The 71,796-nt window shown below is 34.5% G+C and overlaps 2 protein-coding genes across 3 annotated transcripts; both read left to right on the forward strand.

The window, feature by feature from the left end:
* Positions 1–24,415: 24,415 nt before the first annotated feature.
* Positions 24,416–56,768, forward strand: LOC110092288 (protein SIEL). Of its 2 annotated transcripts, none has more exons than XM_020816776.2 (8): positions 24,416–25,167; positions 25,297–25,377; positions 36,142–36,375; positions 36,525–36,716; positions 46,038–46,178; positions 46,340–46,429; positions 53,866–54,413; positions 54,587–56,768. In XM_020816776.2, the coding sequence occupies exons 1-8, from the start codon at positions 24,502–24,504 to the stop codon at positions 55,494–55,496; spliced, it is 2,862 nt and encodes a 953-aa protein (XP_020672435.1). In that variant the 5' UTR covers positions 24,416–24,501; the 3' UTR covers positions 55,497–56,768. The 2 variants fall into 2 exon arrangements, with proteins under 2 accessions (XP_020672435.1, XP_028554399.1); XM_028698566.1 differs by having other exon boundaries at positions 36,648–36,716.
* LOC110092289 lies at positions 56,391–59,537 on the forward strand. The gene is made up of 4 exons (XM_020816778.2): positions 56,391–56,529; positions 57,162–57,345; positions 57,692–58,324; positions 58,707–59,537. Exons 3-4 carry the CDS (start codon positions 58,164–58,166, stop codon positions 59,236–59,238), a joined length of 693 nt encoding a protein of 230 aa, XP_020672437.2. The 5' UTR covers positions 56,391–56,529; positions 57,162–57,345; positions 57,692–58,163; the 3' UTR covers positions 59,239–59,537.
* The last annotated feature ends 12,259 nt before the right edge of the window (positions 59,538–71,796 follow it).

Consider the following 71,796-nt stretch of genomic DNA (forward strand, 5'->3'; position numbering starts at 1 on the left):
TTTGTGTATGTTTAAGTTTTATTAAAAGGGAGTGTTGTCAATTGCATTTCTACCTGCATCTTTCTTCTCAGAACTTTGATAAGTTGTAAGGTGTCATTGCATCGTGTTTTATTTTAAATTCTAAGGTATTCTTGTGTCCTATTTTATTGAATGAGGTGTTATTACGTCATGTTTTATTGTAAGTTGTAAGAACTTATTGTGTCATATTTAATGTGAGTTTGAAGTGGTTGTGTTCTAAGGTTTTGTTTATTTATGATTTATGGAAAGAAAGTCTTTTGTTTGCGATCTTAGTTATTTTAAGATTGCATCAATTGTGTTATCAGAGATTTAGATTGTCGGGAGAGTCTTCCTTTCTCTTTAAAAAAAATGGAAAGTCAAAATAATCAATAAACGGATTAGCAATATATGCTTATGCAATTAATGATTAACCTACAACAACAAATTGAAGAAATGACTAATACCCTAGCTACACCAAAAGGCATATCTATTTCGAAACAAAATGCAGGATCCAATAAGATGACATCTATATTCTAACGAGCAAATTCTAGCTATCTGTGAAACTCACTTTGGAGAACGCTTTTTGATGAAGTTAGATCTTCAAATAATCCTGATTCAATTCATAATGTTGGTAGTAAGTTACCATATTTTACTTCTGGGAAGAAACATCCTAAAAAAAAAAGAAATGCAGCCAAGCTATGCTCTTCAAAATGCTCAGTTTATCATTTATCATGTCGATGATATTGTGGATAAATTAGAGACCCAAACAGCAGACAAAGTTGAAGTCATGGATAGGTTGGTAGCATATGAGAAACGATGTATTAAAATAAAAAGTGAGGTGTAAACACAGACTGACAAAGAGATGCATGACAGTGAAAGGCACAATGGAGAAGCTGTTATTCTTCAAAGGGGATCTAATGAGGTGACGTAGTATGTTGATCAACCTATCTGTTGCAAAAAGCTGTTGAATAAAGTAAACATACAAAAAAAGAATGTGAGGCAACCAGAAGAACTGCTACTGGGGACAAAGACTATGAAGGAAGCTGTTGATAAAACCTTTATAGCTCATCAAAATATTGAAGGGAACATTCAGCTTATAGAGGATGTACAATTTCAATTGATGAATCTAACTGCATTAAGTTTGTCATCCATTACTTTCCTTAACAATGATACTATGGGTAGTAGTATTCTATCAAAAGATATTAAGCTTTTCGAAAGAGTTGGTTCAATTACATATCATGTAAAGCCCTATTTTGAGAAAAATCCTTCCATTATTGAGAATATATTAACAGGTGCTGCTAAAAGCATACAATTGTGTGGGACTTTGTCCCTTACTATTCCTGATGATATTGTGAATATTTGTACTACTCAAATAAGACTGAAGTGCACCAACGACTCTTGGTTAGATGGAATGGACATCCCTCTGACATACAGTTGAAGATGAGGAGTTGTAGCTTCGTCATCCTGATATCTACCAGCGGATGACTGAAGCATTCTCATCAAGAGATGAGATTCTTTCATTATAGGAGAATTGAAGCAATCATGTTTTATCATTGTCTTTTTTTTCTTTTTTTCTTATGTTTTTGGATGTTATATAAATTTATTTTGTATGACCCTGTAATGGAAAACAACTCATGATCATGCTTGGATTTAGTGCTCTTATGAAGTTTCACTCCTTTTGTTCCACTTATGTTGATCTTGCTTCTTTAGTGGTTAATTGGGTATTTATTTTGGCATGTTTTGCTTATTGGGCTTGGCCCAACACTTTCCCCATGTTGGTTATTTTCCCCGTGTTGTTGTCCCATTTTCCCTAGTGCTAGCTTTCCCTATGCCGGCTATTTTTTTTCCATGTTGTTGTTCCGTTTTCCCTACTGCTGACTTTCCATATGCTGGCTTGTTATAGTTATTAAAGATATATATAATAGATTGTTTAGCATTTAAAATAATTGTGGAGTGACTAAAGAGTTTTCAATCTATATAGTTACTACTTGATAACAATAAGAGAGACAACCTCTCTTATAACTCCCAAACTAATGAGATTGCAGGTTTTTGAAATCTCTCATTTATTAGCATCCAACAAAAAAACATCTGACTAAAATTCTTTTAAAAAAAAAAGTTTGGGCACTTTTCTAATTAGGATGATGGTTTAGGTTGAGTGAAATGTGACTTCGTTGGCTTGATAATGATGGTGGAGTGAGAGCAGTGACTCATGTAATAAAGGACAAAAGACTGTGTAGGTTCACTTTCATTTAGGAAGACACCAATCCCAATAGCCTCTAATTGGTGATTTTCCCCCATGATTGGGAAGGGTCATGAGTGACTGTTAAAGACCATTGGCTTAATCGTTAATAAAGTGATCTCTATCAATCGGATTACTGGTGGCAGTGGCATTCATAAGTTTTGAGTTGAAGCAGTAGTCATTGAGGTTCATCTTTGTTAGTACCCATCTCAAGGCAAATTTTCATATAGTAGACATGTTCAACGAGGTTTAAGCTTTTTATTTTCCTTTTCATTCTATCATAGAACCTCCTTCTAATTAGTTTGGGAGTTCACAGAGTCCGTGGAGGAGATGAAGGAGATTAATGTTTTCATTCTGTCAGCATCGCCTAATGCTATTATCATGTTTTTTCCTACTGCTGGCTATTAGGTTTTCACCTTGTTGTTTTTCTATACTAAGTGTATTAACTCATTAAATGGGTTAACTTGAGAGGCTTCTATTGGCTGTTTGGGAGGCATAATTAAGTGAGCAATATATGACCATTTTCCTCCTCCTCTATATATGGGCTATTTTGTTGTTGGAATTGGCTGGTTGTTATTGTTGCTAGTGTAATTGCACTAAAACCTGCGGGTTATTTAGCTTGCGAGCTATTTTCTTCTATCTTAATTTTTCTATTTCGTCTCTGTTTATAAGAATAACTATTATGTAAATGAAGTCTTCATTCTCCTCCTCCTATATATCGATTTATTGCAAACAAAAGACTTCATTTCCATAAAACATAGGAGAATGAAATTAAAATAGAAATTGTTAATTAAATTAGATTTTAAGACAAAGTGAGAAAATACAGTGATGCATATATTTTTTGAAATGTAATTAAGCTTCAATGAACATTTATGCTTAAAATACTGTAGAATTTCTCATTTATAAAAATAACTATTAACCAAATAAATCTTTAAAAACAATTTAAGACATTTTTTTTTATTTTATTAATATAAGTCAATCAAAATTTTTTATGCTTAATGTCTAATAATACAATTCTAAAATCATATAATTTAATAAATACCTGAAATCATACTTAGTTCTTCTAATAATCCAAAGATCTATTTTTTGTAAAAAATTATTTTCACAATTAAATAGATGTTATTGTAAACAAAAGATATTGTAAAATAGTTTATATGAGTAAAAGGTTCAAGTAACTTAATCAATTTCTCGAGATTACGTCAATTTTAAACATAAAAGACCACGAGATTAAAGTTCAGGTTGATGAAGCCCTTCGAAAATTTTGAAAAATGTTGGACAAACAATTATTATTAATCATTTATAAAAGTTTAGTTAGTAATACAAATTTTTATAATTCAAATATATTAAATTCAAAATTCCTCAGTATTTCAAGCATAAACGTTCATTGAAGCTTGATTAAATTTTGTCAAAATATATATCACCACTATATTTTCTCACTGTCTTAAAATCTAATTATTCAACAATTCCTTTTTTGATTATATATATATATATATATATAAACATACTTTGATTTGGAAAAATCAACTATAGAAAAATTATAACAAGCCTATTAATCAAATGTTTTACAATAATTTCATTCAACAAACTGCATAGACTATAATATTCAGAAATATGGATAATATTTGGAAACTCAAATACAAAACTAACTTCGTCATGTATTTGTGTGTGTGTATATGTGAATACATGCGCATTTGTATACTTTCCTTGTAATTCATACAATCAAATTAGCACATACAATTTACACACAAGCTCGCACATGCAGTCATAAAAGATAGAGTTAATTTTGTATTTCACTCTTGTATTATTATGTTTAACCTATGCAATGCATTAAAAGAAATGTGTCAAGCCTATGCAATGAACTAAGGTCTCTATTTTATTAATGGAACTAAATGTGATTTAGGTATTTATTAAATTTATATAATTTTAGAATGATTTTCTTAGACATGAAGCATTGCAAATTTTGATTGATCTGTATTAGTTATGCTTAAAAGAATAAGTAAAGTAATTTTTTAAGGTACTTTAATTTATAGTTCTTGTAGATGAAAATTTATTGAGTAATTTATATACTAAAAAACACATATAGCTCACACACACATGCAAACACATTCAAGCAAGATGAAGTAGATTTTCTATTTTACTCTCCTACTAGTATTCTTATTCCTAAATGTGTTGAATAAGCAATGTGTTGAATGGAATTATTACAAAGATTTTGATCTTTTGTTATTTGTTTTTTACTAAAGATATTACACTACTACTTTAACTGTTTCATTTGTGATTTCATTAAATATAAAGAGTATAATTATTTAGTTCATTCCCTAACTAGGGGTGTCAATTATTGACCCAGAAAATCGAGATTTGGGTCGACCTGTTTAACAAACATGTTGTGTTTAGTTCCAATTTTTGACCCAATTAAAAAATTGGGTCAACCTGCTAACCCGAATTTGACATAATTTGACTCGAGTCCCCCGCCTAGGCACAGTCAAGTTTAGTTCCAACAGGCGAGTCCGGGTCAACCTGCTAACCCAAATATTTGACCAAAGTCCCCCGCCTAGGAACAGTCTCGCGCTGCACGCAGTCGCCAATTACGCTCAGCAGAGAGCCAGAGATATGAGCGTAGCACTCTCGCGCTCGACATCACCCTCATTCATGCACACAAGCACAAAGCCCTAGCGGTCTAGCTCGAACAGCCGAACTCGAAGTCCTGCAATTGCACCGCGCACTCCAGCACCTGCACTAGCGCAACTGTAGTCCTGTACACCGCCCTCGCACATTCGCGCACTCATGTGTATGAAGTCCCGCTCACGTGCTGCGCTGCTCTCTCTCACGCACCCGCAGTTTTCGTGTCAGGTCGAGTCCATGTGTTAGTTTCTGACACGTTTACAAAACTGGGTCGAGTTCGAGTCAGTTGAATTGGACTCGGGTGAATTATAGGTGGTTCAACCTAAACCCGAACATAATATACATTTTGATACCCATGTTGATAATAAATTAAGATTGAAGGTTAAAGTGTAAGGGAATTTAATATTAAAAGAAATTTAGTGATAGCAAATTAGCATTTTGAGATTAAAAAAGTGAGATATTAATACTTGATGTTCTATTTTCAAAAGATGTGCTATTGAGAATGTTTTAATATTTATTTACATTGGGTTTGTTGATTTTATATGTTAAAACAGACTTATTTATCATCATGCTTAAGGTTATTTACATCAAACTAATTGGATCATACAAACTAATGATATTTATCATTTGATCCAATTGAATTAATTCATTAATAAAAAAAACATGCATTGACATGATCAAATGAATAAATATAAATCAAGTGAAAGAAAATTATAAAGCCAAAAAATATTAAAATCGTATCATGCATATCGTTTAAATACCATCAATGCCATATGCACTATCAAAATACCTGGCTCCTCAAGCTACTAGTCAATGCTACAAAATTGCAGTATCAATCTCATAAGTCTTCATCATCACTATTCGTTGCTTGATCTTGCCTTGAAGTTTGACACCTATTAAAATTTATCATTAAAAAAAAAAGAGATAAGAAGGCTCCATAAGATTATTTGCAATAAGAAAACTTGATAACTTCCAAGTATATGATATAAATATGACATCATTGCAAGAAAACTTTAAACATGGTAATAATTGAGAAAATAAAATGGTAGGATAGATTAATCTTCAAAACGAAATATACAATATGCTAGGCAACATGTTAAAGCTACATTTCACCTAAGAAAAGCTGGCAGAAAAAAGGACTAAATCTATTACAAAATTAAACTTCCATGGCTTGTAATTCATTAGAAATCATCAACATTATATCATATTACTAAAAACGTGCTTTTTACTATGCCAATAAAAGCCAAGAAATTCAAAGCATATTTTTCGCATATATCAGTAACAAAATTTTACTATAAAAGGTCCACTTTGTAAACAATGTCAAGGAATTACATATGATGAAGATATTTATGCTTGATAGTTGGCATTATGATATTTGATAAATGCTACATGAAAACTTTTAGTTTGCTCTCCAATAAATTCATTTATAAGTGTTATTTTGATGTTGATTTCCTTAAGTTGTTCTGAGTTCATGATCAAACCAAGTTGATGTAGGCCATAGGAATAAATATGGCCAATCAAGTTGAACTAGGGGGTCAAGCAAAAGATCATGTTGAAATTATAATATGTAAAAATTTATAACTTCAACAAAGCAATAAAAATTGCTACTAGATTATTTAAAGTTGTGAAACTAAATGGCAACAATTATATAGATTCATAACCTCCTTCCATTGCATAACTAGTAATAGAAACAAAAGGGCATCATCAAGTATTAAATGACATTTATAAGTTTTTCTTATTTTTATTATCATATTCAACTTTCTTTCATTGTCATTTTATTAAGTTCACTAAGTTTTTTTTTTTTTTTTTTTTTTTTTTTTTTTTTTTTTTTTTTTTTTTTTTTTTTTTTTTTTTTTTTTTGATCTTCTCTTTTTAATCCTTCATATTAAAGGTAATAAAAAACTAAATACAATAGATACCATAAAAGAGAAATAGCAAAATCCAAAAGATCATACAAGAAAAATCGCATCTATACAATAAACAAGGACTATAAAACTAAATTGATGAGTGAAATGAGAACTTTAAAGCAATAGTCTTTCCAAAATAAGGAACAATATTCATGATATTTTTAAATTACTAAAATTATATAAAATCAACGTCCATATGCCTGAAACCTGCTAGGATTAGCATTTGCCACATCTACGTGCTTCCACTCTATTCTACTCTTTATTTTGCTTGCTTCTTCTTTAGCAAGTATAAGCCCAACTAATTATTAATTAATTAATATGTTGATACATATGGGTTAAATTGATTGCTCTTGCATTGTATTAATTATTAGATGAAATCTAGTCAGCATTATTATGCATAATTAATCACTGCAGCATGAAAAGAAGACAAGATTTTTTGCGGATGAATATTTTCAAGTTCAAGGATTTACATAAAAAAAAGGTTCAAAATCATAATATTATTAACTACTATAAATTACTTGAAGTTACATAATTGATGCAGGTCATTCAAAAATAGCTCTGGAAAATCTCAATCTACTGTCATATTTGTTGTTCGAAGTATTTTCCACAATATGCCTTGGATATTCATTAAATAAGCTTGATATTCATAGCAATCAGCCAATCAGTCTACTGATTTAATGCCATTGAAATATCAACGTAAGAATCCTTTACTCGTGCCAAAGTATGACCCAACTGATTAGAAAATCCTAAATCTCACTTATTTTCTTCAGTAATAAATCAAATCATAATATTGAATCAATCAACCCGTTTCAAACATCACATCAAACTCATACATGGGCAACGTGATTATTGTCTCAAAATCCTGTAAGCAAAACCACATTTTAATTTAGTTGGATTGTCTCAAAAGCATTCTGACTATATTCACCAACTGAATGACTCAGGATACAGGCTTAAGCCGAAACAGAAATCCAAGCTTATTCCCTACCAGTTTAATGAATGCATCTATTTATAGTTTCATAATCAGAACAAAACAAAAGGGTGAAGTTAGACAAAGCTATTCCAACGGCCATACACTAATGCATTAAAACTAAGGCAGCAGTTCCTTGCGTGAACGCATATCAGCTCCAGCGTCATTTAGAAGCTCCAGCGTCAGTTGAGATTTGGGTTAATTAATTTCAATACTGTATGCTTGGCTTTATAACAACAGGGTGTGCAAATGCGAAGTCGGAAGCTAGGCCCTGACGTTTTGAAGGGCTTGCGCAAATGCTAAAGCTTTCTTGCCCTTCCGGATACCACTAGATGCCTAATATAAATTAGAATCATGAGGGCGACTGCCAACGAGCTCCGAGAGAGAGAGAGAGAGAGAGAGAGAGAGAGAGAGAGAGAGTTTCTACCTTTTCCGCATCGAGGGCCGATTTCGTGAGCAGGGAGAATCTTCCGCAGCGAGGACCGATCTCGAGGAGTCTTCCGCAGCGAGAGCCGATCTCGTGAGTGGGAAGAGTACCGCGTCAAAGGCCAATCTCGTGAGCGGGTTGATAGATAGGGGGAGAAGGGGGGAAGGGGGGAAGGGAGGAAGGAGAACGAAATGAATTAGGAAAGGTAGATAGGGTTGATTTCTAGAGAACGGAGAGAGAAATCCAACCGGACTGAAACTTTTATTAGGAAAGTTGAGATTCAGATATTTCAATTCCGAATAATTCAAATAATTGATGATAACGACCGACAAATCTAACGTTACCGTTATGAATAATTTAATTCAATTCAAAGTTAATTTTAAATTTAAAAAATATTTCTCTATTTAAAGATATAATAAATGTATTATATTTTTTATTTTAAAATATATTTCAAATTTTTAAAAGACAAAAATATGTTTTTTAAAAAATACTAATTAACATTTTTATTTTAATCATTAGAAAAATTAAATAAAATTTCTTTTTATTTTATCAATTAATATGTAATTTTATTTTGAATTCTAGAATAAATTCATAAAAAATGCATATATGTCAGTGAATTGTACATTTTTATTCTTAAAATATATTTCACTTTATAAAATATAATAATATGTTTCATAAAAATACTATTTAACATGTTTTATTTAACTATTAAAATAAATAAATAAACACTTTATTTTATCAATTAATATATAGTTCATTCTATATTTTTTATTAACTATATGGTGTGACACGAGATGCTTTAAAAAGCTATTGCAATAGACCTCAAACATTCAAATGGTTATTGTGTTCATAGAGATAGTATGTCTAGCCATGGAAAAGTTTAAATACGACTTGGAAGAATGATGAAAGCAATAATATTAACAAGATATGACTTTGAAGGAGAAGTCAAGTTTAAGCAGAATATTCATTGTTGATTGTGTCAGGGTTTCAAATATCCATATAATTGAGTGCTTCTATGAGTCTCTTAAGAGAGATATGATGTGTGCAATGCATTATATACACATCCAATGCAACAAATTGTGATGAATGCCAACGCTTGCAAGCAACGATAAAAGGCTTATGATATACATGATAGTCTATCTATAAGTTAAGTTGATAACTCTCGAATACTCATGGATGACCCATAAATAGATCCAATAAAAATTTGCAGCACACATGCCACTGGATCCGCAATATGTATATATGCGGACAAAAGGCGTTTGTATGCCCTCAAATGAAATCCCAGACCATTTTCTAAACAAAATCACTTGTGCAATGGATAATATTTAAATATTTTTAAAATGCCCATTATGTATTAAATCAGATCCCTTAAACTAAATACACCTTGCATGTGCTCCGGCCAACATGCAAAAAGTATAAACATCAATGTCCGAAAATGATGCACATGGTCAAATGCTATCACCCTGCATGTGCTCCGGCCAACGTGTTAAAAGTATAAATACCAATGTTCGAGAATGCTGTGCAGGGTCAAATGCTACCACCTTGCATGTGTTCCTACAAACCTATTAAAGTAACAAACGCATATATTCGAGAATGATGCACATGGTCAAATGTTATAACCCTCATGTGCTTCGATCGTCATATATGAATCCCAAGTTCAACGATTCGAGAATGATGTGCGGGCCAAATATTAAGTCTCATCCTCCTCCTAAAAAGGACTGGAGTCAACATTACTTAAATTATAAAATGCCCCCCTAAATACCGTATGGGCCACAACGAGCATGTTATGAAAATGCACGTAACATCCATGGATGCTGTGCGGGTCAACAAATGAATTCAAGTATGAACTTGATCCTCTATCAGCAAGTTGATAGAGTAGACAATGTTCAATCCACAAATGTAAATACCCACAAAAAAACATAAGTGACTTTGACGTCACCCTGATGATGACCATGCTGATCGAAAATCTCAATCAGATGGGTCAAATGTTAAATATCACAAAAACTTAAATTCTTGAGATTAAATACAACTCCTAAAAAGTTAAAACTTAAAACACATCCACCTCACGCAATTATTTGTCGAGGGTGATAAATTTGAAATTAACCTCAGCTCACAAAGAGCGAATGCATGTCGGGTGTATCACTACGACTCTTCCTCAAATAGTCTCTTGCCAGCAGGGATGTGACACGTGCCCTCTGATTGGTGATTTTGCCGTAAAATGACACCATTATATTACGATTACGGCCAAAGTCTGTTTGTTCCCTAATGGCGTCAAACCCTTAAGTGATGAATCATATGGTATATTTGATGGGCATAAAGCCCTCTGTCAGCTAAGGTGGATTCAAATATATCACATTAGACAAATACCAACTCAGGTCTACAGGTATTTTTGGATGAAATTACCCAAGGTTGCCGCTAAGATACCTTCTGTAAGGTTGGGTCAACTACCTCTTTTGACTAAGTAGATCAGGGAACATGACAGTTTGGGATTATGAAACCAATAAAAAAAATAGACGGATGGCACGGAGAGGCCGGGTGCACACACAAATATAATTTTTAAAGTCCACAGATTTCTGACGACTCCATTGGGGATTAGTTTCTCTTTTCATCTTTGGCTATTTGTTTAAATGTTATAGTAGCAGCAAAATAAAATTAATAATAATACTGAGCTATATACGGTGAACATCAGGATAAATCTTTGTGTTCTATTTCTTAATTTCTCATCGTTAGTTTGGGTTGCATATCTGTTGTAGTGTTTGCGTTGTGAGTGCTTTGAGTTATGCTTGATATTTGTTCTCCATTATTATATTTTATTTTGTTTGTTGAGAGAGTTGTAATTGTTTGTGTCATTTTGTATAGAGTGCAATGTCCCCTTTATTTGGATGATATTCAAATAAACAAATTAAGAAATTTCATGTCTCTTTTATTAGTATTTCTTCTTCTTCTTTTTCTTTTGCAAGGGGTATTTAGCAAATCTAATATATCACACACTTATCAATGAAGGTTTATTTTGGGGCAGTTTTTTATCGCTATTTTTTCATAGCTTACAAGAAATTTTTGTATTAAAAATCACTCCTTAGGCCTCAAACTCATGACCTTCTCATGAGAGTTGAAATTCTCAACAATTAGGCTAAGACCTAAGGCACATTTGATTAAAGGAGATGGTTCTTTCACCGTAGTAATTGTTAGAGCCATATTGTGTTTTATCGCTCACTGATTTAGGCTTCATTTAGAACGATTTTCTTATTGTTTGACAAAGTGGTTTTTTAATACAAAAATTTCTTTAACTAGAAAATTTTTTACTAGAAAGTCATTTTAGAAAGCAGTAAGAAAGTCGTCTCAAATGAAGCCCTAGAGAATTTAATATAACACACACCTACTCGTCTCGGTGATTAATGCCATGCATTCAACTATGTCATTCATTTTGGTTAAGTGAGAGTCTATATTGATATATAATGTCTCAATTCTAACTCATTGATTGCATGACTTAAATTTAATTGTGATGAATTTCAAAGCCATTCAATTTTTTTTAAGTCATTTAATTTATTTTTTGGTTGTTATTCTCTAATTTGTAGTAATTGGTTTGATTTTATATTTGAGTGTTGTCAAACTTATTAAAATCTAATTTTTCAATTGTGGTGTGAGTTTTTGATCGAATGTGTTATTATTATTATTTTTTAATGTGTTATTCTTTTATGATCATAAACTTGTAATGTATGATTTCCATTAGAAAACTAATAAATTATCTTTTGCTTAGATTTTGTGTTTGATAAGTTACCAAAAAATAGGCTTGATCCAGCACGAATCTTGAGGAAAAATAGAGTTGGAAATTTTCAAAAATTAAATCTGGAAGCACCTGAACACCATTTTCAACGAGCTTATAGTCAAACTGAGCGTCTCGGAAATACGGATCCAACGACACCAAATTCAACCCAATCCGAGCCCAAATGGATCCAAATCAAGGACCCGAAGCGCTGTCGGAAGGTTTGAATCAGAATTTGAGTTACCAAACGGTCTCCGATTTTAACGAGCTTGTACTCGAATCGAACGACTCGACGAGACGAATCCAACGAGCCCAAGATCACTGAATTCTGACATTACTAAGGCCTTCAAATGTCCAACGAACGGTGCACGATCATGGGATTCAATATCGGCCATCCATTCGGACACTCCCTATTTGCCCCTGATCTCACACCTATTTACTAGTCATGCCACTCCAGAAAATCTATAAATAGACCCCTCATTCCTCATGAAAAGGGGGATAAGCCAAGATAGAAGAAGGAAGAGAAAGAAGAAAGCTCCTGCCGCCTAGCTCCTCCTCGACCACAGCCGGAGTGCTGCCGCACTACCGCCGTAGTCTTTCCGCACCACCGCCGGACTGCCAAGGGACGCCGGAGTGCTGCCGCACCACCGCTGTAGTCTTGCCGCACCACCACCGAAGTATTGCCGCAACACCGCCGTAGTTTTACCACACAACCGACGGACCACCAAGGGACGCTGAATTGCCATCCGAAGCTGAAGTATCCCCTGACACTAAAGTGTCACTACCGATCCACCGCCTGACATCGGAGTGCCGCCGGACCACCACTTGACAGTGGAGTGACGTTGGACTTTTGTAAAACTCTCAGTTGATATTTGTAATCTGGTCGAGGACAAAATTATATATATATATTTTAAATTACATATAATAAATTTCCTCCATTCCTCAATTATACATTGTAATAGGTCATTCATGTCTTACTAAAAGCTATTTTCAAACTAATCCAATGTACAAAACATAAGCACGAACCATATTTGTAATGCCCTCAGCACTAACTTAATAACAATCTCTTATTAATAACTATATTTCACTAAGCAATTTATCTTGCAATTAATTGATATTAATTTTCCTTCTAATTATTGTGTTCACTAATTCTCTAGTTGTCCCTTCAAAATTCTCAAACAAATGTAAGGTTACGATGGGTTAATTGTAGAACATAAATTAGTAATTATGGAGTTCTAGAACGAAAGATGTGCCAAAGGATTTTTTGCTGGTTATGTTGTAAGGCTTCATTTGGGATAGCTTTCACATTGTTTTCTGAAGCAGCTTTCTAGTACAAAATCTTTTAGTTTAAAAAATTTTTGTACTAAAAATCTATTTTAAAAAGCAATTAAAAGCCATCCCAAAAGAGACCTTAAATCTGAATATCTGGAATATGAGAGAGCACTGAGAACAGCAAAGTCATATTCATGGAAAATAAAAAAAAAAATGAAGGGTCAAAACTATTGAAAATTTAATAAGGATCGATGTGGAAAGTTTTGGAAGGTACCAAAAATTGTTTTCTAGTTTTCTACATGTTGAAGCCCTTACAGGCAAATGAAGCAATGAATTCGTGCTCTTTTTATGCATTGTGTATTGCTACTTTTATATCGTCCCATGCGTTCTAAGGAGTATTAAGGAAGGGTGCAGCGTTGAGCTACAGCTTACTTGGCCTTAGGCCAAATAACGTATGACAGGATTGAGCTTTTTGCTGTAAAAACAGAAGAGCAGTAAGACCGATTGCAATTAAAAATTTATCGAATAAGTAGACCCAGGCTTGGGAAGTGCAGTTCTTAAAGTTAGACTTTCGCTCCTCCTAAGTGCAAAGGTACACAGCGATGTATCTCCCAAAATTCAACAGAGTATTCGTGGTGACTTACACTAATCACAACGAAAAGCAGAAACAATGTTGTAGATATTTGCTTTGAACAAATGCAAGATGGAGTGAAGGATTAAGAAAATACTATTTTTTCATGATACTCGAGAAAGTCTTATATATACTAGAGATAAATAGTGGTTTTAGTTTAAAATGTAATAGAATTAATTTTAAAACATTATGATTTTAATCTCAAATATTATGAATATTAAAACAATTAATTACAAACATTATGATGATTAATTCAAAGGTTTTCAAATCAAGTCATAAAACAACAATAAATATTTTTGTTGCAAAATAATAATCCTCATTGATTAGACATGAGTAATAAATATTTTCGTTACTAAGCATGAGCCATTTGATAAAATATAAAATATAACAATCCCTCACATTTTTCAATGAAAAGTAAAATCTTGAATAAGAGATTATTCGAAGTAAGAGATGTAATGCATAAACATTGGTATTTTTTTACTATGAAACCAATGTCTTAGGATAACAAAAATATTTACTTATAAGAACTAAGTGAAATTTAATATTTCTATGAACTTGATTCCTTAAGTATAAACAAGATTATCTACCCACATTATAACAAATAAATAATAGTTGTTCATCTCAATTTGACGCTTTACGACTATGCGTCTAAGTATGAGTTTCAAGAATGGTCTACAAAATTGCCAAAGACGGCCAACCTTTATTCTCGTATAAGTAAATTCATCAGTTATCTTACATTAAGCACAATAACTTAAAAGAATTATGAATTCATTAAGAGTAAAAAATCAACTTCTATATCACTGCAAATCACATTATTCAATATTAAAGGAATGGACTGTAATATTTGTTTTGAATAATATACCAAATTGACTAATGAATTGATCTTCCCATATGAACCTACTTTTATGAGGTCTCCATAAAAATAGGTTGGGTTAATATCAATATAAACCTTTGTTTATAGGCTAAAATCCCATTCCACTCGATGTGCCCATCACTTGCTTCATTCCAAATAGTTTATGTTAGAGGATCTGCAAAGTTCATATCCGACCTCACAAAATTTGGGAATATTATCCTATCACAAAGCAATTGCTTCACAATATTATGTTAGGGTGAATATTCTTGCTCTTCCCATTATACATTTTATTTTTAGCTTGACAATTAAAATGTAGGGATGCCGATGAGATTTGTCGGTCCATCAAAAAATTGGAATATTGACTAAGAGATTTCTAAGCTATTATGCTTCTCCTCCTGCTTTTTCTAAAACAATGAATTTTAATTCCATATTAGATCGAGTTGCACGAGCTAGTCAGTTTAGAAAACTTTTAAGATATAGCACCACCACCTAAAGTAAAAAATATATCTTCTTTCATTAGAATCAGAATTCCAGTTAGCATCAATATAGCCTTCAATAATAAAAGGATAGCCACAATAAAAGAGTCTTAAATTAAAAGTTCCTCTTAAATATTTAAGTATTATCACAAAATCAGTCCAACGATCTTTATTAGGATTATGGGTGTATCTACTAAGCCTATTTACAACATAAGCAATGTTATGCCTAGTATAAGTCATAAGATGCATAAGACTACCTATAATTCGAGTAGCAATTTCCTTGGAGTCATTTATTTGAAAGGCTAAGAAAATTTCTATTGTGTACTTCTTGGTTCATGTATTTCTAGCATATATTTACTCTGTGATATTTTTCAAATTTCAAAAGCATACTCAAATTTGTAATAGACATCAAATAACTCATTCGATAAAGTAGAAATAATAATTGTCTTGCAAATCTTATTTGCATTATTCCAATCAGTTAGAATTGTATCATAAATTTATGATCCCATAGAAGGTGGCAATAAAGTAAGTACATACTCAACTTTAGCAATATCAATGATAAACTTAACCTTTGTTTGCCACCTATTAAAATTTTGTCCTGAGAAAGGCTCAATTTTTATTAAGTCGAGAATTATTCTAGCCGGATTAATAATTGCAGAATCTATGTGATCTAACTTTAAAATTGTTGTAAAACAGAAGAATTGTAAGACAATTGTTGTTAAAAAATTTATCAAATAAGTAGATCGAGATATGTGAAACACTGTTCTTAAAGTTAGATTTTCGCTCCTTTCAGGAGCAAATGTACAGAACGATCTAACTTCCAAAATTCAGCAAATACTTTCATGATGATTTACACTAATCACAGTGGGAAGCAGGAGCAACGATTTAGATATTTGCTTTGAACATATATAAGGTGGAGTGAAGGATAAAGAAAAAATTACTTTTCCATCATATACGAGAAGATCTTATATAGACCAAAAATAGATAGTTGTTTTAGTTTAAAACATTATAGAATTAATTTTAAAATGCTATGATAATTAATCTCAAATGGTATGAATGTTAAAACAATTTATTACAAACGTTATGATAATTAATTTAAATATTTTAAAATCAAGTCATAAAACAACAATAAATATTTTCGTTACAAAATAACAATCCTCATTAATTAGACATGAGTAATAAATATTTATGTTATTAAACACACGCCATTGATTGCCAAATCAATGTAGGACTAAAATTTTCTTTGAAAATACATTAAATATAACACTTTTTACTATATTTTAAGTATGCTTTACATGCAATATCTTTCTTTTTAACGTTGAAACAATGTTATTAGGAGTCCTGAGTAGATATCAAAGAGTAAAGAAATTTGATTTTTATATGAACTAAATATTATGTCATTCTCTTATTCACTTGTATCATTTAGTATATGTACTTGTCGAACTTGTTCAATATATCAATACCTCGATAACGATCAACAAATTGAAGATCATTGTGCTTTATCCATTTCTATTTGTTAGCAAATTTGTTTCGATGCATCTCTTTACATGGATATATACAAATGTGTCTCATGATCAATGATTACATATATGCATTTGACATGTAATTGCTACTAGCCATAGTATTGTTGTTGCATTATCATCCAATGGTAGGATCGCACCATTGATTGATCTTGATGAGGGACGGATCCAGCTTCTTTTTTTAGGATGTGCAAAATTTTAATTAAATAGACGACGACGACAACAACAACAACAACATCAAATAATAATAATAATAATAATAATAATAACAACAACATCAAATGGTAATAATAAAAAAACATAAAAAAAAAAAAATCAACATAATGCTATCAAATTTATAAGAGGAAATTTTTATCAATTATTTGCGATGAGGAAATGTTTGGAACTTCGGATAGATAGACAAACAATGTGAGATGAGTCATATTAAGTAGGTGTGTCAATATTTGACACGACCCAAAAACTCAACTCGAACCCGACCCGAAAATTCTGGGTTAGGATTAGCTCAGACCCGAAATGGGGGTTCGGGTTCAACATTTCGACCTATTTCAAAAATCGAGTCAGGTTCAGGTTGATCTTTTGACTCGAAATAGACCTGGAAACCCGAGATGGACCCATTTTCGACCCGTTTTTTACCCGAAAAATGGAGATTGACCCATTTTTTACCCGAAAACTAGCAATTTTTCAAGGTCCCGAGTCATTCAGGTCGTGTCGAGTTGACTCGGACCACGAAGCGGGTCATGTTCTGGACCAAAAAATCTACCCGTTTGCAAAAACTTGTCGGGTTTGGGTTGACCCGAATAGTGTCGGGTCAATTTTGGGTTTGACCCGAACCCGAACCGTGACTCGAAATTGACACCCCTAATATTGGGGCAAAATTATTTTTTAAGAGGGGGTAGAATTCCAAAATTACCCCTCTTATACATCATTTTTTTAAGGTGAGCATTTACTCGCCCTCACATGAGTGAGGATCCGTCCATGATCGTGACCTTGTAAACCCTATCCACAAGTTGATTGCCATTTTTTATCGTACATATTACATATTATACACTTAGAGTGCTTGCTTTCCACCCTCTTATGAGGATTCCATTCATCTTTAATGTTGCCCTTCATTGTTGTAGCATCGCTCCTATGCCAATTTGAAAGCCAAGATGTCATCCACCCTAATGCAACCCACTACATTGCAACCCATTACATTGCATCAATATCCAACTACTCGTGCAGAATTTATAGAAGAACTAAAATTTTCCCTAAATTTTATTATGGTGATTGTTCAAGTATACTAATATATATAAGAAAGAGAAATATAATAATAAAAAATATACTCAATAATAATGATATATTTTAATAATATAATAGCATATCTTATTATAAATATTTAAACCATGTGAAAATCTATATAATACAACATTCCCCTATAAACTAAATGCCATAAATGTAACTTAAGTTCTAGAAAAAAAAAGGAAATATATTAATTAAAGATCAAGTTAATATGAGGGATATATTTGAGAGAGATTATTACATGTGGTCACCAAATTGTCTGGAGGTCAATCAAACACGTTACGTCACCCATACACAGCGATACATAGCAACGTTCACATCGTATTGGTGATATGGCACGTAGTGATTGACCTCTAGACGGCGTTCGATGATCACACATATAATTTTGCCATATTTAGTGATAGGCAGGTGGTATTCTTAAAGTGATGAGCAACGAGACTGAATTTCCAAAAAAAATGATGACACCATTAAAAGGTCATGAGTTTGGAAGCCCCACAAGTTTTCTATAAAGAAGCTTTAAAAGTGGTTTAAACCTTGCAATCAGTAATGGGAAAAAGCTTAGCATCATAATCACACTTCTCCTCGCTACAGTGTCACCTCTCCTCTTAGGCTTCGTTTGAGACGTCTTTCTTACTGCTTCTTAAAACGGCTTTTAGTACAAAAATTTAAAATTGTATACTAAAAAGCCTCTTCTAGAAGTAATAAAAAAGCCTTCTCAAATGAAATCTTAGACTCTCATATCTACGATACCTCAATTAGCTTTACGTCTACTCGTCAGCCTTGTCATCACTTCTTAGTGTTGTCATCACCTCTCAGCATAGCCACTAATATTACTTGCCTCATGCTATTCATCATGAGTTTGATTCCCTCCCACAATTCCACATACTCTTCTTTTATGTTTTTCAAAACAATTGTACTATTCAAACAATCATTTATCTTTCCAAACTAGAAATATATTAACAAAGCTCTACTCTATTTACGTTGCTATTCTTATTCAACAGAAACCATGCAAGTCAAATAAGCCCTAAGGTGCAATGTTAAGCTAATGCAATCTTAAGTAGAATAATCCATTTTAGGTGATTATAGATTAAATTTTATGATTTTTTTTTTTGCATAAAACCCTTATACGGGGCCTACGTGCTAATACGAAAAGGGAGTTACAAGTCCTCAGCGAATCAATAGCCCTCTACAAATACAACATTTAAAGTAAAACTTATGAGCCTTTGATTCAATCTATTACAATAAAGCTAAATAAAATAAAACAAGGAAATATACCAGGTCAACTAGCCAACAAAACCCCACAAGAAGATGAAATAGCTGATGGAGTCAAACAATAGCAGCCTCCCAAGTAAAACTCCCAACCAATCAACATCACTTCAACAAGGATCAAACACAATGACCAAAAAGAAGCCTGCAAAGAATACAACAAAACACAAAATGAAAAGGAGAAGAGATCCAAAGTTCCAAGGAACAAACATCACCCAACGCCAACAACGAAGAGAAGCCAGAGAAATACGTCGCCATCCTAAAAAAATAGAACAACCAATAGCTCCACAACCAACAACCAAAAACACCACCAAAACAAAGAACAAAATAAAATGATCCAACATCAACAGAGTATGACCAAACTATTTCCTTTTTTGCTTCCTCCTACGACGTTTACCACAACCCAAAGCAAAAGATGTTTCAATAATGCGGTTACCATTAAAATTATAACTTGCCTGAACAACATCCTCAGGCTCATCCAAGTCATCCACATCACTCCTGCATGGTGAAGAGTCAAAATCATCAAGCCAATCGTTTTGCTCCAAACAATTGTTTTCCAATTTACCCGCCAGTTGGGCTACCAAAGCCTCATTAGAATTGAAAAATACTGGAATGTCAATAAGTGGTTCCAACAAAGGAGAGACAGAAGTAGCCTCAACACCATCAAAAACCTCATCAACTAAAGTAGGCGAAAGAATAGGGGTATCTATAAGGTTATTAATACAGTTATTAGCCTCCAACCCCTCACAAGCCAAAGGCACAACAACCATACCTCAACATTAGAGTCCACGACATCCCCAGCCCCAGTAGTTAAAGGAGGAAAATAGCCTCCAGAAACATCAGCAACCTCACCATCCAAGCCCCCACTAGCCAAAGTCATAACATCCTCATTATAATCAACAAAAATATTATTCAAAGGCATGATAATCTCATCATCATCAACACGAGCATGATTCAATGTAGCATTGTCCACATTGCCCCCAACATTCCTAGTGCCAACATTAATAGAATTGACAATATCCACAATAGAGATGGTTTCATTGCACAATGCCACATAAGGAACATAAGAAACAGGAATTCTATCATTACTATCTAAATTATCCAAGTTATTCAAACCTCCCTCCCCAGCATTAACAACAACATTACTTGGTGGGGCAGTCGGATCATCCAAAAAACCACGGTCGACCAAACGATTAACCGCCATTCCGACCAAGAGGCCAAAGGTGGATGAATTAAAAGAAAACTAGAGAAAAAAAGAAAGAGGGGGGGAACTTCCCTGAACTTTGAATGGCGAAACAGGTGCTGGCCAGCGCCACCGAACGAAAGGAGAATGGGGACGGAGTAGGGGTTTGATTAAATTTTAAGATTAATTGTAAACATATAAATTTTATAATTCTACTAATTGTATTACTTAGATTTATGGTTCATTTGGGACAGCTTTTTTATTGCTTCTTAAATCAACTTTCTAGCATAAAAAAAAATTGTACAAGAAAGCTGCTTGAAGAAGCAGTAAGAAAGCCTTCCCAAACGATTCCTTAATCCTTAAGGAACCTACAAATTTCTTTAAATATGATGATTTTCTTACCAAAATTACATTTGATGAGATTTTCAAATTTCTTTACTATTGATGTATGCCCAAACTGAGTAATGAACATAACTAATTTTTATTTTTCTTATGAAAAATAATTTTTAAGCTTCAAAGAATCAAAAGAGTCATTAGAGTACTAAATTACAAAAAATTAAGATTTATCAAATCTTATTCGGGTTAATTTATTATTTTTGTCTTGGTAGCATGTCCAACTCAACCCGACCCATAGATGAAAATTTTGAATTGGCAGGAGGTCAAAAGACTCAGAGCTAGGTCATTTTATCTTCCCATTTATTTTTCATCCCATCATTTCACTGCTCACATTCTCTCTTGTTCGATATTTTTGACGCTTTATTGCAAACATGTGTAATCCTTTGTCATTCCAGACCATGCAAAAGTTCACCATCTAAGAACAAGAATTTGATGCGCTTTTGATGTGCTTTTGCTGCTTATTCACAAGTATTAATCTTGTACCAAGTTCTTCAAATTTCAAAACTAGGTTGCATAGCTTAAAATGGCTAAGTTATTTTCGTTCATTTTCATCTCATTTTAACTACGCTTTAAGTGCACTTTCATTGTGCTTTGGATGCACTTTCATGGCATCGACATCTTCAAATTTCAAACTATGATGCATAACATTCAATTTTTTGAGTTGTATTTGCTCATTCTCACCATTTTTACTGTGATTTTACTCTACTTTCACTATGCTTTTACTACTCTTTTACTGCTCTTTTGATGTTGCGCTTTTCAACCGTGCTTTGCTGTAATTTTAAAGCTACACTTTTACTGCGTTTTTATAGTGCTTTGCTGTTACTTTTTTTTTCTCCGTATGTTCGACCAGTTAAATATCATTGCTATGTTTCAATCTTCCAAACTATTTGCTATTGATTTGTCGAAGTAATGCCCAAGGGTGTTGAGGATACACTAAAAAATTTAAACATCTACAATTTTTTTAAATTCCCTTCATTCTAGCAAAATATTCCTCTAATATACGAGCAACTAAAATTTTGGGATATCTCTCAACAATCCTTCATCATCAAGAGTCATTTGTTCAAATTCACAGCTGATGACGTGGCTATGCTCACAGGTTTGTCCAAAAGAGGTGTTGAGATCATATGACAAGATGAGTTGCTTACAGGAGTCTTATCTACTAATATTAAGAATGGAATGATATAAATAAGCTCATCAACTTACCTAATAGTTATGTTGAAGATTTTTTTAATATTATTTGTTTTAAAAAATTTTCCCCTCAATAACTTAAAAATCCCAAGAAAGATCATGTCTATTGCAAGTAATGTAGATGAGTTCTCATCTATTAATTGGGTCGAAGGTATAAAGGAATTTTTTTCCATGAGTTCAATAAAACTACCACCATGTTTGCTATAAAAAACCTCTTGGTTACATAAATGATTTTGTACCACTCATAATTGTGAGAGTTAAGAGCATTTAAGTCTCATTCTAATTATTACTTTGTTTTACTAATTAATGAGCTAATAATATATTTGATCTTATACTAATTGTATTTGTAATCCTCATCATGTTCATTTCGTTGTCAAACCATTGTCACCCTCTCTAAGCCTAAAAAATAGTCAGTTATAGAACTTATAGGCTTTGAAATGTCATAGCACACATTATTAGTAGACTCACTATGCTATGTGGATAGAATGTACATGCTAGAATAGTTCTTATTGAATGTTACTAACAATTTATTCCTTATCCTATAAAGATCCTCCAATAAATCTTGATTGCGGAGGTTCCCTTTTGTGATCGATTTAGCCCATGCTTTCTCAAACTTCTCCTCAAAATAACATTTGCTTGAACACTCACAGAAGAGTCCTCTAACTTTATCGTTGCTATTGAAGCACTTGACTTTTGATGGAACCTTTTTAGATATGTGCCATTGATATAATCTATGTCGAGTGTAAGGTAATATAACTTCTATTGCTCTAACTATTATTTGGTATGATCATTAAATATTGTTATTGAATATTTATCACCAATTATTTGTACAAATGTGCTGAACAATCATGTAAATAATTCAATTATTTTTTTCTAATAAAAAGGCTACCCAAGAAAAATATTTTGTCAATGATTATTAACCACGATAAATGATGCACAAAAAAAATATATTTATTAAGCCTATAACTAGTATAAAAAAATTACCACATATCCAAAATAATCATAATATATCATACACATCCCATTAATCTAAAAAAAATTTAACAGTCTATCAAATTCATCAGTTTGGATGCCTCATGCAAACATGTTGACGTCAACTTGATGATCTTTAAATATTTGAATCAAAGAATTAATATATCCAAATTCAATATTTGCTCCTTTCTTTTTCTAAATAAAGTTGAATGCACCCCTCTTAGAGAATCCAACATCCTCTATACCTTCAACTTCATCTACGAGGTAGGAAAATGCACCAATGGTTCTTATCCCGACTTATGTCATTGATTTAAGAATTGAAGCTTTATCATCATCAATATTCCTATATGATCTTAGAAGATATCAGACTGCTAACCCAACCAATTCATGATTATGGGTTTCAAAAAAAAATTTTCACTTTCCAATTTCTAGCTTCATCCTCTATAAGCTTAATCATAAATGAACAACCCATTATGGTGTCTGAATTTTGATATTTCGTTTGGGAATTCAGATCAAATTTCTTCTAGGAACCGGATTTTGAACAGACAAAGTCCTTGTATTTTATCTTTATGGAATTTGGCCAGTAGTTGTGGTGATCCTTGCACGCACTTAAACTAGAACTATGGGTATAATTGTAGTAAACCTCATATGCTCTTTCTCATCCTTAAACACACCCTTTCAATACACATTAAAACCAGAATGAAAACGCAATAAAAGCGCAACAAAAAATGCAATAAAATCTCCCAATTTTTTCCACACAGCAATAAAGAATGCAGTAAATACCCAATTTTTATTGCATATCATAAAGCTTTTATTGTGTAACCTAGCTTTATTACATTTGTACTGAGATTTGATGCACTTTTTCTATGCAACTAAAGCCAAGTCTAGTACAATGCTTTGTTTTAACATGGTCATTTTATCTACACATCATAGCCCACGTAAAAAAATATAAAAAATTGAGAAATTCTTATAACAACTTGGGATGAATTAAAAATTAACCGAAAGTTAAAACATGTAGCAACTCCAACCAAATTAACTTTCGTTTCCTGGATGTCTGCATAGCTACTTTCAGCCTCAACATCCTGTGAGCATGCCATCTACGTGAAGAATGCAACGTTTTTCTCAATTTTCATCGGCTGTTCCTCAATTTTTCTTTCTCAGTAGATATCAAAAACTTCACAAAAGTTTAAAATATATGAATTCAGGAGTTTTCACGGATTTTTTAGTAAAATGAAACTCCAACCCTAAATCATTATTTTTCCAAAAGTAAAAAACTCTAGATCAGATCAAGCTGAATGGGCTAACTAAATATAAAGAAAAAATAAAATTTAATTGAATATCCGAGTGTCCCTTTGATATTTTAAGATTTAATTCGACTCCTCCCTTAAACTAAGTTACGACTACGCGCCGATTGCAGAATAATTTCTCGTATAGAAGACCCCTCAGGCCTCGGCAGCCTCAGCGTCCCAGCCCCCTGGTCGGCTGTTCCGAGCTCCTCTATCCCGCCTGCTTTAAATTTGTATTCTGCGGTCGGCGAGCAAGAAATAATGGAGACTCATTTGCTTGAGCGGTTTAATCTCCACCTTCACGATCCCTCCGACGCCCAGGCCCGGCTTCGAGCCCTAACCTCCGCCAAAGCCCTACTCGCTAACCCTAATTCATCCGACTCTACTCGCCGCGCCGTTGTCGATGGTCTCACCCGCTTGCTTTGCAGTGGCAACGCCGATTTCACTTTCCTGCGCTACATCATCAAGCTAATAGGCGACGTTGCGGCTCTCGACGGAGTCTTCGCACCCTCTATCATTGAAGTCCTTCGGCCTCTCCTTGTAGGAGAGGAAAAGCTCGTGGCGGACGCGCTTTCGGCGCTTGCTTCCGTGGATGGCTTTTTACTGGAGGAGGGTCTAGTGCTTTCGCTTGCTTCGAGCCCTCATGTGTCTGTCAGATCGATGCTTGTTAAATTGCTTGTTTCGAGTTTGGATTGGGATAAGAGAAGTATTGTGGTTATGAAACCGCATTTCATGATTCGAGTGCTGCTAGGGCTCGCAGAGGATCTCTATCCACTGATAAGGGCAAAAGCAGTTGATAGCCTTGCTTTAGTATGCCGGATAAATGAGTCTGTGGTTGGTTTTCAGACTGTTAAATGCTTCAATGATTGTGCTACATCATTTCTACACAATGACGAGGAATTAATAAGATTGTCTGCTATTAGATTGGTGAGGAAATCTTCCTACTTTCATGCGAAGCTTTTTTTATCACTTGCGATGGTGCAGGGAGGATTGTTTTTTTAGAAAAGTTAGTTATTGTGTACTTTTTTGGGGCTTTGATTTCTTTTTTATAAGCAGATTAGTGCATGCGGTCAATTTTTAGCGAACAATAAAGGGGATACACGTTATTGCGAGCTGACGGATGCAATCTTTGCTCAGGCAAGCTGCTACAATTTTAGCGAGTTACTTGTTTAGCTTTTTAATGCCAGACAAAAAACATAACATGCTACCTTGGTAAAATTTGCTGAAACTTACACATTCTTTCCATTTCTTCCATTTCATGGGATTGTGTTACAAGCCTCATTTTCTACTCCAATTAAGGACGTTTCTGGTTGCTCACTTTGCATTATGCTACTCCTATACCACCTGCAGCCAATATGCAGGAAGATTCCACGAAGCTGATAAGATTAGTGAATGCTAAGAGGATCTGGAATGTTCAGTAAAAGTCCACTAATCCTAGCTGTTCCTTATGCTGGGTGATTTGTTGTTGATTGATTCGACTGCTAGCCTAGTATAACTGTCAAAGGTGGTGCCTTCTCCTTTGTAAAAAAAAAATCCGGTTCTTGGAAACATATCCTTAATTTTATGTCATAAGAGTGTAACCCTTTTTTTTTTTGTTTTTTTCTGACGTGCTACTTGTAACTAAATCCCCTCATCTATGGTAAAGTTGGGTGGATTGTTGATTATTTGGTTCATTGAGGGAATTCGATTGTTTGGAGATGAAATAGAGAATTAGAGGGAGTAGAAATATGGTAAGAGAGTTTAAGGTAGAGAGGGCTCCTCATACACCCTCTGTAATACGGAGGTTCTCTTGAATGAAACAGAGTTTCTAATACCAATTAATAATTTAGTGCCAACCCGTTTGCCATTGCTCTAAATTTCTTGTTGTTTGCGTTAATTGGATCTCTCTTTCATTGATCTTCTTGTGGTTTTAAATGAAGTTGGTATCAGAGTGCAATATTTCTTTGTAAAGAGAGGTTATAAGAAAGTAAGAGAACCAATTATTTTTTCCCGAAGTTACTATAGACAAGGTGGATGGAGGTATATTGTTATGCCAATGCAACAAGGATCTAAAACATCCGGTGAATTGGCTAAGTTGTGATCCTATAACAGTAGATGATTATAATGATGAAGACACTCAATAGTTAAAATTTGACGATGAGCAGACGATTAGTTGCCAAGGAGGACTGACCTTGGATGACGGCTACATTGCCATGCCTATGATAAATTGAAAGATGCTCCTGAACGGTAGTTAATGACTCGGAAGAAGATAAAAAAGTCCCCACATCTTCGTTTGAAAGGCGAAACCAATGGCTAGCGGTGGATGCTAGAATTTTCTTCTTTACCTACAATGATTTGATCAATTTCAAGAAGTTGGACCCAAGTAAATCAACTTGAGACTTATTTTAGTATTAATGATTATTCATTTCAAGTGAAGATCTTATTCACCCAGATTAAGCTCACTCACCATGCATTGACATGGTGCAACATGCATCTTTGACATGGGCTATATAATGTCACTTAAGTGCAATTCAATAAATTGCTTCGCTAAGAATTCTATTCTATGAGATATGAAGAAGAACAACCAAGGAAGTAACATGGGTTATGTCAACGACAAGGTCAATCTATGTAAGAATGCAATTAAAAAAAATGCCCTTGATATCAATGCATTATTGCAATACATGCTTGTTTTACAAATTATATCGAAGGTTTGCTTTACAATATTTATAATAAATTGATACTATTTCCTATCAAACTCATATGTCAGGAGTTTGCTTGCCATGACTATCAAAAGGAAGAAGAGAATTCTTCAAGTTATAGATTTAGTAGATAACTTTGAAGTTTTATTGGAAGAAGAAATTGAAAAATCCTCTTTTCTTTAAGAAACTATCTGTATTTCAATCATTGCATGATCACTAGACACTATGAAGAGAAGTGCTTGAAACTTTATGCAAAAGCAGCAAAACTTTTCTTAGAGAATTTCAAGAAGAATGGATGCAAATGGGAAGAAGTTGGCCATTGTGGTGGACTCAACACAAGTGTTAGAGAGAATGAATCAACAATACAATAGCCTTTACTTGATGGCAATGCTGAAGGAGAATGAGCAGAGCCCAACACCAGCCTTTGACGTGCCTTATGTTACCTGGTCAAGTAGGAGGTGATTAATCCCATCATTGACATCGGCAGTTAGAATATATTGATCTATGCAAATGTAATAAAGCAGATGTAGCTAGAGATGGCTCTCGTCCTTATCAATTTCTCTTCGATGGATTAGGAAGAAATTAAATATGCAAAATAAATTAATAGTGCTACATTCACTTCTCCATTGCACGCATATATTCCAATTTGGTGATGTTTGAAGTTGTTCATGTCGACATTTGCCAAATCATCTTTGTACCCTTATAACTATTGGACTAAGATGTTGTTTTCTTTGAGAGGGTTCAACAATATTTGACTCACTAAAGGTGACGTTAACTATACTTCCAACAAGAGCAAGGATTGCCAAACTATGAATATGGTAATAGTTCGAAGGGTAAAGAGAATGATAAATGCATGCTAAATATTATTTTGCTCTTTGTTTGTTTGGAGAAGACAATCTATAATGCAAGTGCTTTGGTTCAAATTGAACCATATAAGATTGGAGAATAGCTTTCTCTCGGATTCTTTGGAGTTAGGAACAATGTTATTAGTGGAGGGTTATCAAGTATTTTTCTTAAAGCCATAAGGATTACCTTCATGTCGAGTAATTAACACAAGATTAAACTCCTTTCAAATTTCACTCTGCTCAACATTGGGATGTGCCGCACCTTAGCAGTGGAGAGAGGAGATGAAGAAGTGCTTGAGTTACTTGACCAAGGAGTTATTAGGCTAAGTAGCTCGCCTTGTGGACTCCCAATTGTAATGGTGCTTGAGAAGGGTTGTAACAGAATCATTATGAAGAGCATCAACTAATTCCCTGAGTAGATGATCTGCTGATCAATTGAAGCATGCAATCATCTTCTCTATGTTGGATCTCAAGTCATTTGTTCTTTCATTGATTATGTGCTTCAACTATGTTAGTGTGAGGAGTTCTTTGATCTCTATCAGCTTGACGATGACTTTAGAGAGATCATAGAAGGAGCTCAGGAAGAGGAGTGCACCATTAGATTACGATTATTCTACAAAGGAACTCAACTCTATGTTTCAAAGGTGTTGACCAAGTAAAGTGGATCCATGAAGCACATGCACTCAACATGACTGAACACTTTAATTTGACTAAGACACTTCATAACTATTGGCCAATTTTCTTAAGGTATACCAACCATGGATGCTTTTTGATGTGGCTAAGTTTTTTAAAAGGATGTATACTTTGCTGCACATCCAAAACTATCTTATAAGAAGTAGGGTATATATTGTTGTTGAGTTTGACTCAATGAAGGATGCTTTTTTCATGGACTTCTTAGGAGGGTTACTAATGGCTGAAATGATCATAATTGCATTTTGTTGTGGTGGAAGATGATTATCCTTATTGCATGCAAATTTAACGTAGTAAGAGAAACAGAAGCTTGTCATTTTTCAAAAAATTTGGGTGCATTTTTTAGTCATGAAATCATCTTCCATTCTGGATACTTTAAAGAAAGTCACCTCCCTCTTACTAACAGACAACTACATTGAGGTTGCCAACAGAACTATTGTGTATTTACTGAGCGAATTTAACTCTAGTTGCCTGAAGAAATCAGGTGAAAGATTACATTACATCCAATTCACTTTCTATATGACAATGTATACTTCAACAAATCAAAGTTCATTGGAGGTGTGCTTGGGGTATCTGCCTCAAAGTCCATTTGACCCCCCACAATTGATTAGACACCATCCATCAATGGGAAGGACTACATTATTGAGGAGGCTTAGATTAGTGGTATGAGTCAGTCAAGCTGACTCGTGAGCTAGCTTTTAGTCTGCTCTATAAATTGCTCGTGAGCAGAGCTCGATAAGCTAATGAGCCAAGCCGTTTCTAGTCCCGACTAGAATCGTTAGCTGTCAAGTTGACTCGTTAAGAATAATTGAACTCTACTTGAATTATTTGCACCCCTAGCTTAGAGGTTCCTAGAAGGAATTAAAAAGATGCATGATAATATAGAGAAATGAGGAGCCTAGGCACACTAAGAAGAGTGCAGGGTGGGGGGGGGGGGGGGGGGGGGGGGGGGGGGGGGGGTGCGGGCGGTTGTATTTGGCGGGCATCAGAACTATCAAACTTCTTTAAAAAATCTTTCAACTCAAAACCATTTCATTCAAGAAAATACAATCAAATAAATAATTAAACTCATAAACTAAGCATTTACAAGCGTGCAAGGATAGGCATGTAAAATATATAAAATGTGATAAACTAATGTGTGAGTATATAAGTATTAACCATAATCTAAATAATATGACACTCAAAGAATTTTGCATACATCTTTTTATAAGCAACATAACCTACAAGTGCACAAACAGAAGTGTCTGCTGGTATGTAGCAAAGATTGGCTATATATAAGAATAATAAAATTACTAGGCTCAGTACAATTAATTTATTCAACCACTCATGTTTACGATTAATTTAAATTAATTAATACTAAAGACACAGGTGAGTGTCCACAAATAAATAGATAAGGTGATTGGAATGACTATGCTACAAGTGAGAGCAATAACTTTTGAGCTCAAGATTAATGCTTTACTCTATGCAAGGGCATATACAAACATTAAGTGTGTGGTTAAACCCAATAACATCCAAACTTGCTAATCAAACAAGTAAATGTGTGATATTAAAAGATCTAAATTAAAGAGCAATTGACACAAATATTTTTGCACGGCTTAGCACTCAAGCTACCTCTACATCCACATATATTTTATTCTTGAATCATGATTTTGCTAACCAATTTTGCCCATGTATGCCAAATTCGTTCACTTCAGAAGTAGTTGGATAAACCTTCACAATTATCTTCGTTTAAAGGTAAGAGAACTCACTTCTTGTTCTGACAAGAACACCTCAACCCAAGCTTTGCAACATAAAGACATCTTCAAGTTTTCCAAGACTCAGACACTAACAATATTGCAATAAAAATGCAACCAAAATCTTCCAAGGCTTTGATGGTGAGGTAAGGCTATCCCTTAATAAATACAAAACCAAACAATCTCTTTACAATTTAGATTGGAAATTATATACTAAAAATCATTTACAAAATTTCATTGATATTGAAAGGGAGATCACCAGAAGTGAGGGAATAAATGAGTTTTTCTTTTGAATGAACCCTTTGATTTCTTTATATTTCATCTTCTCCCTTAGCTTTTCATTTCAATAATCTTATATTTATAGGCAATGAATATCTCTCAAAATATCACAAAAGGCCCCTTAAAGAATCTCTCGAAAGCCTTCCCAAAATATCCTTCCAACTGAGTTGGCAGCCCATTGTGCAGTGATCTGCATTGTTTTGGGTGGACGCCCTAATGTTTAAAAAAACATACTATATTCTATTCATTTTTATTTTTTAATCAACAGTGTATTTTAGAATATATGAAATCATATACAAACAATTCAAATAATCTAATGGAATATGAATTTTGCTTAAATTCATTTTTGATACATCATCTAAAAAATTATCTTGATTGGGCACGAATCTCGAGGCAAAATAAAGTTGGAAACTTTCGAAATTAAAATTGGGACCATCCGAACTCTGATTTCACCAAACTTATACTCAAATTGAACATCTCGGAAATACGAACCCAACAACACCAAATTCTAGTTAATCCGAGGCCAAATGGGTCCGAATCGAGGACCCGAAGCGTTGTTGGAAGGTTCAAACCACAATTAGGATTACCAAAAGATTTCCAAACATGACATGCTTATAGTCGAATTAGTGGCTCGACGTGACGAATCCAACGAGCCTAAGATTGCCGAATTCCGACATCATTAAGACCTTCAAATGTCTAACAAACGGTCCACATCAAGAGATTCAACATCGGCTGTCCATCCAACCACTCCCTATTTTCTCTTGATCTTCCATCTATTTACAGGTCGTGCCACTCCAAGAAATTTATAATTAGAGCCCCCTTTCCTCTTGGAAAGGGAACCCAAAACCTAAGGAGAAAAAGAGAGAGATCAGAGATCCCTCTCGCCTCCTTGCCTCTTTGACCACTGCCTGGAGTGTCGCCGGACCACCACTTATGGCCCTGAGTTCCGCTGGACCACCCCTTGTGGCCCCGAGTTCCGCCGGAGTACCACTTAAGGCCCCGAGTTTCGCCGGACCACCACTTGAGGCTTTGAGCTCCGCGGGACCACAACCCAAGGCCTTGAGCTCCGCGGGACCACTCGAGGCCCTGAGTTCCACCGGACCACCACTTGAGCCACTGAGTTCCGCTGGACTACCACTTGAGGCCTGAGCTTCGTCGGACCACCACTTGAGGCCATGAGTTCCGCCAGACCACCACTTGAGGCCCTGAGCTCTGCCGGACTATCACCCGAGTCCTTGAGTTCCGCCGAACCATCACTTGAGGCCTTGAGTTCCACCGGATCACCACTTAAGGCCATGAGCTCTGCCGAACCACCACCTGAGGCCCTGAGTTCCGCTGAACCACTTGAGGCCCTGAGCTCCTCCATACCACCACCCAAGGCCCTGAGTTCTGCAGGACCACCACCTGACACCTTGAGTTCCATTGGACCACCACCTGACGCCTTGAACTCCACTAGACCATCTCCTGACGCCCGGAGTTCCGCTAGACCACCATCTAACGCCAGGAGTTTCGCTAGACCACCACCGGACACCCAGAGTTCTACTAGACCATCACCCGACACCCGGTGTTCTGCCATACCACTACCTAACACCAGAATTTCCAAGTAACGCCAGACTTCTGACGGACCACCACGTGACGCCAGACCTTCATCCTGATTTGTCTCTAGATTTCAACCATACAGTTGACATTTGTAATATGATCGCTCTCAAGGATGATTCAGCATGTTGTAATATACTCGAATTTTAGTGGAATCATTTTCGACTGAGCCAGACCTCGTGGTTTTTCCCTTATCATGGTTCCACGTAAAAAATCTCGCGTTCTTTATGTGTGAGCTGGATATCCGTACAACGCTAAGACGTGTGATTATAACTTTATTGCCACATATATTCTGTCCCGCAACAATTATGTATATTATAATTTTCTCATCAACTTTAATAAATATTTAAGTATCATGAATTTTCAAATATGTAAAATGAGCTTCTCCAATAAAGTAGCAATTTTTATTACATAAACATATATGTGTTAATAAGCTATTGTAGAAAATTTCAAGCAAAAAAAAAGGGGGACCTTTAAACAATTCATAAAGTATAATCTAACTATTCTTAATATAATTAAGCATAATTGAGATGTAATTAATAAATTAAATGATAAATATGAAACTTAAGCTCACATAGATAATATAATAGCATTAATTCTCTTTTCCAAAATAAATGAAATTTTATCACATTATTACTAATTATTTTAATTATTATTGTTGGATCTGATGATATTTAATAGAGGTATGAATATGTTTAGGAGATAAAGGAATTTCTTGGCTTATAAAACTTTTTAATATTATTTGAAAAACTAAAAAGATGCCAGATGAGTGGAGATGAGTGTGTTAGCTCTTATTTTTATGAATAAAGGTGATGCACAAGAGTGAAAATTAGAGAGGAATTAAGTTAATGTGTCTTATATTGAATCTATGGGAGAGAGCTATTGAGCATAAGTTATGACGTGATACTAATGTTTCTCAAAATCAATTTGGATTAATGTTGGATAGATCTACCATGGAAGCTATACATTTATTGAGAGATTTGTTGGAGAAGTATAGAGAGAATAAGGAGGATCTACATATGATATTTATTGATTTAGAGAAAACATGTGATAAAGTTTCAATAGAAGTGCTTTGGATGGTTCTAGAAAAGAAAGGAGATAAATAATGCTTATTATCAAGTCATTAAATATAGTATAGTGTATACAAGAGCTTTCGTTTATGTTCAAGCACAAGGCTGTTTGACCAAGCAATTTCCTATTTCAATCAAATTACATTAAGGATCATCTTTAAGCCCATATCATTTTGCTTTAGTCAGGGATGTTCTTACTAGACATTTGCAAGAGAATGTATCATGGTTTATGCTTTTTTTTTATGATATTCTTCTTATTGATAAGACAAGGAGGGAGTTGAAGGAAAATTTGAATTATGGAGGTCAACCTTAGAGTCTAAAGGTTTCATTTGAATAGATCTATAACGGAATACATGGAGTGCAAATTTAGTTGTAATAGATCTAGTGGGGGGTTGTGACTTTGGGTGATTAAGTCATTAAAAAGAGTACACATTTTATTTATCACGGTTCTATTGTTCAAAATGATGGTGAAATAGATGGGGATATTATTACTAGAATTCAAGTCAGATGGTTGAAGTGGAGGAATGCATCAGACATATTGCGTGATAGAAAAGTGCCCCTCAAACTTAAGGAAAAATTCTATAAGTTGGTGGTGAGACTTCCAATACTTTATGGAGCAGAATATTGGCCAGTAAAAGAGAAGCATACAATTAAGTTAAGTGTTGCAAATATGAGCATGCTCAGGTGGATTAGTGACACATTCTTAGAGATAGAATGTGAAATGAGTATATACGTGAAAATGTTTGAGTAACTCAAGTGGCAAATTAGATTAGAGAGAGTCGCTTTAGATGGTTTGGTCATGCAAAATGTTGCCCTTTCGATGGCTTGGTTAATAGAGTAGATGTATTATATTTGACCTATGTAAGAAAGGTAGATGTCGAACTAAAAGGACTTGGTAAGAAAGTATTAGAAATAATATTTTTTTATTAGATTTAAATGATAATTTAACTTCTAACATGACACATTGCTGAAAAAATGATTCATGTGGCTGACCCTATATAGTGGGATAAATGCTTATTGTTGTTGTTTTTGATAAATACCAATAAATTAAATAAATATAAAATAGTTCCAAACAAAGTCACAAATATCATCTTTGATAAATCTATATTAATATAAAACATAATTTAGTTTAATTTTTGCCAGAATCAAAATGTTTGAGGGTTATATTCATTATTGTTGAGACTTTGGTCAATTCTACTTAACCAATTTATTTGAGTATATCCCCAAAACAATCACTATACTAATTAACTTTGGAAATTCATTTTTTGTCTTTGGTTTTATTGATTTTATCCATTTGATCATGTTTCCAAGTCACAAGTGCACTAAAGCTAGTGCTAGCATGATTATCATGTCCGTGGTTGCTCTTTAATTGAAGTTCATATAGAAATGCTTAGTAATCTATTAGATGAGACCACATAATGTTTGTTATCACACATGGTCATCTTGGCTTATGGGGTGAAAAAAAAACCTTGCCAAGTTTGATCATATCTACAAGTGATGTCATGATAGTTACCAAGTAGAAAAAAAATTTGAAGATCTTATTTGGCTCTACATCAATAAGGAGAGACTGGAAGGGGATGACCACTACATTAAGCCAATTTGTTATGTATCATTTAATATTCTCAAGAGTAGCAATGATAATGCATGTTAGTTAGAGGTGTACTCGGTTACATGGATATCCCCTCCATTGTGAATGTTTAAAACTTCATGATGGAGGTATCTGCTTACGTTAATATCCTCCATCGTAAATGTTAAGAACTTGAAGCTATCTTGATGGCCTACTATTATGTGGAGGATAAATTGGAAGAAGATAAGCTATTGGAGAAGAGAATCATAGAAGCCATGCACTAGGATGCTCTGCCACATCGACTATAAGAGATATATGGTCTCCAATTCTAAATGAAACATTCTTGAGAGTGAAACATTTTTATTTCCTTGTATTTGAATAGACTCATAGGAGTAAATCGCCTTTTAAAATGTAGCACCTCTTTAGGAGGATTGAGTCACTACTGAGAAGATTTTGTGTAGCCGAGAAGATTGATGAAGGTCGTGGGTATTAAGATTGTCAAGTGGATTACTATATTGAGCATTTCTTCTGTTGAGTGGATTGTTGATGATTGGTTAAAAACTTAAAATGCTTGTCTAGCATAACCATCAAATGTGGCATCACCTCCTTAACAAACTCTGGTTCTTGTAAATAGAACCTTGATTTCACATAATAGATTGCAACTATCAAACATGCCTCCTGCATAACAAGCTTCAGTTCTTGGAAGCAGATTCTTGGTTTCATGCAAGATATTATAACTATTTTCTCCAACTTTTTGAACAGCACCTCTGATCATGGGCTCTCCTCATCTATAAAGGGAATCTTTGGTTTCATATTGATTATTCTAGATCATTGAGGGAGGTTTTGGAGATAAAAGAGAGAACTAGAGATGTTAGTAGGGCATGGCAGTCTGGGGTGGGGTAGGTTCTCCTTGAATGAAATCAATTCTAATCCTAATTAAGAATCCTAGGACAACCTTTTTCCGTTACCCCAAATAGCTTGTCGGTCACAGTGGTTGAATTTCTCTTCTACTGTCTGTTGGGTGGCATCAAATTAGTGGTCAAGTCTGACTGATGATATCCTCTGATAATCCATTTCTTCAATCAGCAGAGTGACCCTTTTTCATTCATTTATTTCATCATAAAGGTTTTCTTTTGTGACTACTACTCTTCAGTCTCTCATATTAACCTTAACTTGTATGTTTTGCTAGTCCTTCTTTGTTGTGGTTCTTAAGACAAACCTTTGATCTCTTGTCGTTTTTTTTTTGTTGAATTGTTTTATGATGGACAAGAAATAAATAACAAACAAACGTGTTGTTGTTTATATTTAACTTCATAACTGATCCGTGTGAATGTAGTAATGGAAATAGACAATAAACATTTTCTATACCAGATCATCAGACTGCTACAAGAACGTTGATTACTATGCATATAGTTTTTATTCTTTTTTTTTCCCCTCGTTCAGCTTTGTGTAATGGCAAGAGATATGAGTATGAAGGTGAGGGTCGAAGCTTTTTCTGCTCTTGGAAAACTACAGGGCGTCTCAGAACACATGCTATTACAATCCTTGTCTAAGAAAATCTTGGGAACCCAGAATATTGAAAATACTTTTGTTGAACATACCCTAAGAAATTCTAAATTTCCTTTCTCTTCCTCAGCAGGAGCTTTTGTACATGGCATTGAGGATGAGTTCCATGAGGTATGACTTCATAATAGATGCTATACTATTGTACAATCCTTTGTTCACAGAAACTTGCATTGGGGATCATTTATACTTGTTTGATGGTGCTTTTCACGTTGTGCTTCTTGGACAGTTTGTCCGACTAAATTTATTTCCTTTCCTAAAAGGTACGGATGGTTGCTTGCAAATCACTTGGGACCCTCTGCATTCTTTCCATCCAGTTTTCTGCTGCTGCATTGGATTTAGTAATGGACATGCTAAATGATCATGAAATAGCTGTTCAACTGCAGACTTTGGAAACATTGTATCAAATGGCCGCAAATGATCGTTTGATTATTCAGGAGAAACATATGCATATGGTATGCTCTTGGTGTAATTTTCTTTTTTGCTTGTCTAAACTGTTTTTTAAGATGTGCACAATTAGGCGACAGATGAAAACAAACTAACCAATCAGATCTAGTTGGTTTCTATTTGTTTAAAGGCCATTGCTTCAGATAAGTTCAGATACTATATTTATTTTTTGTCTTCTTTCACTTTGGTTCTCTTCGGAAAATTTATTGGACCAAAATAGCTAAAAGAGGAGCTATATATATGTTGATGGCATTTGGAAGAATTCTTTGTTAATGCGTTTATGTAGCTCAAAGAAAAAACTGGTGCTGACCAAACTGATGTTTAACGATATAATTAGATTAAGTGGCTAAAATTAGGCTTCGAATGCAGTTCAGTCGCTGCTATATTGCCTTAAAAGCTACATGTTTAGAGTTGTTCATTGAGACAGCATATGAGGGACTTTTACACTTTTTTATAATTATCATCTTGACGGAATATTTAAATAATACAATATATGTAAAATGGTTAACTTCTATTACTTTAAATTGGAACAATGATTTGTTTTTGGAACTTGAAAAATATCTCAATGGTTTAAATAGAATATTTCTTTATCCTTTGTGAAGTTATGGTTGACTGTTTATGTACCATTGGAAACCAGAATACTTTAGTTTAAGCTTTGAGTGGATTTGGAGTTCATCCACTAGTGTTGCGGGCTTTATTATAAAGCTCCTGGCATTTCACCCACAGTGCATTACTGTAATGATTCTACATTACATGTTTCACATAGCGCCTAAAATTTGCCTCAAGTAATGTGTAAGCTTAATGGTTTTTTCCAAAGTCAATGAGTTTGAGCTAGGTACTTCTCATTGTTGTACCTAGATTGACCTCATTGATCCAAGCTCAGTTTAGTTGGCATGCATGCATGTTAGGCCAGTAGCCAGTCCTAAGGCATGGACATGATTGAGTTAGTCGATATGGAAATCATCTACAATGTATTACTGCTAAAGGTGTGAAGATTAGGTTTAAATTCAGTGCTGGATTTTCAAGGGAATTTATTGGAGTTTTGATTGATGTTCCCTAGAAGTGCATTATCATGTGATGTTCTGTTCAAAGTAAGATTTTTCGTTGTTGGTTATTTTTTATTATAGTCATGGTAGGCACTGAGAGGTTTGAGTGCAAGTACACCCTAATGAGTTTTTGTTAATGCTCCTACTCTTAGTTGTATTTGCTTAACTAGCTGTTGTGATAATTGAGCTCCGAATTTTCTAGAAATATTTGAGTAAATTTTTAGTTAAACAGAACCAAAAACTTTATATATATATATATATATATATATATATACCTTTCTCATTCATTTAAAAGGGTTGGCCTGTCAACCATGATAAGCTTTCCATACTGTGTGATATTCTCAGCCTTAGTGACTCGGCTTTCATAAAATGCAAGAGAGATGAGAGCATGATGACTGATGGAAATATTTTTCTTTCCGCTTTGTTGCTTACATCAAACTGTAGAGATACACTAAAAGTGACAGCAGCAATCCTACTATGCCTTCAGGGTGCATCTCATATCAATGTTATCTACTGGTTTGTGGTCCTGTTTAGAAAAATCCTTCATTCGGTCTCGACTAGAAAACTTCTTTAGGGTGCGTCTCATATCGAGATTTTTAATTTTATCTCAATCTTAAAAAACTTTAGTAGTTTTGTATAGCAAACTCAACTTTATAATAAGAGTGAAAGAGATACTAGTTCTTGGTTTTTGGACTTTATGGCAAAATATGGAACTTCACAATATTTTGATTACAAGTTTTTCATAGACCAAAGGAGACCTTAAAATACTTAACATATCTTCTAAATGGTAAGGGATAGTGTTGAATAAATAATTTAACTGATCTCCTGATGATGCTAGATAACCTTGAAGTTTTGCTCATACATTTGTTGTTTACGGCTTTTCATAAGATTTTGAAGTCATTTTAACCATTGTCTAGGCTATTTGAATCATTTGTATGACCATGGAATCTCGAGTTCAGCTCTTTGCACAACCCTGTTATAATGTTCATAAAGTTGCCTTAGACCGCAGCATATCAAATGTCTGCAAGTTTAGCTGAAACCAACACATTTCGGAACCTTTTTGAGAAGAACTTGAGCATTGTGGATGTGACTTTGAGATGCAAGAATGTGTATTGTAGTACCGTTAGCCATTTGTCTCAAACTTTCTCTTAGTTCAATCCTATGAAGTCAGAGTAGGAAAAAACGGGCTAAACCAAACTCGTTTTCATACATTTATGGGCTCATTATCATTATCATTCATGGTTAAAATTATTATTATTATTTTTTAATTTAAAATTTATTTGAAATGTTATCAGGATAATGATTCCTTCATTCCTTATTTAAGGTTTACTTTCTATATTAATAGGATCTCGTGTGTATAGATTTTCATTATTAATTGGATTATTGAAATTACAACGAATTCTTAAACATTTATTTTGACTCCCTAATTTTCTTGTCTAGAGAATTCAGCAACTTCATATCGCAAGGATTTTCTATCAAAAAATTTTGTATTCGTTGTTTTTGTTTTTTTTTTTCTATGTTTTCTTCTTATTTACTACTATGTTTTCAAAATTTTGTTTCCTACTCTTTTAATATAGTACCAGTTTTTTTTGTTGTTGTTTTGTTTTAATTTTTAAGCAAAGTATTGCTTTTTGCTTTATAATACATCAATTTCCTGCATCTTTAGTTATTTTCAATAATTGTTGACTGTTTTAATAATTATTGTGTTTTCGAAGATTTATCTAGTAATTTTTTTTCCTGGGCCTTCTTTCTTTCTTTTCCATTAAAATCAGACAAGAATCATATTCCACGTAAATTTACTCTTTCCTCACCCACCCCCTTCATTCTCTCTCCCCGCTCCTTTGAAAGTACACTGGAGTAAAAAAAAAAAAGAAATTCAAATTTTCTTACGCCATCTTAAATTTCATTTTCTGCATGCTTAAGGTGACTTTATTTGTCCTTAACTTCATGATCAACATACTATCATGTTTTCCCAATTCTTAATCAGGGAATTCCTCGTTTTGAATCCACTTCCGTCCTTCTAAAACTGCACAATGCCCATTCCTTTGGCTTACAATGAAGAAAATAAGGAAAATAGTGAAAAGGGAGAAGGGAAATAGCAGAGAAAACAAAGAATGTAAAAGAAAAAAAATGAAAAAGAAAGAAAAAAATTATAATAAATCTTTCCTTAATCAGCATTTTGGCTAACACTTTGCAGAGCGTTTCTACATCTTCTGAGAGATCTACTCGTCTTCTTCATCATGTAGGCAATCGATCTTGGCTGTTGTTTGGTTGTGTTCAATGACAATATATCATTTCCATTAAAAGTTGAGTGTTTTTCTTTTGTTAATTTCCTTAGTCTAGTGTCATGAATATTTCCTAGCTTTGGGAAATTCCACCTTATTATAATTAAACTGATTCTAATTTGAGCATGCCAATTAGTGAGGATACTTATTTTCCTGATTTTAGAATTTCCTAGATTATATGTGATTGATTTATAAAGTAGTGTTTGTGATGTAGAACGGAATTGAAGGCAATAATCTGAAACAATTCTTTTCAGGAAATCTGAAACAGTTCAGATTTTTCTCCCAAAATCTGAGAGGAATTTCAGCAATCAAGAAGCAGAGGAAGGGCACCGTTTCCCAATCCTGAGAGAAGTTTAGATTTCCCTCTTGAAACAAATATAGAGTTTAGGAGAGAGGATGTGGGCTTTAGAACTCAAATGAGGGGTTGCTTGTGATGAGAGATGGTGGGGAAAGAAGCAACCAAGAAGAGCCTTTGAAGGTCTTGGTCAGCAGCAGGTCTGATTTTCTTGCAAGGGAAGAGACAAATCCCCAAATACTCTTCCCAGAATCTGAAATATAGTTTCAGATTTTAACCAAAAATCTGAGAGAAATGCAGATTTCAGAGACCAGGAGAAAAACAGGTTTGAAGGGGGAACATGGGGCTTCGCTTATTGGTGAAGGATGACTGCGGTTTTGGAGTGGCTTTAATTCCCTTGAAGTATTCCAGCGGGAGAGAGAGAGGTTGGAGAGAAAACCAAGGTGGGAGCCTAGGGAAAATCGGCCAGCAGTAAAAGTGGTTTAAATTCTTTCCCAAGGAAGACAATGCATCAAGGGAAAGATTTTAGAAAAATTTCAGCAAGGGCCAGGCCGCATGAGGTGGTGGGAGGAATAAGAATTTATTTCCTAATCCTGAAGTCAGGTTTTAGGAAATAAATTAAGGCTTTTTGCTTTTGTAAAATTCGGTTCCTGAGATTGGGGAAATAGGATTGATTTGTTTCCAAACAGGACTTTTCCTTTTGGAATTAATCAAATAAAAATAGGCATGAGGGGATTTTGGCTAGAGGAGATTTGAGATGATTTGGATTTATGGCCTAAATGCCAGATTTAAGCTTTAGGAAATAATGCCCAACTCAGCTAATGGGGCCAGCAATATTAGTTGGAGGGCTGGGATTATGGAGAGCTTTAATTGAGGTGTATTATGGCTCCTAGATTTAGGAATTGACTTTAGAAAGTATTTATTTAAAATCCTTTTGAAATTTAAATTTCAAATAGATCTCGATAAGTACTTTCCAAAAATAGAACGGCAAATTAGGAAAACTTTTCAATTGTCAAATTTCATGAATTTGAATTTGACAGCTACCCAAGATTTGCTCACCCAAATTCAAATTGATTTAAATTAAATGCTTTCCTAATTGAGGCGAACTAAATTAGGAAATAAATTTTGAATTTCAAATTAAGTCCAAATGTCATTCACCCCAAATTACGAAACTCAACAAGGAAGAGGGAAAGGTGAGGCCGGCGGCTAGGGAGCCATGGCCGGCCGGTTTGGACGGGTGAGGTTGGTGGTGGGGATGGCCGGAAGGAGGGGAACGGTGAAGAGGATGAAGATGAGGACTAAGATATGACTATGAGGAGCAATAAGATGGATCAAAACAAAAACAAAAGATAGAAGGTAAAAACCGCGAGCCTTGGACTCTTCCGAAGATTGACGAGTGATGCTTTGCCCTTCTCCAAGGGACTTCAAGTCACGAGCCCAAACCTATCTTGCGGCTGGTGAAAACTCCAATTCCTTCCCATAGGAATCTCACTAACGCTCTCTCAAAAGAACACAATTGTGGAAAAAATTTTAATATCAATAATCCCCCTATTACAATAGCTTAAGGCCCTATATATAGGCCACAACATAAGAAAACTCAAAATACAAAATTGCCCCTTGGGCCACAACACCAACCTAGGGGTAAAACCAGAAATACATCAAATAAGAACTAAAATTCAGAAAAATAACTCATAATTGAAGATTTAAATTATAGCCGTCGATTTGCGACGCCTCCTATGATAGATGCGCCAAATCTTCGTACCGATGTCCGCATCAGTTTGTTTGATTGAAAGTTTTATCGATTTGTTCCATGCTTAATTGAATTTCTTATGTCTGAATTCTTGTATGCAAATGAGATTTCAAACGAGTGATTAATTCTAGATTTCATATAGGATTATCTTTTTTTGTTGCATTGCATATGTCAATTGTGATTAATTTTGTATAATCTTATCACCTTGAATTTTAATGTTTTAAGAGGTGAATGTGAAAGATTATCTAAGCTTGTGCGGAAGATTAAGCATATAGGGTATGCTGTATGAATCAAATTGACTATAATTGAAAAGAAATATGAAAACCTAGAAGATAATTTGATCAGTCTATTGGTAAGTTAGATCGACTTTGATGAAATATATGTCCTAAGGTTTTAGATGAACCATGTTAGAAATCCTAATCAAGAAACCTCTTGTGGTAGTCCTTTGCCTAATTACCCCATGGAATCCAACTCATAGGATGCCTTCTCCTCCCACTATAAGCCTTAAATAATTTAATAGAGGCCATGCTAGTTAATGCGCCTTCTAAGACTAGTGTAGAAATGCCCTTCATTAATGTCAAGATGTCATAAATGCTTGTCTTGTTTTAACATAATATTATAACAGAAAAAAAAAAGTGAGTGTGCATCAGACAAATTTAAGGAATTATCAAACTAAATGTTAGAAACTAAAACATAATTCAAGAAAATATGATGACAGTTGAAATAATTCGTCTCATAAGTGATGATATACATTGTGAACTCTTAAGTATGTTGCCTATCTTGTAGCATTGTGAATTTCGAATAGTGATGATAAAATTTTTCCATCTTTCTGCACCTTGAAAACATGATATTAAATCTTTTATCCACTTGGCCTTCAATAGATGATACACTAACATTTGACTCAAAAAGCTAATCAAAATCCGTGGCAATGACATTCTTGGTTTGAAGCTTGTCGAGCTTCTTTGATAGCTGTTCATGCTCGTTTAAAAAACCCTTTTCAAGCTCAGCTCGTGTTTGGGTTCGAGCTTGTTAATTTTAAGTTTGCCTAGCCTCTAATCGAGCGGCTCGTTAAACGAGTTGAGCCGGCCTATTCAGATTTCATATATATATATATATATTAAATCCTTTAACGGATTGGTCGTTCTCAAAGTTGATGTCGAATGACGGAGATCGAAGGATGTCGATGAACCCTTGATCATCAAATACGAAATCGTGATCACGTTCAGGATTGGCCATTCATGAGTAAGAAGGCCGAGAGAGGTTTTGTTTCTTCTTTCTCAGGTGAAGTATCAAGCATGGGAGAAGAGGTGTAGGGGAGGAGGGGGGAACTAGGGTGGTCGGCCAAGGCTAGGAGAGGGGCTGAATTTGATTTCAGATTTTGTGGATTGACTATGAAGGGAAAGTAAATTAAAAATTTGAAATTTAATTTCAGATTTAATTGGGAAGTGGATTAGAAATTTTGAAATTTGAATTTCCAATGCAAAAAGGGAAATAGAGGAGAGAGGTGGGGGGGGGTGGGCTTTGATGAGGGGGGATTAGGGTTCCAAAGGAGAAAGGGAGATAATGTAGGAGAGAGGGGCCGACGGCTTGCTTAGGGGATTGGGGCTTTAAGTGGAGGAGGAGTTAATGCTTGCTTTATTTAAAATTCTAACATAGGAAAGGTTGTTTTGAATTAAATCATATTTAAAATTCAAATAGACATGATTTAAGGGACTTTACTAAAATAGGTTTCCTCATTTAGGAAATAAAATTCAAATTCAATTGAATATGAATTTAAATAGTTAGAACTTTAAATTCAAATTCAAATAGACATGATGAGGGGGGATTAGGGTTCCAAAGGAGAAAGGGAGATAATGTAGGAGAGAGGGGCCGGCGGCTTGCTTAGGGGATTGGTGCTTTAAGTGGAGGAGGAGTTAATGCTTGCTTTATTTAAAATTCTAACATAGGAAAAGTTGTTTTGAATTAAATCATATTTAAAATTCAAATAGACATGATTTAAGGGACTTTACTAAAATAGGTTTCCTCATTTAGGAAATAAAATTCAAATTCAATTGAATATGAATTTAAATAGTTTACAGAATTTAAATAGTTTCCAAAGTTAAAAGAATCTAAATTAGGAAGGGTTTTGAATATTAGATTTTGAAATCTTGGAGCCAAGGAAGGGTGTTGGCCAGCAACTTAGGGAGGAGGAATATGGTTAGGTCGGCGACTAGGGTTAGGATTAGGAATTGAGATTTGGGCCGGCGGCTATGGGCAGGGAAAGAGGCTTTGGACCGGTGGCTAGGAGGGAGGAGGGTGGAGGTCGACGGTTAGGAGGAAAAGATAGGGAGCTTGACATCTTGGGGAGAAGAAAAGGGAGGATCTTGGTGGAGGAGGTGGATCACACACCCGGATGCTTCTTGTGGTTGGTGGGTAGTACGTTGCCCTCACCTAGGGACTTCAAACTCTCACAAGAGCTTTCAAACTCACCAAAACACAAGTGCATGAATTTTTCATAATAATAATCATCATCATTCTCCCCAAAGAGGAGGGGCTATAAATAGTCAAATACAATAGTAAAATTAAAAGACAAAAGTACCCCCTAGGGTCACATGAACCTACTCCCTCAAATGAGGGTAGAAACAGAAAAAGGTACAGTAAGAAATCAAATATAAATAATATCTTAAACATTGGGTGGTGTAATCATGGTCGTAGATCTCCAGCCTCTCCTATGGTAAACTCTCCTCTGTCGGATGTCCTCATCACATTATCCAAATAGTTCTTATTTACTTAACATAGCATGACAAACAAAACTAATATGTCAATTATGCAAAATGGCGTGCGCCATGACACAAGGCCCAAAATGGCGCGCACATATGACGCTATTTGCTTGGCGCGACACGACGCTTCAAAATAGTTCGCATTATCTGCACCGTGCATGGGCAAGTTGTATGCCGCAAGGCGCAAATAGTGCGCCCAATTTTGTTAACATATTATAAATTAGAAATTATTAGTTATAATTAATTATGAGGGTTTGTATATTAATATCATAATTAATTAAACATCAAATTAATAAAATATCAAAATCTTTTAAAGGTTTTAAAGCTGCCATTTTTTACTATTTGGCATAATTTAAGCCAAATTATGCTTAAATCATACTCAAATTTATTGATGTAAGTTTTTGAAGGATCTAAAGTTTTCATTTTTCTTATTTGGTGGGATAGTTATGGTTAAATTTTGCACAAATTAACCTATTGTTTGCTATTTAATAGTATATATATATATATATATATATATTATGCATGTATATTAGATTATTTTATATTGTGCGTCATATTTAAAATGACGTGAAACACGCCGTGCACTTTGTTATGACTCCACGGGAAACTTTGCGCCTTGGTTCGCCTTTTGCCGTTAACAAGTACGTGTCAATCATCCTTTTAACTGTTTCCAAGACTTTCTTCCATTAAGTGTATGTTGGTTGCACTTGATCTAAAATTATCTCTAGTCACTAATTAATTCCAGATGTAAACTTTTTTTTTCCTGCACGATTATTTGATAGCCTTACTTCAAGCTATCACTATAAACTGTTGAACATTGTACCTCCGATCACTTTTTTATCTCGTTCAAATGAAGGTTTCTTAAGCATGTCATTTTTAAACTCTATCTCTAACTTTTGCTAATTAATCTGTTATCTTTACAGTTTCATGGTTTGTTAAATAACGTCAACGCCATAACAGATTTGTGACAAGACAACTCGTGCATCATTATCTGATAGCCTTAACAGCTTGATACTTTATTTTCCTATCACTATACCGTTGAAAAATGTACCTCTGATAGCTTTTTTTCTTTTAAGATTTTCAAATGAATCATGATATTTATGTTTATTGTACTAATGGATCTTAGAGTCTCTTGAATCAGGTTGCTGATAAATTTCGTCTTAACTCTATCTAATTAATCTGTTTTCTTTACAGTTTCTTGGTTTGTTAAATGATGTCAATGCCATAATCAGATTTGCCACAAGAAAACTTCTGCTGTTAGTGGAGTTTCCTAAATTTGAGATATTTAAAGCAGCAATAAACTCTATTCTCACAAACTTGGAGAGACATCCGGAGGTAATTTCATCTTTTCAGTTTAAACATTTTATCTTCTATCATGACATCGATGCTAGTAGGTGTTGGTCACAACTTTTTAAACTCAGGTATCCATGCAATTTCATAAGCTCATTCTAAAAGTCTTATCATTGTTTCTTATTTATTAATTTATTCTATTTCAGGAAGAGGAAGATGTTTTCTTTATTTTGTTCTGTATTGGCATAAGTAATGCAAAATTAGCATTGAAGCTAGCAAAGGAGTTCGTATCATTGGTAATATATCTGTCTTCTATATTTCAATTAAGAGATGTGCTGATTTGGTTGAAATTCAGTGTCGCGTGATGTGGAATGCCTTTTTCTTACAACTCTGCTTTTCATAGCTCAAATGAAAGTCAGGATTGGGAAAAAGGGCATACACGAAAAAATTATTCATTTCATACTTTTTTCAGCTAAAAGTTTCGATCAATTTTTCTTTCTTTTCTTTGAAATTGATAATTGCGTAGTTTATGATTTAGTTTAATCCTCTGTATGTAGTGGTTAAAGTTTGAATCTTATGACATTCAATTACAGAACTGCATGGTACTAGAAATCTCCTGAAATTCCTTTGTTGATGCTGGTTTTTCTACTGAAAACTTTAAGATATTTATAGAAAATCTGATTAATGTTCCAGTGGAAGTGCAAAGAAGATTGTTTTTACTCTTTATAGCCTTCATGTGATCGGGAATTACTGAATTTGTGTTTAATTGGATGACATTCCGTATATTTGTTTTGAAAGTGTCAGCTGTTTGCTTCATATTCTTCATTCCCATTGGAATCAGTATTGGAGAAGTTGGAATGATTTTTATAAATTTTGACGATAGAGATCATCACCATTTATTCGTGCCAAAACTCACTATTTCATGACTTGCTGCTACTTTTTACTTTGCGAGCTCTTCTTTCTATTTTTGCTAGGTAATTATTTTTAACGTTATATCTTAGAGTGATCCTCGTTATTCTTAGGATTATATTCTCAAAAAAGACATGATAGATAACTAGCAAGCTTACTAATATATCACGAGTAATAATAAGAGTTTGAGACATGGCTATATGATCTTGAGTATATGCTTCACGTTGATAAAATAGCACGATAATATGCCATCACAGTGAAGAATGAAACAAAGTCCTAAATTTTAGAGTTTAAAGTAGGTTACGCTAAATTTTAAGGTCTACATAAATGAATTCGAAAAAGTAGTCAATCAAACAGTTTTGGAGGACATCATGCTGGTAAAATTTTACTTGTACATATGTATTGAATATAAAACGACAAAGATATGACAATATATAAAAAAGAAAAAAAATGAAAGATAAAAGATGCATAAACATAAAATTTGAAAAACTTACATGCAACATAAGAATTAGTTCGCTCTTATAATAATTTGATGTAGGACAAAACTGAACTGGATCTATAGAGAATGAACAATGTGTAGATGGCCTCTACGAACAATCCTTCATCAAGCTAATCTCCTCAATCTCAATCACCTTTCTCCAAAGATGATAAAATAGGAGTCTAACAGTCCTTTGCCATGAATATATGTTTTTGGTCTTGAATATCTTTTTTATGGATTGTTTGTCACTGTGAATTAGATCTTAAAGCATAAGATATCGTTAAGATATGTGAAGCTTAATTTTCCTATATTTCTCTTATATAAGTTGATTTCAAAGTCATTTTAAGTCCATGATAATTCTAGATACTATATGGGCCAAATTTTGGTTTTAAGTTTTATGTTTGGTGGATATCAAATTTAAGATTCTATTTGCTCATAATCCTCATATATTTACCACCTCTTAGCATTATGTAAAGGATTGTTGCATATTATTGAAGAAGATCGTTCATTCTTCTCCTTCATTAGCATGGTGTAGAGGCGTAGAACCAATTGGTGGCTTTTGAAGTAATCGTAGGATAATATTTATGATGTAGGACATACATGAAAATTTAATTTAGATAAGGATTTTGCACGTTTATTGAGTAAGAGCTAATTAATTAAAGCTTTATGATGATTCAAACAATGAAATAAAACCAAAGAGCGGTAAACACAAGCTTAGGCTAAGTTACTCGCGAAAAGTAAAAATCTCATAATAATCAATTACTCTTGACGTTACATACGAGATGGGTTTCAACAAGAAATCCCTAATCTAACAATAAGAGTAGTGCTATAAAAGATCTCTCACACACTTTCTACTAAACAATAAGCTTTAGCGGAGCGTTGCATGATTTTGCACGAATCAATCAAAACCACAAATAAGGATCAATCGAGGAAGGTAAGAGAGAAGGTAAGAGTTCACCTCTTGCTAAGATTCCACCTTCTCGGAAGCTTGGGCAGCAGTTGGTGGCTTGATGGCAGCGAAACGGTTGATCTCCTCTTGCTGGAATTGATGGTGAGCACTGTCCTTCTTGGACAGCAGTTTTGAAAAGGACTCCCATTGGTAGGGAGGCCAGGGGAAGATGCAAGAGTTATTGTACAACAATTTTCTTAATGCTGAAGTTCAGGACTGCAGCCAATCTTCTTCTGGATAGCAGTGGGGTTGGCTGAAATTCTTGGACAGGTTGCAGGTGGTGTCTAGAAAATCTGGTCAGCACTTGGAAACTTCAGGATGAGAAGAGAAACTGAGAGAAGAGGGCTTAAAGTGGCCGGCTAGGGCCGAGGGGGATCAGGGAATTGTTTGGAGACTTAATTTAGGAGAGATTAAGGAGATAGGAGACAAGTAGGGGCGGCTAGATGATTGGAGCTTGATTGGATTTAAATTAGGAAAGGGTTTAATGGGAAAGGGAGGGCCTGCGGAGTTTTGGCCAAGAGAGAGGGAGGGAACAGTTGAATTATTTCCAAGAATATGGCTTGGCTTTTGGAAAGAATTCCAAAGAGGAGAGAAATTTGAATTCAAAGACCAACTAAATTAGGAAGTTTCCAAGAGAGGCAAGAGGGACTTAAGCTGGCGGCTTGAATGGGATTGGGTATGGGTGGCCGGTGGCTTGGGTTTTGGCTGTGGATGAAGGTGGTGGGGTTTGGGCTTGGCCGACGGGTGGAGGTGGGGGTTAGGGTGGCCGACGGCTTAGGGATTTCGGGGGAAGTCTAGGCTGGCAGTTAGGAGAAGAGGGGAAGGAGAAGAAGAAGATAGAGAAATAGAACCACGAACCCGACTTATCTAGGTTGGTGGGTGATGCGCAATTCTTCCCTCTCCTAGGGATCTTTCTCCATGACTCTCAAGCTCTCATGAGAATTCACACAAGAAAATAATATTTGATTAATCATTCATTCATTTATTAATCCTCAAAGAAGAAGAGGGGGCTTTAAATAGCCCATACAAAAATAAAAAGTACTATAATGCCACTAGGGCTTACACATACTTAAGCCCTTAAGGGCAAAAAAGGGAAAACATAATAAACTTCATAAAATAAAAAAAAATAATACATCAATCATAAATATGAAAATAATAAGTAGCGTGATGTAATCGTGGCCGTTGATCGACGATCACGCCTCTAGTAGATTTTTTCATGTCTTGATGTCTTCATCAATTTATCTTGATAAAGGCCACTGGAGAGCTGTATGTGATAGTTGGAAGCAGAAGAGGAGCACATTAGTATTTATGTTTTTCCTTTCTTTGTTCTCCTTTTGATGTTTAACGCCATTCTTCTTATGTAATCTTATTTGATGAATCTTATTGCATATTTTGTTATGTAATTTGGTCTCTTGTATTTTACTTTGCTTGTGATGCAGTTTTTATTGCCACTCTTTGTACTCTTTTTCATTCACTAATATAATATTTGATGCTTAAAAAAGGTGTGTTTCAAGCTTTAGCATGCTAATAGCGATTTTTGCACTTAGCATCTTCTTTATCTTTTTTTCTTATTTATCATCAATAATAATAATAATAATAATAATAATAATAATAATAATAATAATAATGATAAATGCTCAAAATAGTCCCCCAATTATTAATATGTGGCCAGTCCTAGGCTATTACCTTCCTCCAAGTTAATTCCTTGATTATGGAAAATTGAATCCAAAGTTAAATTTCACTATTAAATTTAACACTAAAGTTAAAATTAGAGGTATTTTAGGTACTGCAAGTATATCTGAATCTCTGTTTAAAATTGAGCAATAAGAGGCGCGCCTCTGCGCAATTTGACCCAAAACCGCCTCGAGGCTTACGCAATTCCTCTCCTGGCAGAGGCGTACGCCTCACTTGAACTGAGGCGTGCCTCAGAGGCGCAATTGCGCAATTCTGGCTGAGGCGTACGCCTCAAATATATGCTTAGTATCGCTCAGTATATGCTCGGTACCGCTCAGTATATGCTCGGTATAGCTAGGTATTTGCTCGGTACTGGTAGGTACATGCTCGGTACCGCTCAGTATATGCTCGGTACATGCTCGGTATGCTCGGTACTGCTAAGGTCGAACCCCGCCAGGGGGCAGCGCCCCCTTGGACCCCCGGCTGTCCGACATATTGTTATATTCATCATCTTTAGTAATAGTTGTTAGTGTTAGTCTACTTGTTCATGAGTGTATGCTTTGATTGGAAGACATTGGACTCTATAGGAGAGGAGGAAGGGGTGAGAAGATTCCCTTGAAGACCCATTTAGTGATGGGACATGATTGTATTATATATGTTCTTTCTTAATTGTACTTTGGGAGTTTTGATAGACTAATATTTTTTGTTTTTGTACTTTGTGACATGATTTTATTGCATTTATTTTATTATTTTCCCCTAATTTTAATTGTCATTTAGATGTTTTTATTGTATGATAGAATCTTACTATTTTTTACTTGCTAAAACCCTTAAATTCTCATTTACGCAATTCTTCGTCGGTGAGGCTTACGCCTCACACCGCCTCGAGGCTTACGCCTCGCCTCATGGACGAAAAACGCCTCGAGGCTTATTTACGCAATTTTAAACCTATCAAATCAAAATTAATGTTAAATTATTTAAATTAGTATATTTTTAGTTAATTAATATTAATTATTTTTGTTTAATTTAATTTTTTAATTAATATAGCTTATGTAATTAATATTAAATAATTTAATAGTTTTAAATATGAAACTTTTCTTTTCCTCCCCAATTTCTAGAACCCCTTGGTGACAAAGAAGCGTGGAAGTTGCGATGGGAGCTTATTGGAGAAGACATTGATAAGAGTAGAGATGGGTGAAAAAGAAGATTTTGGGAGATTTGTCACGTTTATTTAAATGCACCTACTCTTAGGGTTTACTGAATCCTGCTACCAAATAGGTCCTTCGTGCCCAAGTTACGCCACAACTTTCGGGAAGCTCAATCGCGCACCCTAGTTCTTATGTGGTCACACCTCTCGGCTCAAATCACGCTATTCGCATGCCCTAATACGTTTACAAAGTTTCTTTATTTAAATATTTTTATAAATGAGTCTTAAAAGACATAGGAATTATAAAATTCTTTTTCATAAAATGCATTTCTCAATTTATAAGACAGAGTAAGTAGCTGACCTTTTCGTCAATTTGATTTGTTTATTTAGTGGGGGCACTAAATGTGATCAATTTTGAGAATTGAGGGACTGATTTAGAGCATTGATAAACTTTTGGACTAAATTTACTATGTATTATTAGTCTCATGATTATTTTGGACTTTCTCTTTTGTAGTAGTAGTAGTAATAGTAATAATAATAATAATAATAATAATAATAATAATAATAATTTGTATTTCTTGTCTATGTTAGGGTAACTTCTTGATGAGGACATCCGATAGTGGAGAGTTTACCAGAGGAGAGGCCGGAGATCTACGACCATGATTACACTATTCTATTTTTGAGATGTTATTTGTATTTGATTTATTATTGTACATTTTTTTTTTCATTTTTATCCTCACTTTTGTATTTTTATTTTTACTATTGTATTTGACTATTTATATTTCCTCCTCTTTGGGGAGGGTAATGATGATTATTAAAAAATATATTTCACTTGTGTTTTGGTGAATTTGAGAGCTCTTATGAGAGTTTGAAGTCCCTAGGTGAGGGCGACGTAATACCCACCAACCGCAGGAAACGTCCGAGTTTGTGGTCCACCTCCTCCACCAAGTTCCTCCCATTTTCTTCTTCACTAGCCGCCGGCCTCCCTCTCTTTCATCCTAGTCGTCGGCCCAAAAGCCACCTCCCCCTCCTCCAAATCGCCGGCCCCAAGGCCACCTCCTCCTCCCCCTCCTCCAAGCTGCCGGCCTCAAGGTTTCTCCCCTCCTCCTGGTCGCCGGTCCAAGCCCCAAATCCCTCCTAACCGCCGGCTCTCAAACCTTTAACCCTAACCCCAGCCGCTGGCCACATCATCCTTTCATTTGCCTCCAAAATTCAAACCCTAAGTTGATACTTCTTATTTATAAAGCATCTTAAATTAGGAAGGGTCTTAATTTCAGATTTCAATCTATTTTGAATTTGAAATTCCTTCCTAAAACAAGATAACTTATCTTAGGAAAGTTTCCCAAATTACACCAATTTAAATTAATTAGGGATTTGCCATAATTTCCCACTTAATTAAATATACCTTGTTTGGTAACCCATTTATTCCCCTCCCACATCACCTCTCTACTCCCATACCCGCCGGCCTACCCCTCTCTCCTCCCACTAATTCTTCCCTTTAATGCCCCAATCAAATTCTCTCCCATTAAGGTGTGCCACCCCTCCCTATCCCCAATTAGAGGAGATTCAAATTCAAACTTTTCCCTCCCTCCGAAACACTAAAATCTGAAATTAAATTTCAGAATTTTAATTAACCCCCTTATGTTAACCACGTACCAAAATTCAGAAGCTCATTCCCCTCTCCTAGCCTTGGCCAACCACCCAAGTTCCTCCCTCCTCCCCTACACCTCTTCTCCTATGCTTGACACTTCACCTAAGGAAGAAGAAACAAAACCTCTCTCGGCCTCCTTACTCATGATTGGCTGATTCTGAACGTGATCACGGTTTCGTATTCAACGACCAAGGTTCATCGACATCCTCTGGTCTCCGTTCTTTGACATCAACTTTGAGAACGACCAATCCGTTGAAAACTACGTAGAGAGGACCCTCTTCTCTCTCATCACCGCTATCGACCAACAACACCCTCCCGTTCAGTGTCGACTTACCTCCAACTCCTGACAAAGGTGAACTCTCCTTCAAGTCTTATCTCTTCTAAGTTTTCTCTTAATTGTGGTGTCATAAAGGTTATGTGAGCTTTCTCTGTTTTCACCAATTATTAAAGAGTTGAGTGAGGGATTTTACTTAGTGACTAGTCTAAATGTTAACATTTGGATTTTCTTTGAAAACTTTCATGTATATTGCAAAGAATTTGAAGATATTATTTTGTGCTCCTACGATTATCGTGTAACTAATTGCCTAATCTATTCTTCCCTTTATTGTTTTAATCTTTCATTTAAAATTGCTAGAAGTTGATAATTGTGATTACTCTGCAATAAACGGGTAATTTCCTACTTAAAATCATTTCATGCATTTAGTTCTACATCACTTCTATGTTTCCTGTCAAAGAAATTATGGCCAAAGTATAAATTGCACCATGAAACGTTGGGTTCATTTTCTGCCAAACAAGTTGATTTTAATTTTGCTTTTTTTGCAAAGCAAGTGGCAGTCTACTAACGGTTTCTTGCATATACTCCACACTACTGTTTCTATTACAATTCATAATGAAGTTAGTTCCCTTACGGTGTCATCCTCGTTTCAGGTTCAACCATTCAGTGCGGGAGAACTGATCTTGGATACTCCATGGGCGGCTGGACATTTGGTGCTTATTGTCTCATCAACTTTTTCCAGTAAACAGAAAATTTCTGATATTCCAACTGTTCTGTTTTCTTATGCAGTTCCTTTAGTGGGAAGAATCTCCCGGTCATTGGGAGGTTTTGTTAGCCAATACTTTCTTTCGGACTATCTTTGTCATCTTAGTGGAGTTCATTTTTCATTTGGAATACCCATGTTTGAAGAGACTAAATTAACTGCAATGAAACTTGAGGAAACTCTTGCAAATTCTTTGAAGTGTGGAGACAAGCTATGCAACTCATTGTTGCTTCTTCATGATGAAAATTTGAAGAGTAAGTGCAAGGAGGATAAGTTCGACAGCTGTCAAGTATCAGCTTCGTCTGAACTATTTCTCCAGAGAAAAGGAGTAATTGATGATAGATCGACTCAGAGTGTTAAGTTTATTTTGGGAAAAGTGCAAGAAACTTGGCATCTTATTCATTCTCATTGTGGTCTTGTAGCACTAAGGATCCTCAGGTCACTCTTTTCACAGTCTCTCTTGAATGGATTAATAAAATGCACTTTCTCCTATTTACTGTTCATGGTGCTATACAATCATTTGCGCATTAGATTTTGCTGTATTAAAAACTATTTTTTTATTAAATAAAATGAAACAATGTTTTTTGAAGTGATTCTTTGTTTGAATCCAGGGCTTGCAAGGACGAATTGGATTTTATTAATTTGGATATCAATGGATCTGGAGCAGACTTTGTTGAATTTGGACTGGAGTATGTACAGGTTATCATGCTGTTTGCTGAAATCTGGCAGCAAATTTATGCAAAGAATTTCCGAGTGACTGCAATGGCGGCACTGGATATTGTGATAGAAAAGCTTGATGTATCTCTTAGACGACTTAAATATTGTTTCTTGGGTTTATCAATAGAGGAAGAATGCCATCTTTTAGAGCTGATCTTGCTTAGTCATGTTCTTCGACTGCACAAGTTTCAAATCTATTCGCATGACATATTGATGAAAATGGATTCCACAATATCTCGTTTACAAATCCTTTGCAAAGAAGGATCAAATATATCTGCTTTTATTAAAGAAGTAAAGATGTATTCTACTGAAGAGGGCACAAATGAATGCTCTCGAGAATTTCCTGTTGACAAGTTGCTTCAACTCTTCTACCTAAGACTGATACCATTCTGTGGGAAGTTTAGGCACATCAAAGCTGATTTGACCGCCATTGGTAATAGCTCTGAGAATCCTCTTCACTATGTTTCTGGGCTTCCCGTTGGCATCACATTTGAAATTTCTCTATACAATACCTCACAAACGGAGAGAGTGTGGCTCAAATTGGCTATTGATGGTTCGTTTCAGTACATATTTTTAGATCTTTGTAAATTTAGAGAATGTCATGAAGTGAGAAAAGGCACTTTGACCATTCCGTATTATACAGCCCCAAGAGCAGCATCATTTGTATTAAAGGCTTGTATATGTATAGAGTTTCCTGTTGGAGATTTCTTACATCTGAAGAGAAAAGTTGGAGGACCAAAACATGATAGCATTCGAATTTCTCAGGAAGTTGATCTGTACTTTGTAGGGATTAGGAGCTGTTGATGTGTAAAAGCAGTTTTGCATGAATTCATACCATGATATGTGTTACGAACTAGAAGCCACCCTTGCATTGAGTTGGTGGAAGGAACTAATCTAGCTGTTCCGGGTAAAAAGGCAATAACCTTAAAATCAAGGCACAGCTTATCTGAAGCCAGTCAGTTTTAGTCTTTGTTTGGGATGACTTTTTAACTGCTTCTTAAAGCAGCTTTCGAGTACAAAAATTTTAACTTTTGTCTAGAAAACTGTTTTAAGAAGCGGTAAGAAAGCCATCCCAAACGAAGCCTTAGAGTGATAAATTAGACTTGACGAGGTGCATTTACAACTTAAATATTTTTCTTTTCATGATGATCTGGTAAATTGACGTCAACAAATGAAGGATAAATTTCCAATGGCTGCATGGCTCGTTGTTATACATGAGCTTTAATTGGTTATATTTGAGGCTGAAAAGTTAGATTTTCATTGATGCCCAATGGTTGATTGTTGCCAAGATCTGCTATATTCTTCATAAATGATGGGAATTTATCACTGCAGTTATGATTACTAAAAATCTGTATAGTTACAAGCGATCGGAATGCAATTCATTTTGCAGACTTCTTTTGGAACCATGCATTTTGTTTTTTCTTTATCCTTGCAGCTCCATTTTGGCTGGTTGGTTATTCTAAATGTTTTGCATGATTGCATGCACGCATGAAAACTTTTCTGAACTCGCCATTCAGCTCTCTGTTCTATTGCTGGCATATATATGCAAAGAGATGAAATTGGAATTTCTGATAGAAGGAACTTGTGTGGATGTTTATTTGGGATGCAGATGTGAAATAAAAAATGTCAAGAACAATTTCAGGAGAGATGTAACATTGCTTTGGTATCTATGTAGAGTGGATTCGTGAATCTTTACAGATGTCCGAATTTTGATGCTTAAGATGTTGCTACTAGTAGACTGTTGAGCTGACGGGCACTGGTTTTGGAATGACTACAACGGAGATGAGAAAGCTATTGGATATGTTCCCGAACTTCAATCCTCTCAAATTTGTAACTGGTATTTTCTTTCTTTTAAAGTAGAGATCTAATCTCACGGAGAGTTTCTAGCCAACTTGAAATTTTTGTTAGCCTTTTTGAAGAAGCATTGTAGCATTGCAAGGCGCGCGTGTAACTATAAACCAATATTATTATCATTTGAGCAGAAAGTTGATATCGGCAATTTTGTCGCCAAGGATGCTGAGCTGCTAACTTGTCCGCACATGATATCTATTTTATTTTTTTCATTTTTTATTTCAATGCAATGCCTGACATTTTACTTATTTTTAGGCATTTATGTTATCTTCACAATGTGCTAAATGCGAATATTCATTTGATTTACGTAATGCTTACATTTACAAGTGCATGTATGCCCCAAAGATTCTATGGTCTGGACCAGTCAAGTTTTATCTCAATCTGTGGGTGGATTGTGCTATGAATTGCTATTGCTAGTTTGTGATTGATCTCTTTGTGCGCTCATATGGTGCTCAAATGTTCTTCCATTTTTAGTTGGCCCAATAGATATTCTTATCGTTTTGAATTATGATGTTATATCAGACCGTCTGAGCTATTATGGTCGAGTGAGGTTATTGATATCTTTCTGTAATGTTCATGGTTTCTGGTCTGGAATGTTGAATTATTCTCCTTCTGCAGTTCATCCCCTGTACGTTATGATTGAAATAAGTACCAGTTTCTCTTTTGTCCTGCTATAGTTATCACTTTGAGAAAGGCAGAAGGCAAATATTGTCTCCTAAATCTCTCACTTGTTGAAAAGCTTATGCATGGATATCGCAAATATACTTGTCCAAGTAGATCATCATCATTTGTTAAATACTTTGTAAGTATGTTTTGAATATATTATATGTTTATTAGTTATGTTATAGTTATCACTCTTAAAACAAGTTCTATAAATATTAAGGGCCCCCGTCGGTTCTTCTCCAAGTAGATTATTATCATGTTTTAGATATGTTTGATATTTATGATTATGTACTAAGTTCAACTGTCTTCCTAGTCAGACTTTATGTTTTTTAGGGATTTATGAAGAGTCCCTTAGTCTATATTGTTAACCCCATGAACATTAATGTACTATTTAGATTAGCTAATCAATGATTTATTGATGAAAACTTATCTTCTTTGTCTTCTAATGGTTAGCTGACTACTTCAGAAGATTTTTGCTCAAGCAGATTTGCACCTCTTGCAACTTGTTGGAAAGTTTCAAATGGGCAATCCAACAAAGACTCGGCAGGTATGCAACAAGTGGATGACTGTTTTATTGTTTTCTAAATTAACTTTTTAGTACAATTTTAAAAAAGCTACTTCATAAAATAATAAGAAAGCCGGTCCAAACGAAACTTTAGATATTGTAGTTTAGGATCTTTTGTTTATTAAATGTTCTTGATTTTAGTTGATAAAGCTTGAACAAATGGCTTGAAAACAAATAAGCTCAATTCTGTTCTCTTCCATCCAGCCATTGATTCCTTCTGTCAAACTAGCCATTAGGAAATTAGCCTATACTACATTGATGACAGATGAACCGTGGACACGTAAGGAGGATAACACGATCATGTTAAAATACATAAAATTAATTGTTTTCTGGCATGTCATGGCTCTTACGTGTTCACATTTAATTTGTCCATGCTATACATATTTTAGCACATGATTTATTTTTCTTTTACTCTACTCACCATGTTCCATTTGCTGCAATTCCAACCAAGTCCAGTAAATTTCTACCAGGTGTCAATCTTTCCATTGAACAGACCCTATTGCAATCTGCCAGCAAGACTTCCTTGGGTCCCACCAAGGTGGGGCCGCCAAAGGTAATTTTTTTCGTTTTAATATTTATTTTAAGATAAATATTAAATATAATATATCATAAATTAATTAAGATTTATATTAAAATCTCACTCAGTCTTCTTATAATAAGGGGGATTTCATGTATACACAGGAAGTTCTTTGTATTTGCATGTCTTATTCTTTAATTTTTATATTTTAATTAAAATATATGCATTAAAACAATTCATAAAAAATTAATCCTAATATATTTTTAATGTAATTTATAAAAGGTTTTTATAAGTAAATAGAAATATTTTAAAATAGTTTTTTAAATTATATATAATTAAGAGATTCAAATATTGTATAAATAAATATAAAAAAATTTATCTAGAAGAAATTTTCATTTGTCAATAAGTCCCCCTTCAGGCCTTCCCCCTCAATAAAATCCTTATTCTTCTACCGGGTCTCTGCAATGGCCGCCCTTTGTGCAGACGCTCATCTGCAAATTCGCCCGGGATTTGCTAATCTATACAAGTCGGCTGAATCTGACGCCGAGTTTGTTCGCTCCTTGATCACCGGAGCCGCAGTCGGCAGCTCTGCCATCAACAACATTAATAGAAGAAGATTGGGGCCAAACCTGGCGCCGGTGGTAGACAGCTACGCCTGCCGGCAGAAGTTTCTGAGAAGCTACACCTTTTCGAAGAAGGAGACGGTTCCCGAGAAGACCGCCAAGTGCTTCGGAAAGGTCAGGCAGAGAGTCGCCGACCTCCCCTGCGTCCATTGCGGAGAGAAATTGAGCGGATTCTCCATGCTGAGCCCCGGGGAGGGCTACAAGACCAAGAAAGTTCCAAAAAAGAGGAAGGGACGCTCAGTGCTGTGGCGTATTTTTCACCGTCTGCTGTCTTGCATGTCAAGCTTCGACGTTGCTGAGGGTAATTCAGTCGTCCATGCTTTGTAGGGTTAGCTTCCTCTGTTGGCTATTGCGCTGGTCTTGGATAAGTTCATGACCTTTGTGTCTGTCTGTGTTGGGTCATGGCTGTTTTGATCTGTATTTAAGTGTACCGTTTGTCGTACATATTTTCACATTTTCTGGATTGCTTGGGATCACTCAGTAGGCTTTGGCCGGCAGGTTTGAAGCATCAGAATTGGGTGGAATTATTCGGACATGGAACGCAATGAGCCATGTCACCTCTTGCTTTTATGTCCGGCTGGATATCGTTGATATGATGCATTCTTATTGATCGTGCCTTTAAAAAATACATGAGATTTTTTTGTTGAATGTTTGGTTTGAAAAAGCGGCGGTATTAGTTGGCGATCGGCGGCAGGTCGTGGTAGGCCGTCTGGGCAGTAGTGGACGGCGGCGACGGCGGATTTGGGGTTAAACTTCTGACTAAATTATATGAATTCCAAAGAAACAAACGACAAATCAAATATTTTAGATGCATATCATTTTAGCACAGAGATTTTAAGCATATTCTAATCAAAATTTTATTAAGATTATTTTGATTTTTTATTTATTTCAAAATAAGTGTAATATATAAATGATTGATTATTTTTTATATTAAAATTATCGTTTTATCTAAATTTTTTAATTTCACATTCAATTGTGATTGAATTCCGGTCAGGGTTTTCTCATAAAAAATTTTGATCAAGGTGAATCTTAAAATTGTTAAATTGTTTTAACATAAATATAGTATTAATATTAATTAAATATTTAAATATTGCATTCATTTAATTTTAAAGTAAAATTTATTAATTTTTAATGATCATATCTCGGGCTTTATTTTGGGCAGTTTATTGTGTTCTCAAGATATTTTTTTAAATTTTTGTAGTAAAAAGTTGTTTTAGAAATTAATAAAAAAATTATCACAAATAAAACTTTAACTTTTTAATTTATTTGTATTGAATGTTTCATATTCTACGAATTGTAGCAGTAAACAAGTAGTAAGAGCAGTTTGAGCATTGAATGCTTCAAATCTAATAAAATTTGGAATTTCTCAATTTTATATTGGAAAATATAAAATTTTCTGATTTTGGAGTTTTCTTTGGTTTCTTCTGTTCAAGTTGTGATGGAGAAGAGCTTTAATTTTAGTGAATTCGTGAAAAGTTTGCAACTTGTTCTTCGTTTATTGGTTAATTGGGGCAATAAATCTAGCAAAGTAAATATGCTTTTTTTTTTTTAAAGAGAGTAATTAAATGAGTTTTAGATTCTACAAGCCATTATTTAGCTTATATTATTAGTTATTTCGTTTTATGCCTAATTTATTTGCAATAAAAAATCTAAAAATTTTAAATAAGAATTTATTTAAAAGATATAGATGTAAATGTTATATCTTTTTATATGCACAGTTAGAGAATTTAAAATAGAAAAACAAAGGATCATATAGATGAAGTGGTTCAACTATAACTGTTTTAATATAATGATTGGACAAGAATTATAACTTTTAAATGACTTTTTTTATTTCAATAATTGCCTATATAAGAATAATTTTAGGTAATATTAAGTTTTACTCAGTGTTAGCTAAGAATTTTAGAACGTAATTGAACATGTATCTATCATTTTTATGTTGAACTAAGTATTGCCTGTGAATCACACCTAATTATATTTAGAATATTCAGTTAACGAAATATAATAGGGGTGTAAACGAGATACACCATTCATCTTGATCTGTTGATTGGAAACTTTGGCTATCAGCCTATCAACCAAGAGGTCTTGGGTTTCTGTCTTGTGTATGTGATGTGTGTGTGAGATTGCCTTAATTGATCTAAATGTCTACAATAGAAAAAATGCAAATGAGTTTAGTTGAGTATCTGCCTAATCGAGCTAAGCTTATTGAGTTGTTATTGAGCTTGAGCTCGAGCTCATTTAATATACAACCTCGAGTATAGACTCGAACTAAAACTTTTGTTTTGATAAGCTCAACTCGTGATCTCGTTAATGAGTTGAGCTCGAGTCAATTCGACTCACTTACACCCCCATAATACATAGATTGAGAAATAGAGAAAGAAGATTAAGAGGTGAAGAACCAATATAATTTATTGATATTTTTTAGATAAGGTTATAAGCATAAATATCTGTTCGCCTAATTTAAAATTAAGAAATAACTTTAAAAATGTAGACATTTTTATTTCTATTTAAAATAGAGCTATTGATAGAACAGATTGTGCATGGCCGGCTCAAGCAAAGCTTTTAATGAGAATAAAAATAAAAGAAAAGGAACAAAATGATTAAAAAAAAACTTTCAAGGCTTTAATTGACTAATGGAATTTTTATTTTTTTTTTATTAATTGATGCGTTTAGGTCTGCCTGTGGCCGTTGGATCAACTCTGAACCCATTTGGAAAATCTGCGTTTTTAATTGTTTTCCCAAACGAAAATCTTGAATCAGCTGATGATAGCTACATCAGATCTGTCAGTTTTTGAAAGAGCATGAACTATTGAACTTTAGTGCAGCATATTAAAAAATATTTTTATTACTTTCAAAATAAATTTAGGCTTCATTTGAGACGGATTTCTTATTGTTTTCTAAAACGGAGTTTTAGTATAAATTTTTTTTTTATTTTTGTACTAAAACTATGTTTTAGAAAGCAATAAAAAAACCGTCCCAAACGAAGCCTTAATTTATTTTAAAATAATTTGTATCAGTGCACCCTGAAATAATTTTATTTAAATTATAACTCTAACACTTTCTAACTTTATTTTCAAAATGCAATAACTTAAAATGCATTTTTATTACATTTTGTTAATAACATTAATAACATTTCCTAATTTTATGTAATAATTTTATTCTAACTTTTATCAAAACTTATCAAATAATAAAAATTTAATAATTAATCATAAAATCTCAAGATTTTTTTTTAAATATGATAAAAATATCATCCTTCATGGCGGAAAATTATTACGTTCGGTGTCCGGATTCGTCCGGACACCAATCCAGATGTGCCACGTCACTCAGATACATCTGGGGCCTAGTGTATCCGAGTGAGACGGTGCATTTGGATTGATGTCCGAACGTCCGATCACCGGATGTAATAATTCGCCCTTCATGGCCCCCAAGCACCTCTTATTTCACCAATATTGTTCATCTAGCTTGTCAAATTGTCCGGATTCGACTACCACACACCTCCACCTTCTAACTCCCTTCCATCCTCTTCTTTAGATATTTTAAAAACTCTTTAAAAATAGCCAATATACATCTTGCCCATAAAATCTTTACTATGTAACAAATTTTCCTAAGCATAAGTTCCTTTTTCGTTTCTATTTTTGTGACCAAACACAAAGATGAAACCTTGTGATTATGTGTTAATTGAAGCACCATTCATATATAATATCACAATTACAAATCGGTATCAAATTCCGACTGTCGGTGAAATACTCGATGAGCTATATGGCCCCAACATATTCTCCAAACTTGATCATTCAATTGGCTACCATCAAGTTCACATGTTTTCCGATGAAGTACGCAAAATTGTCTTTGGTACAAATGAAGGTTATTGTGAATTTCTATGATGCCTTTTAGGCTTTAAAGACACCCTCCATAGATTAGATTTTTACAATCACTATTATTTCAATTTGTGACATGGGAAGTTAATTCCATAGATTTTATTATTCCCCACAGCCACAAATATAGTTTTTATATTCATCTCTAAGGTATATTCCATTATGCAAAATTATTGTTTTAAATCGAGATTATATTTCTATGAGGACTTTCTAGCAATAATTGTTATTTAGGGTTTAGGTATCTTCCATTATGTAAAAGACAAGTAAAGAATGGTTGACCAGTTGTTTAGTGATTCATTTATCTTTATAGGATGGTGGTCTGATGGATTTTCTTTTAAATACTATGGTTTGTTTTTATCTGATACAACAATACAATGATATGATAATTGGAAGCTAAAAGGATTTATTACTATACCGACGGACAAAGAGTGACGACTTTATTTACTGAGCTTATTATAAATTATTGATTACTAATTACTAGAAAATACTATGATAGTCATAACTTATTACTTATTTAGCGTGATTACTAAAATACATGCTATTGAGACATTATTCATAATATTGTACATATTTATTATTATTGTATTATTTTAATGTTCCTACCACCAAACTATTATTATTACTTATATTGGCATTGATATTGTTTTATACTACTGATTCACTATCTTGATACTAAGCATGTGACATATTGAACGCGTAATATATTGATTTGATACTAATATAGAATGTTTTGATAGTATGTGTATACTCCTATATAATTTTATTGCATTGATATAATTTCGATAGTCTTTATCGATACTTTAGTTTTACTGGTTTATAGGATTGCTTTACTTATATATAGTACTAAAACGACAACTATTTTATTGATTCGACACTCATATTGATTTACTGGTTTTTTCATTGTCTGGCTTTTGTACCACACTATTTTACTGCTTTACAGATTTACTATTTCTACACTGATTCAATGATCATTTGATTGTTAATGTTATGATTTGATCGTTAAATTGCATATTGTTTATTTATCATGCTTTGAGTTCAGTTGTAGGTTTTGCTGACCTACTGGATTTTTTAACACACATTTATGTGATTTAAATATTTTCATGTCAAAGCAGAGGATCAGAAGTGTGAGGTTGGTCAAGATTCTTCAAGTTTAATGTTAACTTATTTCTTTCTATCATTAGTTATTCTTTTGTATTTAGAGCATGATAGATATGTTATAATTATATAGATTTGAACAATATACATGATTTTTGGGAAATGAATACAAATGTATATATTGATGTTTTAATTAATAGTTTTATTTTTGTAAGTATTATATTGATAAAAGAATAATTCTCTCAAATTAAATTCTGAAGCATGATATCTTATATTCAAATTGAACTTGAAAATAAAATGTAAAACAAACATGTCAAACCAAACTTATTAATAATATTAGTGAAACCTCATAGATGCTTTAACTAGTTATGAATTCCAAATAAGCTTATCAAATTAAACCAAAACAAATCATTGAACAACATTATCACCAAAGCGAATCAAATCAAATTGAGTTAAAATAAAAAATTTAATTCCTAAAATTTTCTTTATTATACATAAAATCAAATCAAAATTGAACCGAATCAAATCAATCGATTTTTTTTTTTTGATAGATTTAAAACTAAATTTGATAAATTGATTAAATTTCAAACATAAATTAAATTTAACTCGTTTTCAAATAAATTTAATTTTCATTATTCTTACTCACCATAATTGTTTGTATTTGGCAATATAAATAACTTAACCGTACAAATAGTTAAATTTGACAAAAATAAAAAATATAATTGCATGCAACCGTTACAAAATAGTTTCATTTTCAGCATTGGGAAGTTGACTTTTTTATTATAATTAATAGGTGAGCTGTATTCACTTTGTATATATAATAATATGGCCTTTAGCTAGGGGTGCAAGTGAGCCGGCTCGAGCTCGGCTCATTTATGGGTTAGCGAGCCGAGTTTATCAAGCTCAAGTTCAAGTTCGAACTCGTTTAGTAAACGAGCTCGAGTTTAAACTCGTGAGCTTGCGAGCCGGCTCGAGTAAAAATATGGTGGGTTTAATTTAATATTACTTTATTTGTTTAGAAAAAAAATAAAAAAATGTATTCATCGACAAAGATGGTTTCCTTTTACTTAATTGATGCATGATATCATTTAGATTAGCTTTAATCTAATCATTAATTTTGTTTGATTAATTTGTCTTATTTATTTTATTTAAATTATCTTAACGTCTAAGCTAATAAGATAATGTGAACTTGAATATTTTTATATTAATTGATAATATATGTATATATTAAATAAAACTTTAAAAAGGACGATTAAATAAATATATTTTTTTAATTAATCTCTTGGGATTTATGTATTATGGAGTCGTCATTTGTTTTTTTGAATATTTAATCAAATTATGACAAATTCACACACACATCACATATGTTTGACTCGAATATTAAACTTCTTGGTTAGTAGTCAAAGCTCCCAATAAACAGAACAACATGAGCTATGTGAGAGTCGTCATTTTTAAATAATTTTTTTTGGTCGAGTACGAATCTCGAGGCATATTTAAGTTGGAAACTTCTAAAACTAAATTCGGGATCATCTAAATTCCAATTTCATCAAACTTATAGTCAAACTGAATGATTCAAAGAGACGAACCCAACGACTCCAAAATTGGTCCAACCCGAGCCCAAATAGGTCCAAATCGGGGGCCCGAACCACCTTTGGAAGGATCGAAGCATTATTTGGATGACAAAATGATATCCAAAAATGACATGCTTATAGTCAAATTGAGCGGCTCGGCGAGACAAATCGAACGAGCCCGAGATCTCTGAATTCTGACATCGTTAAGGAACTTAAATAGTTGAAAAAACTCTATAAGATTGGGGGAATCAATACGAGCCATCTGATGAAGGACTCTGAACCTGCCCCGAATCTTATTTATATTTATGGGGAGTGTCACTCATGATAATTAATAAATAGACCCTCAATCTATGCATGAAGGGGGGGTCTTGGGCTAGAGGTTAGAGAGATCTCTGAAGCCTCAGGAGCTCCAGCACCACCGCCTGGCCGTCAACGCCGCCGAGCTTCCACCTGACTGCCGATCGCAATCGGACTTCTGCCCAACCAACATCCAGACCACTGCCTAGTCACCGACTTCCTCCAGACTTCCACCTGCCTGCTGACCTTCGCTAAACATCAGACCGACTGTTGTCGGACCACCGCCCAAATGCCAATAGCAGTCGAACTTCCACCCGGCTACTGACCGTCTTTAAACTTCAGCCTGACCTTCGTAGGACCACTGCCTTGCCGCCGACCACCGCAGGACTTCCACCCGGCCGCCAACTGTCGTCGGACTTCCCCCAAGCTGTCGACCACCGCCATACTTCCACCCGACTGCCGACCGCCAACGGACTTTCACCCTGGCCACCGAACTTTCTCCTCGGCCTCCAACCGCCAACTGCCTTCGGACTTCAACGTGACCTTCGTCGGACCACCACCTTATTTCTACCCGACGTCGGACTTCCACTCATCGTCGCACTTCTATTAGTCTCCAGACTTTCGTCGAACTTAAACCCAATGCCAGACTTCCACCCATCACAGGATTTCTACGAGACCCAGGACTTCCGCCTGTCACCAAACTTTTTTCCCATCGCTAACTTTCCTTAGACTTTTACCTAAAACTGAACTTCCACCCATCACTGGACTTTCGACCTACGTTGCTATCCGACTATGTTCCTTCCGATCTTCTTCACCAGACAATAGTCTTTCTGACTACTATTGTGCGCCGACTCGATCCTTTCGACATCTATTGCCAGACTACGATCTTTCTGGTCATTGTCGCTAGCCGACTACGATCCTTCTGACCTTAGTCCCTAGACAACGGTACATTTGTCGCCATAAAACAATCTTTTTTTACAACAGTCGTCCGACGACTATGGTCCCTCCAACCACCGTCACCAAACTTCGATCATTCCGACCTTCAACGCTAGACAACGATCTTTTTAGCCTCCGTCGCCATACTACGGTCTTTCCAACCTCTGTCGCCCACCGACTATGGCTCTGCTGATTGGACGAACATTTCAATACTAATTATTCCAATTCTCACCATGTATTATGATGTACATTATCTACATCAACCCAAGGCCTTCCCTCAAGGAAGGGCTCACTTGTAATCGACTGCAAAGTGGATTCATTAAATGTAAGATGTTTTTTTATGCTTGATTTTAGCTAAAATGAATCCAATGTAGGCTTTGTTTGGGACTATTTTTTTATTGCTTCTTAAAACTATTTTTAGTTAAAAAAATTATACTAGAAAGTTATTTTAATAAGCAATAAAAAAGTCGTCTTAAACGAAGTCTTAGTAGTAGTTGTTTATGATACATTTAGCAGGGATGTGCAGTGCGCCTATGATTGACAGTTGCAGGTGGCGGGCAATGATCGGTGGCTATCGATGACATCCAATAACAATAATGACGGGTGAGGGACGACAACGACAACAAGATTATACAATTAAATTAAAGGTTTAATTTTAAATATATCAACATTTTATAATGCATCTCTTTTTCATTCAATCAAAGTACAAAATTTTTACAAGCAAACTAAAGAGAAATAGATGGAGAAATGGACAAAAGAAATTAGTAAATCCTATCACTATGGATTTAGTAAATCCTGCTAAAGTTAAATTTCCCTTTACAGGGGTTTCCACGTAAAAACTCTGGTGTCTTTTATGAACGCAACACCCTTATTTTATCTGTTTGTGTGCTGGATCTTCGAATAAAGCTAAAACATTAAATTTTATAATTTCTCTACCATCACGAATATTCCAGGAAGCAAGAGGTATATCTTACTATTCAATTTGGCATAAATTTTGTTTATATTGGATTAATTTCACAATAGAAAATTTATAGTGCATATATGAAGCATAGAGCAAGAATTACCACATTTTATGGTGATTTTTAGGGAAATAGTGCTTCTCCCCATCATAAGAAAAAAGAAAAAAAAAAACATAAATATATATTGAAAAGATTGTTAGAAGCTAAGAAGAGAGAAGAAAAGTAGGATAATAGAGAGAATAATAAATATTTTTGTTACAAGAACATAATTCAAGAATATACATGGGAAACACGTCCATAGGCCTAACTGTGTTTGCGGTGCCATATTAACTACTGGTTAAAAGTCCTACATAAGGCCCATGGGCCATTAAATGGTTATCCTGTTTGGAGAATTCTATTTAGTGAACACTAAGATTTCATGATGGCGTGTTGAATATTGAAGTGAACTAATTTACTTAGGCTTCGTTTGAGTCATTTTATGTATTGGTTTATAAAATAGAGTTTTAGTACAAAAATTTTTGAAAAAAAAAAAACTTTGTACTAAAACTGTTTTATAAAGCAGTAAGATAGCTGTCCCAAACAAAGTCTTAGGCTTCGTTTGGGACGGTTTTTTTATTGCTTTCTAAAACGAAGTTTTAGTACAAAATAAAAAATTTTGTACTAAAACTCCGTTTTAAAAAGCAGTAAAAAAGCCGTCCCAAACGAAGCCTTAATCACATGCATAAAAATTTAGCTTTTGATTTATGTATACAATATAGTTCTAATTTAGTTATATCATTTGAAAGTATCTTATTTTTATTTAATGAATATTTTATATCATTTGAAAGTATCTTATTTTTATTTAATAAATATTTTAGTTAAAATAACTTTGTTAAGATTTAGATTTTTAATGTTTATCATTCTTGACATATTTTTGAGATAATCATACACTTAATCATATAAGAAAATATCTAGACACACACATTAGTCTAACTTCTTAGATTTTTTTTTTTTCACTCTGCTTTGTTGAAGAATTTAAATGGTTATCTATTTGTAGCCCATATTAATTAAAACTTAAAAGGCCTTTAAATGCCTAAAGCGATTGGCCATCATCTCAACGATTTAACTAATACATATTTAATTTATAACATTGATATATCATCAAAAAATTATCTTGATCGGTACGAATCTCGAAACAAAATCAAGTTGAAAACTTCAAAAATTAAATTAGGGACCATTTGAACTCTAATTTTAACAAAGTTATACTCAAACTGAACGTCTCAGAAATATGAACCCAACAACACCAAATTTAACTCAATTCGAGCCCAAATGTGTCCGAATTAAAAACCTGAAGCGTTGTTGGAAGGTTTACCAAACGCTTTCCGAACATGACATGCTTACAGTCGAATCGAGTGGCTCGACGAAAAGAATCCAACGAGTCCAAGATCGTCGAATTCTGATATCATTAAGACCATCAAATGACTAACGAACAGTCCACAATCGAGGGATTCAATATCGACCGTCCATCCAAACCACTCCCCATTTACCCTTGACCCTCCTCCTATTTATAGGTCATGACACTCTCAGAAAATTATAAATAGCACCTCATTTCTCTTAAGAGAGGACCCAAGTAAGAAAAAAAAAGAGAAGAGAAGAAGAAAAGAAGAGAAGGAAAAAGCTCATCCTCGACCACTGCCGGAGTTTCGCCCAAATTTCAAGTGATGCCAAAATTCTAGCCATAATTCCATCAGACTTTTACTTGTTGTCAGACATTTATCGGACTTCTATCCAACACTAGACTTATGTCTATCGTTGGGCTTCTACCCGACTATAGCCCTTTTGTCCTCCGTTGTTAGACAGCGGTCTTTATGACCTGCGTCGCTCGCCAACTACGGTCTTTGCGACTTACGTCGCCATCGACGACGGTACTTTCAATCAAACAAACACATCAATAATGATTCTTTGCATTCCTAACATGTAATGTATTCTATATGATGTACATCGAGCTAAGGCCTTCCCCCAATGAAGGGCCTTATTTGTAATCAACTGCAAATACTAGTGGATTCATTCATACTGGGCTAGGCCCGTGGTTTTTCTCCCTTTTTAGGGGTTTTCATATAAAAATTTTGGTGTCTCTTATGAATGCAACACTCTCTCTTTTTATCTGTATGTGTGCTGGATCTTCTTACAACGCTAAGACACTAAACTTTATATTTCTCTATCGCCGCAAGTACTCTAGGATGCAACAAACATAATCAATAAAAATTTTAGATAAAGACACTTAGATAATTATAATCATAACATCATTGATGAGCCATTCATCAAGCATATAGGCTCATAGAATAAATAATCATTTTGTTGGATACCAAAATTTGGATTATGATAAGAAGAATGGTGCATAGGTGATGAAGAGAACCCAAAATGGTGGTTCGTGATGTATAACGGTTGGTGGTGAAGAGAGGTAGCTGGGAGTAATTGGGAAAGTAGGGCTTTTGCAAGCTATTGAATGGCTACAAAGGAGAGAAAAGAGGGCTGGCCTAGAGGTTGTAAGCATGAGGAGGAGAGAATGTGAGCTCAGTGGAATTTGAGGAATGCTAGAAATTTAATGAAAAATGGGAGTAGGATGGTTGTAGGATATAATGAACCCAAAAAAACACCCTACGTAGACTCCAAGTATAAATAGGAATAAGACCAACCTATAATTAAGCCAAATAATAAGATCAACCTAAGCTAATCATTGCACATGAACAATTAAAGTGCTTTAAATAATTATATAGCTATAATTTAATTTCATTAATAAATTTAGCCTTTTGTTTGTGATCTTGTAATCGGTCTCTTCTAGTCACCTACAATTGTTTTGTATCATATATCTCATTAAATTCAGCTAAACGAAAGTGTCACCCATCTTTAGACTTCGACATGTCGAAGTTATCAATTCTTCAAGAGTATTCATTATTTATTTAAATGAACTTACTCGTCAATTAAGAAATACTACTTATCAAACAAAGGAGCTCACTAAGAAAATTCTGATATGGCAAGCAGCTCCGACTCACACAGGCAGATGGAGCAGAGCCCGCCGCCTTCTGCAAAAGCTTCACATTCCACTTACCTGACACAGGAAGCTTTTCTAACCGTCAAGGGTAATTGAGTAAATTGTAATACCTCATCTCAGTCTATTTAACTCATTGTAATGAGCTACAGTAAATTAATGAAGATAATCATTTTACTGTTCATCATCGTTCTTCTTGAGTTCTCGTTGCCTTCTCGGTTTCATCATGGTATCAGAGCCGACTGCCTAACGGCTCCTCTTCTCCATGGCTGATTCCTCAGCATCTGCTCCTAACACCCCCTCCGGAGCTGGAATCACGACCGATCCATCGCCGACATCGACTGATGTTGTGATTCCAGCTACTCTTAAGTTTCTTTTATCCAATATCAAAAACGTCATCAATGTCCAGCTCATACCAGAAAACTACCCTACATGGAGATCTGCAATTTATAAGTTGTTTGCCGCAAATCACTTTTCTGGATATCTGGATGGAACTATCTTATCTCCTCCTAAACATCTTCTCACAGCCAATGGTCAGCTTACTCTCAATCCCCAATATTCTACCTGGACTTTAATAGATCAAAATCTCTCCGTTGCTCTCTTTTCTACTATTTCTCCAGCTATCCTTCCTTACATTCTCACGTTAGACACCTCTGCTTCAATATGGAAAACGTTGGAACAACGTTTCTTCTCAAACAATCGCTCTAGAGTTATACAACTCAAGAATGAGCTCCAATCTGTTTCTATGCAAGGCAAGAACATGATCGACTACCTAGCGTCGATCAAAACCACAGTTGACAATATTAGAGCTGCTGGCGGAACCATAGATAATGAAGATGTTCTTCATCACATCCTAAATGGTTTACCGCCCTCCTATCAGTCATTCAAAACCACCATTCGAAGCTCCCTGCATCCAATTTCTTTGGATGATTTATACTCCCTTCTACGCAGCGAAGAAGTACATCAAACAACAGACGCTCTTCGAGAAATCTCCTTCTCCAACACTTCTTCCGAAGGTCAGGTAGCTCTGTTTTCCAACCGCGGTCGCTTCAGCGGTCGCTCATCTTCACAACGTGGTCGAGGTCGCTACTCCTCCACCAATATACCCAGAGCTGCATCCCGTACTCCAC

The sequence above is a fragment of the Dendrobium catenatum genome, unplaced genomic scaffold (genome assembly GCF_001605985.2).
Source record: "Dendrobium catenatum unplaced genomic scaffold, ASM160598v2 fragScaff_scaffold_1105, whole genome shotgun sequence".
In the NCBI taxonomy this organism is placed as follows: Eukaryota; Viridiplantae; Streptophyta; class Magnoliopsida; order Asparagales; family Orchidaceae; genus Dendrobium; species Dendrobium catenatum.

Excerpts from the sequence above, each read along its gene's own strand:
- LOC110092288 (XM_020816776.2), top strand. The coding sequence starts at position 24,502 with ATGGAGACTCATTTGCTTGAGCGGTTTAATCTCCACCTTCACGATCCC. Across the intron at positions 25,168-25,296 it reads GATTGTCTGCTATTAGATTG|ATTAGTGCATGCGGTCAATT; the intron begins GTGAGGAAATCT and ends TTTTATAAGCAG. Across the intron at positions 46,179-46,339 it reads ACTTGGAGAGACATCCGGAG|GAAGAGGAAGATGTTTTCTT; the intron begins GTAATTTCATCT and ends ATTCTATTTCAG.
- LOC110092289 (XM_020816778.2), top strand. The coding sequence starts at position 58,164 with ATGATTTATTTTTCTTTTACTCTACTCACCATGTTCCATTTGCTGCAA. Across the intron at positions 58,325-58,706 it reads CCAAGGTGGGGCCGCCAAAG|GCCTTCCCCCTCAATAAAAT; the intron begins GTAATTTTTTTC and ends GTCCCCCTTCAG.